Raw genomic sequence first — 72,089 nt, 5'->3', positions numbered from 1 at the left:
CTATTGAAGAGAAGTTGCTGCTACTTAAAAGGAACATACACAATAAAAAACATCAACTTATCCTAGTAGAAAAAAATGGAATCAGTAGCGCAAACACACCATGGTCATATAAAACACATTACATTAATGTACACCTCATAAGATGAAGTTAGCAAAAGGAGATAAAGTCCATCATATATTGATGTCTAAAGAGGAAGTCTATAAGTATAGAGATGCTATAAACTCCAAGATGGAGGAAAGCCGAACTCCCAGTGTGCAGCTTGAAAGAGACCACCTCCTAGTCCTCCACCAATGTGCTGGTCACTCCAGAGAGATTGAGAACTCACCAGAAATCAATGCCCACCCACTCTCATGGATAAGGCAAACTCTTGTGATATACACCCTCCAAACTGTACACTGGATCAGCCGTCACCTACTCCCTCTCATTTGGATATGGTTAATAATAGGTTAACAATACCAAGGATTAGCCTGGATATGCTTCCTCTTCCTCTCGCATCTATCCGAGCAGGGCTGCTGAAAGAGATTGTGGGGCCCCATACAGACTACCTTATTGACCTTTTTTGTCCTCCAGCATGTATATATTTAATTGTGTCCACATTTCCTGCAGTATATTGCAGTGAGTTAGTGCGTTAGTGAGTTTGTGCGCGTTTAATGCAGTATATTTCAGTGTGTTATTGCATATTCACCGCAGTATATTGCAGTGCATTAACGCAGGTTTAATGCAGTTTATTGCAGTGCATTATTGCATGTTTACCACAGTTTATTGCAGTTAGTGCACATTGCATTGGTGTATTTGTACCACAGTATTTTGCAATGCGGTATATTTCAATGTGTTAGCACACATTTAACGCAGTATATTGCAGTGCTTCAGTGCAGTTTTACTGCAGTATATTGTAGTGTGTCAGTGGAGTGTGTCTGTGTAGTTAGTACTCAAGTTAAAGTGCACCAAACACCACTTTCTATTGATTAATGTGTAGTGTTGTACACATTCCCCCTAACTTTATTACATTTTATTAATAAGCCATCCCATCATGTCTGGGAGGCTAACAAGGAGAGACAGATGTGCCCATGGCACTGTGGGGGGGCCAGCAATGTCTGTGTCCACAGGCAAAGGTGGACGTCGTCTGTCCACAGGCAGAGCATATTTTTTCTCTGTTTAGTGATGTTGCTCATGCTATCCAGCCACAGCAAGCAGAGGAGGTGGTAGGCTGGCTTAGTAAACCATCTTCATCCTCCATCACCCAAGCAGAGACTAGTTTGCAGTCCAACACAGCTGCCAGAATGGTTTATTCTGCCTCCTTGTCCATAGCCTTGGCATCAGGCATGGAGGAGTCAGACACTGGCTCCTTGAGGATGCACAGCCATTGCTTGATTCAGATCTTGGTTCTGAGGTTGAGGAAGGTAGGAACATGAGCCTACAGAGAGGAAAGAACACTGGTAAACAACAATTTGGCAGTCATTTTCCCCCAGCCATTGCATATTGCCAAGTTGGCTCCAGTCATGATGGAGGGGATGATGATTATGATGAGGTCACTGATGCGACTTGGGTGCCGGATAGAGCAGAGGAGGAAAGGGAGGGTGAAGCACAAATCCAAAGAGGCAGCCATTATGGAAGAGTAGAGAGTGGCCACCCTATTCCACCAGATTGTGGAGCTGTTATCTCTCGGCCAAATGCACTGTTGCAATTTGCAAACTCTGCCTCAAGCAGATCAAGCATGGCAAAAACACCTGCCCCATCTGCTGCAGCGGAAACAAAAATACATTCACTGCCACCCACATGCCCATTGTCTAAATTCAAGATTGTCGAAGATGCGGAATTGGCAGAATGTGCTTTACCACACTGGCAGGTTGCCAGTCACTATTTCTTTTCATTTAAGGTAATTCCTGTACCATCACTTGGAAGGCAATGTTGTGGCATCCTTAGGCAAGACAGTCAGCCACAAGGTCCACGTTACTGCTGATGTGTGGTCCAGTAAGCATGGTCAGGGCCAATATATTTAGTTCACAGCACACTGGGTAACCCTGCTTGCAACTCGGAAGGATGCAGGACAGGGCTGACTGCTGCCACATCCCCATACAGCTAGTGATAATGACACAAGATTTGTCAGCTCCACCCCCTCCTCCTTCTCCTCTTTGCCATCCTCTGCTGAATTGTCCAATGAACCACCAGTATACCTTAAGCATTCAAGGGACTATTCAATAAGTCAGGCTAAAAGGTGACATGCAGTGCTTCACCTGGTGTGTCTAAGGGACAAGAGCCACACTGGAGCAGAGATTCTTGCAGCTCTGCAGTGACAGGCCCAAAGGTGGTTCACACCATGCCACCTGGAGCCAGGAATGGTGGTGTGCGAAGATGGCACAAACCTCCATTCCGCTCATAGCCAGCGAAAGTTGACACATGTGCCATGCCTGCCATACGTCCCCAATTTGGTGGTGCAGCATTTCATAAAAAGATAATCAGGGTTGGAAGATCTGCTAAAGCAGGCCAGAAGAGTCTGTAGCCATTTCAGGCAGTCATACACAGCCAGTGCTCAGTTTACTGAAATTAAGAGGAAATTCCACCTTGCCTATAAACCGCCTGATTTGTGACATGCCCACCAGATGGAATTCGACTTTGACAATGCTGCAGCGGCTGCACATGCAGCAGAGGGCGTTCAAAGAGTGACTGTGTCAGTATGTCACTATGACAGGCTCAGGCTGGCTTGTCTTTTTTCCCCATGCCAATGGCTGCTCATAAAGGATGCATGCACTGTACTGTCACCATTTGAGGAAGTGACAAGGATGGTGAGCTGTGGCAGTGCATTCATCAGTGACACAATCCTTGTTGTGTTCCTGCTGGAGCAGGCTCTGCATGGCATTATGGACAGGGCACTCGAGGCAGAGCAGCGGGAGGAAGAGTAGGACTTCCTTACCTCTCAAGGCCCACTTTATGCAGACACTATTCTTGTGACAACACAGAACACACAAGAAAAAGAGGAGGATTATGGCAGTTTTGGAGGGATTAAAGCAGAGCAAGACATACGTCAACCCTTAACATATGGTTTCCCATGCCCAGAACCTTTGGTAGTAGTACATGTCTGAGAGAAGGCAGTTCCAGATACGCGAGGTGAGGTAGTAGATAATCGATATATTTCACCTCACATACGTTCTGTAGTGAGGGACTGAACCGCAATCCGACCCGGGTTTTTCCAGCCTCTGTGACAGGCTAGTTTCTGGTCCAGAGATTGTGGGTTACCTGAGTCCATGCTCAGGTGGACTTTAAATGAACAGGAATAGAGCACAGAAATGCTCTGGCCTGAGACTCAGAAGGGAATCTGAGAGAGGAGCTCTGTTTTGACTTTCAAAAGAACAGGTTTGCTTTACCATGTGTTTTTGTGGGTGATGGGGACCAGCCCCACACTGTATAGTGAGAAAAACTGTTGTTTAGTTTGGCGCCGGACGACAAGGATTTATTTTACTGTTTTGTTGTTTTTGTATATTTGCAAACCTCTGCTAAATAAAGCTGGCAATCCACCAGACTTTAAAGAAATTACCTGCATGCTGGCCTTACTTTCCTGGAAAAGGTTATCCCTGTAAACTAATCTCCCACACGTGGTGGACTCAGCTGGCATATTCTAAAGATGGAGGAAATGTTAAAGGCCCTGCTACAGGCCAATGCAGCTCAGCGGGAAACCAACCGCCAAATCGCAGAGGTCGCTACAGCACAACAGAAGGCTGCTGCAGCACAACAGGCAGCACAACAGGAGGCTGCTGCAGCACAACAGGCAGCCCAGCAGGAGATGAACCGGCTATTTGCAGAGGCTCTGCTGGAGTTGAAAAAAGCATTTGCATCTCCTGTGCCAGCTGAACCAAAATTGGTACGTGCCTCGTACCACCTGCAAAAGATGACACCGGCCGATGATGTGGAAGCATACCTGGCGACTTTTGAGAGGGTCGCTGTCCGTTAAGTTTGGCCAAACGAACAGTGGGCGGGTCTGTTGGCCCCATTTCTGACAGGAGAACCGCAAAAAGCGTATTTTGACCTGGACCCAGATAAGGCCCAGGACTATGAGACTCTGAAAATGGAGATACTCGCATGCTTGGGTGTCACCATGGCAGTCCAGGCCCAGCGCATGCATCAATTGACCTACTCCAGCAGCAAGCCACCCCATTCTCACCAAAAAGTGGTTGCAACCAGAGACCTTGACTGGCCCCCAGATTGTGGAGCGTGTGGTAATGGACCAATACCTGCATGCGCTCCCTGCTGCTCTGAGAAAGTGGGTCGGACAGGGGGGCCCCAAAACTGCAGCTCAATTGGTGGACCTAGTGGAGAGGTACAGTGCTACTGAGGACTTGGTAAACCCATCTACGCCCCACTTCAGTGTGTCTAGGGGTGCAAGATCGCCCAGCGGTTCTGGTAAGACTGTTCCAGGGCTCAAGTGCACGGGGAAACTAGATAAGACTGTTGTTATAGCTAATGAGACTGTGGGTCCTAGGCCTGGAGACTGGCCAAAGAAGCCGGGAAGGTCTTTGGGACCGCTAAGAGGACTGGGGGTAGAGCACATACAGCGTTTTCGCTGCCATGCATTTATGCATATTGCTGCCAACTGTCCTATAAGTGATGAACCTATGCAATCCGTTTTTGCTTATAGGAAAAGACACATATCTCTGTTTGCACAGGTCGCATATACTGTATCATGTCAGAGTCACATTGAAAAACAAATGAGTGTTATTGCAGTGGATGGAAAGCCGCTCACAGCCCTGCTAGACTCTGGAAGTGTGGTGACCCTAGTCAGAAGTGATAGTGTAAATCCAACAAAACTACACCCCAGTACTATCGGGGTCATTTTTATCCATGGGGACACTCGGGATTACCAGACAGCAGTGGTTAGGGTTGATACCCCTTGGGGCAGTGTGACCCATTCAGTGGGGGTGGTGCCTTCGCTACTTCATGAAGCTTTAGTGGAGAGGGATTTCCCTCATTTTTGGAGATTGTGGGAGAGCAAGGGGAGGCTAGTGGAGAGAGCTCCCCCTGCTCAGAAAGCACAGGAACTCTCACCAGACCCTTTTTGCCAAAGGGAAGGAAACACTGTTGGGGGAATTGAGGGAGCTGGAGATCCTCTTCCTTACCCTGTCATGGCTGGGGAGCCGGAGGACCTGGAAGCTAGCTCCCAGCCGGAGGGTAATGAACAGGAGGACATTTCTGGCCCTGACATTGAGAGTAGCCAGAATGTGGTACCCGACTTAGAGGTCAGGAGAGAGGATTTCTGTACCGAGCAACTACGAGATGTCATCCTCCTTAGAGCCAGAGAAAAAGATAAGATGGTGGATGGGGAACCAGTAGATCCTCACTGGGGGGTGTCTTTTCCCTACATGGCCATTAAAAACAATTTACTGTATCAGGTGGTAAAACGTGGAGAGGATGAGGTTGAACAGCTACTGGTTCCCAAACCCTTCCGCAAGTTGGTCCTAGACCTGGCCCATGGTCATGTAATGGGGGGACATCTCGGTATCAAAGACCAGGGAAAGAATCGCCCAGAGATTTTTCTGGCCTGGGTTGCATGCAGATGTCATAGGGAACTGTGAATCATGCCCTGAGTGCCAAATGTCGGCACCGTCGCCCCATTTTCGCAGTCCCCTGGTCCCTTTACCAATCATCAAGGTTCCTTTTGAGAGGATTGGCATGGACCTGGTGGGGCCGGTAGTGAAGTCTGCCTGGGGTCACCAGCATATTCTGGTAATCCTAGACTATGCGACACACTATCCTGAGGCCATACCCTTGTGTAACACTTCCGCTAAGGCTATCCCCAAGGAGTTAATCCAGGTGTTTAGTCGAGTGGGAATCCCAAAAGAGATCTTAACCAATCAGGGCACCCCATTTATGTCCAGGGTTACCTAGGAACTGTGTAGATTATATAAAATCTCCCATCTCCGTACCTCTGTCTACCACCCCCAAACTAATGGTTTGGTCGAAAGATTTAATAAAACCTTGAAAAGTATGCTAAAAAAAAGGTGGTTGACAAAGATGGGATAAATTGGGATTTTTTGCTCCCATATCTTATGTTTGTGTTATGTTTATGTAAATGATATATCATTCTAAAACTGCACTGTTTGAAGAAAAAGCTTGCCTGAGTCTAGGTCCACTTTAAAGTGTATCTAAACCAAAAGCCAAAAAAGTTATAAATTATGCTTACCAGTCCTTGGATAAGTTGGCTGCATCAGTTTGTGTATGACGCTTAGGCACCCTAGTGGGACGAGTGCAACTGCACTCACTAATCCCTGAACTTTAGGCTGAGAGTGGCGGTCATGTGACAGTCAACATTAAGGCAGATCTCCTGGGCTTATAAGTGAGCTGCAACTGTACTGTTAGCTTGTTGTAATCTGTCTATCTCTCAATTAGAAGACGCCACTTCCCAGGTGTGCAGAATTTAGGGATCAGTACCACTGAGCCTATACTGGTCTACACCAATCCAGCATTAGTGTCACCTCACTCCCAGTGACTAATCCCATGGTTGCTATGGCATACAGGAAACACTCTCTCTCCTTCTCCAACCACTGCTCTTACTCTTATTTTCTCAAGGTACCTTATACAGTGGGTACGGAAAGTATTCAGACCCCCTTAAATTTTTCACTCTTTGTTATATTGCTACCATTTGCTAAAATCATTTAAGTTCATTCTTCTTCCTCATGAATGTACACATAGCACCCCATACTGACAGAAAAACACAGAATTGTTGACATTGTTGCAGATTTATTAAAAAAGAAAAACTGAAATATCACATGGTCCTAAGTATTCAGACTCTTTGATCAGTATTTAGTAGAAGCCCCCTTATGATCTAATACAGCCAGGAGTCTTTTTGGGAAAGATGCAACAAGTCTTTCACACCTGGATTTGGGGATCCTCTGCCATTCCTCCTTGCAGATCCTCTCCAGTTCTGTCAGGTTGGATGGTAAACGTTGGTGGACAGCCATTTTTAGGTCTCTCCAGAGATGCTCAATTGGGTTTAAGTCAGGGCTCTGGCTGGGCCATTCAAGAACAGTCACGGAGTTGTTGTGAAGCCACTCCTTCGTTATTTTAGCTGTGTGCTTAGGGTCATTGTCTTGTTGGAAGGTAAACCTTCGGCCCAGTCTGAGGTCCAGAGCACTCTGGAGAAGGTTTTTGTCCAGGATATCCCTGTACTTGGCCGCATTCATCTTTCCCTCGATTGCAACCAGTCGTCCTGTCCCTGCAGCTGAAAAACACCCCCACAGCATGATGCTGCCACCACCATGCTTCACTGTTGGGACTGTATTGGACAGGTGATGAGCAGTGCCTGGTTTTCTCCACACATACCGCTTAGAATTAGGGCCAAAAAAGTTCTATTTTGGTCTCATCAGACCAGAGAATCTTATTTCTCACCATCTTGGAGTCCTTCAGGTGTTTTTTAGCAAACTCCATGCGGGCTTTCATGTGTCTTACACTGAGGAGAGGCTTCTGTCGGGCCACTCTGCCATAAAGCCCCGACTGGTGGAGGGCTGCAGTGATGGTTGACTTTCTACAACTTTCTCCCATCTCCTGACTGCATCTCTGGAGCTCAGCCACAGTGATCTTTGGGTTCTTCTTTACCTCTCTCACCAAGGCTCTTCTCCCCCGATAGCTCAGTTTGGCCGGACGGCCAGCTCTAGGAAGGGTTCTGGTCGTCCCAAACGTCTTCCATTTGAGGATCATGGAGGCCACTGTGCTCTTAGGAACCTTAAGTGCAGCAGAAATCTTTTTGTAACCTTATCCAGATCTGTGCCTTGCCACAATTCTGTCTCTGAGCTCTTCAGGCAGTTCCTTTGACCTCATGATTCTCATTTGCTCTGACGTGCATTGTGATCTGGAAGGTCTTATATAGACAGGTGTGTGGCTTTCCTAATCAAGTCCAATCAGTATAATCAAACACTGCTGGACTCAAATGAAGGTGTAGAACCATCTCAAGGATGATCAGAAGAAATGAAAAGCACCTGAGTTAAATATATGAGTGTCACAGCAAAGGGTCTGAATACTTAGGACCATGTGATATTTCAGTTTTTCTTTTTTAATAAATCTGCAACAATGTCAACAATTCTGTGTTTTTCTGTCAGTATGGGGTGCTATGTGTACATTCATGAGGAAGAAGAATGAACCTAAATGATTTTAGCAAATGGCTGCAATACATAAATGTATTTGATTGGAATTTTATGTGACAGACCAACACAAAGTGTCACATAATTGTGAAGTAAAAGGAAAATAATAAATGGTTTTTAATTTTTAATTTTTTTTTTTTTAAATAAATATCTGAAAAGTGTGGCATGCATTTGTATTCAGCCCCCCTGAGTCAATACTTTGTAGAACCACCTTTCGCTGCAATTACATCTGCAAGTCTTTCTGGGTATGTCTCTACCAGCTTTGCACATCTAGAGAGTGGAACTTTTGCCCATTCTTCTTTTCAAAATAGTTCAAGCTCTGTCAGATTGGATGGAAAGTGTTTGTGAACAGCAATTTTCAAGTCTTACCACCGATTCTCAATTGGATTTAGGTCTGGAATTTGACTAGGCCATTCTAACACATGAATATGCATGGATGTAAACCATTCCATTGTAGCTCTGGCTGCATGTTTAGGGTAGTTGTCCTGCTGGAAGATGACTCTCTGTCCCAGTCTAAAGTCTTTTTGCAGACTCTAACAGGTTTTCTACTAAGTTTTCCCTGTATTTGGCTCCATCCATCTTCCCATCAACTCTGACCAGTTTCCCTGTCCCTGTTGAAGAAAAGCATCCCTACAACATGTTGTTTCCATGTTTCCATAGTGGGTATGGGGTGTTCAGGGTGATGTGCAGTGTTAGCGTTTTGTTTTTAGGCCAAAAAGTTCAATTTTGGTCTCATCTGACCAGAGCACCTTCTTCCACATGTTTGCTGTGTCCCCCACATGGTTTCTTTGATTCTGCAAACAGGACTTCTTATGACTTTCTTTCAACAATGGCTTTCTTCTTGCCACTCTTCCATAAAGGCCGGATTTGTGGAGCGCATGACTAATATTTGTCCTGTGGACAGATTCTCCCACCTGAGCTGTGGATCTCTGCAATTCCTCCAGAGTTACCATGGGCCTATTCGCTGCTTCTCTGAATAATGCCTCCTTGCCCAGCCTGTCAGTTTAGGTGGACAGCCATGTCTTGGTAGGTTTGCAGTTGTGCCATACGCTTTCGATTTTCAGATGATGAATTGAACAGTGCTCCATGAGATGTTTAAAGCTTGGGACATTTTTTATAACCTAACGCTGCTTTAAAACTTCTCCATATTTTTATCCATGACCTGTCTGGTGTGTGCCTTGGCTTTCATGATGCTGTTTGTTTACTAAGGTTCTCTAACAAACCTCTGAGGGCTTCACAGAAGAGCTGTATTTAAACCGAGATTAAATTACACACACATGGACTCTATTTACTAATTAGGTGGCTTCTGAAGGCAATTGGTTCCACTAGAATTTAGTTAGGGGTATCAGAGTAATGGGGGCTGAATACAGATGCACGCCACACTTTTTAGATATATATTATGTAAAATATTTTGGAAACCATTTATCATTTTCCAACCACTTCACAATTATGTGCCACTTTGTGTGTGTCTATCAAATAAAAATCCCAAAACAATAAATTTACGTTTTTGATTGTAACATGACAAAATGTGGAAATTGTCAAAGGGTATGAATACTTTTTCAATGCACTGTATCTTATACAGTAAACAAGTCCATAAAGCAATACCTTTTAAGGCAAAAGTCAATTTAAGTAATAATCCACAGGGGGTAGTGCAAGTCCATGATTGTCAGCAATTCATAAATGCAATGATTAGCAGCTACAAGGCCACTGCAGGTCTGCATGTTGGCATTGCTTAAAATTTAGCTATTCCAGAATAAACTAATTGAAAAGGATTAAAGGAGGTGCATGGAAGCCAGCCAGCCCTCAGTCTGATGTACTCACCCTCCAGTCTGCCACCAACCAAGTAAACCTGTCTCAATATACATAAAGAACAGGGGTTTAGTTGACACGCATTTGCAAACGCATATGTAAGCTGCAGAGCCATGACACGGCACCCTGTTATATCTGCAGTCCCTAACACTTTTAAATGTAAGTGTCTCCAGTGGAGACACTTACATTTAAAAGTGTTAGGGACTGCAGATATAACAGGGTGCCGTGTCGTGGCTCTGCAGCTTACATATGCGTTTGCAAATGCGTGTCAACTAAACCCCTGTTCTTTATGTATATTGAGACAGGTCTACTTGGTTGGTGGCAGACTGGAGGGTGAGTACATCAGACTGGGGGCTGGCTGGCTTCCATGCACCTCTTTTAATCCTTTTCAATTCATTTTTTCCGATACAGGGATGGAGACGCTGGGCATACCTGCCGGTGTCTCATTTAAAGTCCCACATAGCCCACATTGTCTAAGCTATTCCAGAATAGGGGAATGAGACTGAAAATAAAAAAGCACAGAAAACAAGTGAAAAAGCAAGTGCTGAAAACATTAAACTTAACAATGTAGGGTAGGAATGCAAAATCCAGACCCTCCTTTAGGAAATTTGAAAACAAAAAAATGGTTGACACTAAGCTTAGAGGAGGCAACGAGGGGAGATTAAACCCAATGACTAATCCAAGTAGGACACACAACAGTTTCCGCTAGCCTGTGCCAATACCAATATTTGGGTACCTGCAAATCTGTAACTATCGAATATATCCCATCTGAAAGATGTTACCTGATGGTAGACTTAAAAATTCACAGGAAGGACAGTTCTTTGAAGAGCCTGAGTAGATAATTTAACATTAAGCAGTAGAATAGAAGAGGAGAGGGACTCTCTTTGAAAAAACATGTACATATGCATAAAGAAGTTAAGAAGTTCACGAAACCTAATTTTTTATAATTATAAAAACTTAAAGGAATACAACAGGAACTTTCCAAAAAAAAAATCTTTGGATCTCTTCCATGGCCAATGCATTGTCAATTTGGAGAGATTAGTTAAGAGGTAGATTGAAATTTCTGTGTAGAATCCAAGGGAAGTAGGATCCCAGTCCTTGGATATAATGCTCATTTTAAATAAGATGTCTATCCCTTTGGGTAAAGTAGAAAAAAAAATTGGACATATTCTTGTAGGTAAAAAAAAAAGAAGAAAAAAAAGTGGAATAGAAAAGTCCATTTGTATTAGGATCCTTTACCGGTAAAAGCCTGAAAAATGAGTTTGAGAGCTCTGCTTTTCTGGTAGTTTGAATAGGAAATGTCTGAAAAGATCTGCAGGGAGTGGTCAAAGATTTGCAGAGTGGTGTATTCACAAACTTTTTGCAAGACTTTTACCTTTACCTCATAGTAAGGTGACTTAATAACTCTGAGTAAGCCCTAAAAGAAGCAAATATCAGAGACCTGTGTTCCAATTCCATGCAATGGTTAGGAATATCAAGGCTAATGTCCTGTAAAAAAGATTTCAATGCTGCGTCATTATTTGTAATTGGTTCAGATAGGCCAAGAATGTCATATTTTACTTTCTGGATCTTTTCTCAAAAATATACATTTTTGACAAGGCTGCTTCTAGCGGTTGCTATAGGTCTTGTATGTTCTGATTGGTTCTAGCAATAAAGCGATCCAATTTGTGTTCAATAGCTTTCATACAGGACTCCAGACCTCTAATGATCCAGTAGCTCAGAAATTTTAATATACATGATGTGTTTTCTCAACTGGTCTAAAACTTTAAAGGGAACATCAAAATCAAGAGGATTCAGGTCTGCTGGGTGAGACACTATATTCAGTTAGCAGCATGTCCTCTACTGTCCACTTTAAAAGGGAGGCAAGAGATTTATGGTCAATCACTTCTCTTTTTACACCCCCAAGGTGCAGAGCAACCACTTCCCTGCAAATACTGTTAATGCACCCTTTCCCAACGCCTCTTCCTGAAGGGCACATATCTGCTAAAATGTATACTCATAATGCTCATGACAACCATTTTTGTTTTGGAGTGTTAACGGTCTCTCACAGAAACCTTTTACTACATTTCCTGATGGTGGCTAGATCCCACACGCTGTAGACATAGCAGCAGGATATCGCACAGCAGGAGTGGCTGTCAAAACAAAAGATCTTTTACCCAGCTTACTTTGTTGTGGCCATCACATGCAAACCAAGCAGATCAAAACTCAATAATATTTTCTGTTTGTCAAAGCAGACATTACTCCTTTGCTGACAGTGTTCAAAAGGTTTATGAGAATGCACCAGCCAACTTTGATTAAACATTTCAATGCTTTGGGTAGCATCCTTTTTTTGTTGTGGAAAAGGAAAGAACAATAATATTTTATTTGTTTATACAGTTCATCGTGTAAGGCCTAAGCGGGTTTAAGCAGCTACTGAATAGCTTACTTTGTTGTGAATGTTTTGTGAATGGTTATATAATGGAGTGTATTATTGAATATTTTTATTTGCCTATTAGTAATGGTGTAAAACATGTCTAAATTAAAAATGAAGAGTATATAGCAGTATAAAATTATCCAGCATTAGAACAGTTTTAATCAGGAATAATAGGTCTAATTGATGCATGCCTAACTTTTATTTTTTGTATAAAGAGGTGTGATGAATGTGTGTGGTATGATATGAGGTAGATCGACTGTCAAATGCTTAATGCAAACTAATTACCCCAACCTTAAAATTACAATAAAAAGAAAGATAATAGGGATTGGACCCTGTTTAGTAGAATAAAGTAGCTCAGTTGTTGAGAATTGAATAGATAGCTATCAATAAATTGAGAACTGTGCCGACAGGCAGGGCACTTAAGAAAATGCACCCCAGTTTACAATTTGAAGTATAGGTTGTTACAGTAGATGTAAACCCAACCACAAAAATGTGAGGGATTGACACGAAACAAAGCAAAACCCAAATTATTGCCTACTTTAAGCCGCCTGACCCAAGTTCAGAGGCCAAGAAGTGGTAGTTGTTTGCTATGGCGACAAACAACCACATTAGTTTGCCTGTCTGCAAACTATGAATGTATTTGGCTCACTGTAACCCCAAGCTCATCCCTATCACATAGCAGCTGCTTGTCAAAATCTTATGAGTGGGTCAGTTCATACGCTGTACACTCTCCATTCATAACAATTGTTGTGGGACAATAAAAAAAAAAAAAGAGAAGAGATTGCATATACCTGAATAATCTGACATAATGCACAGTAGCTACGAAACTGAAAAAAATAAAAGGTGAACTTTTACTTGAATGGAAGATATTTCCTTGTTGCATGACAAGTTTTCTTTAAATCAATAAATAAGTACTTTTTTCAATAAATATTGCTACCTAAAAGCCAAAAGAATCTTCTTTTATCTAATTAGGGAGAAAACATTCCTTCTAAACATTATTTTATACCAAGTTTTTTTTTCTTTTTTTTTTGTAGGCTAGAATTTTCCATTTCTTATCCATTAGAAGTGATCATAATGTAGCATCTTTTTATTTATTATGAAACAAATAAGTCATTGCAATAGTAAAAATAAAACATTTCCTGGAGCTACAACATGTAAATACATTAAAAATGCTTATAATATATTTAATAACAAAAGCAGAAACATCCCCATGGATCAAATACTGGATGAAAAGATAACATGCTCATGCGGTACATTTGTTTTAGATTCAATTTAAAAAAGTTAGATTTAACAAGACGATTTTATAAGGCTGTCTAGAGACTGGTTGTTATCAGTACAGGTTTGTTATTCAGTCAACAACTTTTAATTAGAAATTGAAAAATATTTGAGATTATTTTGGTGATTCCTTTGTTGTTTTTTCTCCTGAATAGAACTAGATTTATTGATCAGTGTGTCTTTAATGACAAAAAAAGAGTTTATAGAAAAGTGCTATATAGAGGACATTTATAGAAAACACTGTGACCTCCTATGTCTACTTTTGTTTCATCTGCCTATTGTAATGTTTGTAAAACAACTATAAATCCAAAAAAAGAGGTGATGATTTACCTTAAAAACGTTTATGCGGGTTGCAAAAAAAATCTGTGTTTCATAATTAAGTCAAGAAAACTGTATTTTTTTAATAGCCCATAATAGCCCATTATGGGCTATTAAACTCAAAGCATAAAAATTGCATCTATAGTAAATAATCTCTAGAAAGTGCATGCCCTTTTTTCCTTCTAAGCCTAATAATGTAAAAGTAAAACATGTAGGGGGTCTCATTTTAATGAGCCCTGCAAGATCTCACAATGATATCTTGATTGCTGAAGCAAGAAGGAAGATTGTCCGAATACACAGTTACTACACATTGATAGGTTGTATTTCTGTAGACATCATATGAAAGTTAAAAGAAAGCAAGTGAAGCAAGAGGTTTGATTCTATTGCATTCTATGAATGCTATTATTTTCTTGTTGATCACACACTTCCTTCTCGGGTGACCAGCATACTACTGGCAAACACAAATGCAATCAAGATGCAACATTTTCCTTTGGGAAGATCATTTTAAATGATCATCTGCACCTGAAGATACACCTTTGACAAGCAGAACACTATATTATTATGTGGAAATCAAAGTTAAGATTTAATGATCTGTACCTTTGATTGGTAATTAACTCCCAATACAGAAAAAAGCTACCTAATCCCCATTCCACTGCTCAATCATTTGAGAAAAAAATATTTGTGAAAGAAAAGAATTAAACTCTGTACATTCACTAACCACAGGGAAATGCACTCTTAAAGCAGAGCTACACTGTATCTGAGCACCACAAACCAAAAATGCTATTTAATTCATTTTTTTTCATTGTTTTGTTTTTTGTTTGTTTTTTTGCTGAGAAATACCTTTGAAAAACACCCCCCCCCCCCCCCTAGCATTTCTGGCCAAGGCCATCTTGAGTAAGGGTAAACGATTCATGTAGTATTTATGTCCTGGAATCCATCTTCTTTAAGTTCAGGCATGTTGGCAGGAGAATGGGCTCAGCTGAGAAAATCCCTCCTCCCTTCTTTCCCTCCTGAAGACTCCTGGGGTATATGACATCATTTGTCTATGCCTGGAAACCATGATGTCGCTGAAAAAAATTAAAATAAGTTTAAAACAAGTAAATATGATATAAACTCTTATCTATTTACGAATGCCAGCAAAATAAGGAATCCAAATAGTCAATGTTGATTGAGAGAGTGAAGTTCCACTTTAAAACACTCTAACTCATTTACATATCCAGGTAATTGTTTTATATCCTAACAAAGCCATCTGCAGATACAGAAATTTGTGTGAAGAGGGAAACTCCAACATCCCTTCCAAGTAGATTTAAATCCTAACTGAATGACATATTTGCTGGACCACTGTGCATCATAAATTACTGTAATTTGTTTCATCCTTTGTTGAATCTCAGCAATGTTGATCTCCCATATTCCACTTTCCGACATCATACATGCACCCGACAGAGGATGCATTGGCCTTTCTCAGGGTGGGTTTCCTAACGGTGTCAACAGGGCACCGTGCTTGCATAAACACTATTGATTTATTTCAACTAAAGCTAAAGGAAAATGTGAATAAATGCACTTACATCTTAAAGTTTATATATGTTTTATTTAATTGGTTTTATATAAACATACAGTTGTGCATGGCTAGATCCTTATTGATGGGCACTGGACCTGCATTTATCCTGGAATATTGCAAGTTTCTTTTTAATACAATACTGAGAAAGCTATGTAAACTGTTGGCGCTATATAAATCCTGTATAAGAATAATAATAATAATATTGCAGCTTTCCTTTTTTACTTCTATTTGCCATTCTATTTTTGTATGTGTATCTAGACAGTTATACATGCACTTAAACAAATCCCTAAAACCTGTTATTTCTACCACTGAATCAACCAGGTATGAAGAGAACAGAACTTTTATATAGTCTTCAAAAGTATATATTGTTCTTTTTTTTAAATACAATAATATCAGTTGTGATGCTCACATCAGTTGAAAGTTGTCTATGCACCCAGGTATGCTCAGCACTTGTTTTCGTTGACTCTTTTTTTTTTTTTTTCCCTATGGCTTGAATTAGGTATTGTAAAACTGCTCAACTCAGCTTCATGTTGATTTTTTTCAGTTATAATTGTAATGTAATATTAAACTTTAGTCTGATATAGTCATTTCCACTGTTGCAGTAGCAACATTTATGTTTTCTGTGCACTATAAAATTGTCCCACAGGTTTATCTGAATTTGTAAAATTGCTGTGTTAAAGTAAAGTTAAAATGATTTGCAGATAAATGTATCTAAATTGTAATAGCATATGTCACAATTTGGCACAGGAAGCAGATTTTATTACTAATGATTTAACATAATTGCATAATATGAAGATAACAGGTTAAGCCAAAGGAAGTAATCTAGCTCACAACATAAACACAAATGTCATGTTTGCTGCAATACATTGTACAGTGCATAACCTTGTACAGTACAATACACCCATGCACACAGGCACACGCACACAATTATGAATATTTGGTTAGGAAAATAGTAAGCTGACATTTTATTTGCAACACCCATTGTTAACCCAAAAAGCTAAGCATCAAGTTTCTGTAACTTAATGCTTAAAAGATGCAGGCGTTAAAATAAAGGTTCATTTGTTTTTGTTTTTTTGTTTGTTTTTTTACCACATTAGAATGGGGAATACTGGCATTTGTATTTGTATTTACAGGTTGCTACACATCAGTGCCCACTGCACCGTAACTATAAAAAGGCAGATAACAAATTCACTGTGCACAGGTCATCGATTTGGAGAGGATAAGCTGAGTCTAAGAAGGGGAATATCATTGATCTTTTCATGCTTTTCTATAATAGGATGTAAAGAAATGGTCAAAGTTGCAAACAAATGGATCTTCTCTTTTTAAAATGTGTGCTTATATTTAATTCCAGAAACAAGTGAATAGTACTTATCAAACAACTGACTGCGTTCAATAAAATAATTATTTTGTTTGTTACATATAGATAGTGTTTTTTTTTTTATTAAAAATCCATCAATAGTTAGTTGCATGTCATACGATTCCACTCAGTTACCAATAGACATAAAGACTGCTAAGAATAAATAGAACTATAATTATACCTTGATATCACATTACATTAGTTCCTATTATATAGTTCAGACAGTAGACTGTGAACTATAGCGTTGTCCTTTTTCTTTTTTTTTTTTTTACTACTCTACCTGAGTAAGGTTGAACCATGACCCAGCTGTCTTGGTTCATGTTGGCTCTATTAGGCTTCAAAAAAGGGTGGGCTCAGGGCACAGAGCACTGCGCCCTGAGCCCACCCAGTTGTATGACAATAGCGAATGAATATTTGCTATTGCCACACTTATTCTCCTTCTGGCCAATCAGGAAGCGGATCCTGAGACCTGTTTCCCAATTGGCCAAACGAGAAGGCATCCTATTGGCGTAGGAGGAGGGAGGAGAATGCCGCTGAGAGGGGACATGGAGGAGACTGAGGGGGAAGCCGTCACCATTCCGAGAGAAACAAGGTAAGTGAACTGGCCCCCGGGGGAAGTGGATATGGTGTGGACCAGACTCTGGAGTGACTGGGGGGGGCTCTGTGGCCAGGTCCATCTACCGCCCCCCGGCCGATGGAGCACCAGCCGCCACTGGTTTTAACCGCTTCAGCAACTTGGGATGGGGGGTGGGACAGCATATGGGGGGGCGGCAAAAATCCTTGCATCGGCCCTGCCTGTGCCATTCCTAGAGAGCCCTGTACCTTGAACAGTAGCTCCTGTGCACATGCACGGGAGTGAAAGAATCGTGGCTCCGACCAATCAGGTGGCCAGAGGGGGCGAACCCAGAAGGAAGACGGGTTAACATGTCGGCTGCGTAAGTGTTGTGTGGGCGGCACTGCGGGGGCTTCATTTTAAGGTAAGTATTTCATAATGAGCTAGTATGCGATGCATACTAGCTCATTATGCCTTTGCCTTTCAGTTTTTTTGTTTTTACATTTTTTTTTGGGGAGGTTTACAACCTCTTTAATGAGATGGTAAAGACTCAACTCCTCATACAGATAGCAATGGCAGCACATGCTTACAAAGTGGTGATAATGGAAGATTTTACCTAACTGGAATTGACAAGAGTAATGGCCCTTTTGAAACAGAAACAGGGCACAAATTTAAATCCTACAGTTTTATGATACAATTTTAAAAGTCCCAACAATAAATGATTCTCTATTTGACCTGGTAATCCCAAACCATGTAGACCTTATTAATAAAGTTCAAATAAAAGAACATATGTGCAGCAGTGACCATAGCATGATTTCCTTTAATGTAAGTTGAAAACAGCAAACACATACTGGAAAGAGTAAAATACTTGATTTTAAGACAGCAAATTTTCTACTGCTGCTCTCTGAAGTGTCAACAAAAAACTGACTTAATGCTAATACTCTGAAAAATATATTCCCATGTGCTAAAAAAAATCAACAATTACTTACCAAAAAATAAAATATATGTATATATGCTCACAGGTGGTGCAGCTAAGCAGAAAGGTGTGTTTTAATCACCAAAAAGCAAAAACCTCAACAAAAAAAAAAGTGCAGCGCAACCACAACAATGCTACAATACCATAATTAAAGAAAACAATAATAATTATCTCCACATAAAAAATATATAGTAAAAAATGTGTATTTGTACAAACTGGAAAAAAAATGGTCCTACAATATGTGAATTATTTAGAAAAAATATTTACAAAATCACAATAAATGTCCTTTTATGCATAAGTCCTTAAGTGACACAAATAAACAATAATCTCAAATAACAGTAGGGCTCCAATAGGCTGTGGATATAGCTTACTTGGACTTAGAAGAAAAATCAAGTTGATAAGTGAATAGAAAACTGGCTAAAAGAGTGTATTCAGAGAGCAGTAATTAATGATTCCTACTCTGAATGGTCTAAGTTTTATAATGGTGTACCCCAAGGTCAGTGACAACTGGTGCTGGAGGATTTGGGGGGGGGGGGGGGTACAGGCAGGCCCCTCCAGGTCCACACTCACCCTGCGGCAGAGCCCTCCAGCTGTCAGGGCTCCCCTGGTGCCCAGAGCTACGGCTTCTGTCTTGACCCAGTCTTCTTTATGGGTTCTGGGTTTTCCTGTCCTGATTGGCCAGGAAGCCGGAAGCCGATTCGCTGGTATCGCAGGTTTGGAGGGGTCAGGGTGCAGTGCTCTGCGCCCAAGGACAATATGAAGCTGGCCATTTGGGGACTCGGGATGTGGTGTCACGTGCTTGTGAGGGCACGACAGACCTGGTAGAGACCTGTTGGTTCAGCATCCCGCACAGTGCAAGGTCAATAAGATGGTATGGGCTGGGGGGCAGTGCCATGGGCTGGGGGGGAGGGGTTGTCCCTTTGTGGACCAGCCAACACTGCCCAAGGTTCAGTGTTGGTACCTTCACTTTTTAACCTATTTATGCATTATATAAAGTTTGGAGTTAAAAGTACCATTTCTGTAATTGCAGATAAGATTTGCAATATAATAACATCTTTGCAGGATGTCTCCATCTTACAAATAGACATTATTGCACTGTCTAATTGGGCAAATTTGTATCAAGGTTACATGTAGATAATGTATAGACATGTATATACATTTTATGTATGTACATGTATATAATGTATAGACATGTATGCACTTGGGGCTAATATACGCATGCATCATAATTTTTAGGAGGAGGGAATCAATGGTTAAAAAATGTTGGATGTTTTGGTAGATCATAAACTTAAATAACAGCATGCAATGCTAAGTGGCAGTTTCTTAAGCAAGAAAAATATTTTCTTGTATTAACCACTTAAGCCCCGGAAGATTCTACCCCCTTCCTGACCAGGGCCTATTTTCCGATTCGGCACTGTGTAACTTTAACGGACAATTGCGCGGTCGTGCGACGCTGTACCTAAACAAATTTGACATCCTTTTTTTACCACAAACAGAGCTTTCTTTTGGTGGTATTTGATCACCTGTGCGATTTTTTGATCATGTGCTATAAACAAAAAAAAGCGTCAATTTTGCAAAAATAACAATATTTTTCACATTTTTTTATATGAAATTCCCCCCCAAAAAATTTAAAAATCAAATTTTTTTAACATTTTAGGCCAATTTGTTTTATGCTACATATGTTTGGTAAAAAAAATCACAAAAAGCGTATTTTGATTGGTTTGCGCAAAAGTTATTGCGTTTACTAACTACAGTGGGGATCGAAAGTTTGGGTACCCCAGGTAAAAATTTGTATTAATGTGCATAAAGAAGCCAAGGAAAGATGGAAAATTTTCCAAAAGGCATCAAATTACAGATTAGACATTCTTATAATATGTCAACAAAAGTTAGATTTTATTTCCATCATTTACACTTTCAAAATAACAGAAAACAAAAAAATGGTGTCTGCAAAAGTTTGGGCACTCTGCAGAGTTAATATCTTGTACTGCCTCCTTTGGCAAGTATCACAGCTTGTAAACGCTTTTTGTAGCCAGCCAAGAGTCTTTCAATTCTTGTTTGAGGTATCTTTGCCCATTCTTCCTTACAAAAGTCTTCCAGTTCTTTGAGATTTCTGGGCTGTTTGTCACACACTGCTCTTTTAAGTTCCATCCATAGATTTTCAATTATGTTGAGGTCAGGAGATTGTGAAGGCCATGGCAAAACCTTCAGTTTACGCCTCTTGATGTAATCCCCTGTGGATTTCGAGGTGTGTTTAGGATCATTATCCATTTGCAGAAGCCATCCTCTCTTTAACTTCAGCTTTTTCACAGATGGCATCAAGTTACCATCCAAAATTTGCTGAAATTTTATTGAATCCATTTTTCCTTCTACTCATGAGTAGGGATGATCGAACATTGGCTGTTCGAAATTCGGCTGAATTACAAACTTTTTGCTGAAAAAGTTCGGAATTCGGCAACCAGAACCGACCAAAATGCAATGGGACAGGAAATGGGCTTTAAAAGCCCATGATTGGACCAGAACCATCAGTAAAAGCCAATTGAGGGGGCAGGAGAATGCTAGGAATGTGATTGGAGTGACTAGGGGGTCCAGAGGCCAATCATTAGTGAATACGCCCCCCAGTATATAAGATAGCCACGCCAAATTCCTAGCATTGTAATACAGGGACATGGAAGAGAGTGGAAGCCGTTCTGTTACTTCTGCTTCAAAGTGTCATTTAGCAATTTTTATTTATTATTATTTTCCACTATAGTTAGCTTTAATAATCTAGTTTCTGTAGGGAAAGTGTTAAGTGCCAGGGTGACTGTAGTGTAGGGTTAACTGACTCTGACTGCTATGGCAGGGTGACCAAACCCTTCCATGTCAGGGTGACCGCTATAGAGAAAAGATCGTTTCTCTTAGGTCACTTATAGAACAGCTTTATGGCTTATCGCCGGTCAGCCTGCTTTTTGCTGTAGGCGTTCATAGGGCTTTTTTGAGGACATGTTTGGAGTCAGGCATGACATCTGAACTTCTGTATAGGGGTATATATACACACACATGTATGTATATATACACCTACACATACATAGGTGTGAAAGTAGCAGAACACTATGCTTGCGCTAATTAAATAATTAACAGGCATATGTCTCCGCTCCTATCACACCTATATATGTGTATGTGTAAATATACATATAAGTGTGTGTGTATATATACCCCTATACAGAAGTTCAGATGTTTTGCCTGCCTCCAAAGACCCCAAAAAAATGCCCAAAAAAAAGCCTGCGCCAAAAAAAAACGCCCAGGTGTGTTATTGCAGGCATTTTTTTGGGCATTTTTTTGGGGTCTTTGGAGGCAGGCATGACATCTGAACTTCTGTATAGGGGTATATATACACACACACATGTATGTATATATACACCTACACACATATAGGTGTGAAAATAGCAGAACACTATGCTTGCGCTTATGAAATATTTAACAGGCATATGTCTCCGCTCCTATCACACCTATATATGTGTATGTGTATATATACATATAAGTGTGTGTGTATATATACCCCTATACAGAAGTTCAGATGTTTTGCCTGCCTCCAAAGACCCCAAATGCCCAAAAATATATATATATATATACACATACACATATATAGGTGTGATAGGAGCGGAGACATATGCCTGTTAATTATTTCATTAGCGCAAACATAGTGTTCTGCTATTTTCACACCTATATGTGTGTAGGTGTATATATACATACATGTGTGTGTATATATACCCCTATACAGAAGTTCAAATGTCATGCCTGCCTCCAAAGACCCCAAAAAAATGCCCAAAAAAAACGCCTGCAATAACACACCTGGGCGTTTTTTGGGCATTTTTTGGGGGTCTTTGGAGGCAGGCAAAACATCTGAACTTCTGTATAGGGGTATATATACACACACACTTATATGTATATATACACATACACATATATAGGTATGATAGGAGCGGAGACATATGCCTGTTAATTATTTCATTAGCGCAAGCATAGTGTTCTGCTATTTTCACACCTATATGTGTGTAGGTGTATATATACATACATGGTGTGTATATATACCCCTATACAGAAGTTCAGATGTTTTGCCTGCCTCCAAAGACCCACAAAAAATGCCCAAAAAAACTCCTGCGCCAAAAAAAAAACGCCCAGGTGTGTTATTGCAGGCGTTTTTTTTGGGCATTTTTTGTGGGTCTTTGGAGGCAGGCAAAACATCTGAAATTCTGTATAGGGGTATATATACACACACACTTATATGTATTTTACACATAGACATATATAGGTGTGATAGGAGCGGAGACATATGGGTGTTAATTATTTCATTAGCGCAAGTATAGTGTTCTGCTACTTTCACACCTATATATGTGTATGTGTATATATACATATAAGTGTGTGTGTATATATACCCCTACACAGAAGTTCTGATGTTATGCCTGCCTCCAATAACCCCCCAAAAATGCCCAAAAAAAACGCTTGCTACAAAACCGGCAAGGTGTGAAAATAGTGGAGCCATATCCCTGTTCTATATTAATTCTAATACAAACAACCTTTTTTTTCTGGTTCTGGACATGCTACAGAGCTGAAACTTCACAGGTACACTTTTTAGACCCCCCCCCCCCCCCATACACTAAATCCAAAGAAATCTCTTTTTTTTTTTTTTTCAATAATTTTTTCAATAATTGTCTATCAAAAATTAAAATTTTTAAGAACTTTTTTTTGTGTGATTAATAGTCCCTGAGGCATGACCCAGAACCCTAGGCACTTTTTAGGGGCATTTATTGGGTTTTAGGGCTTCAAAATTGTGTTTTTTGATTACCGAAGCTCGGGTCCCATTGATTCCCATTTTGGGAAGTTCGGGTGTTCTGGTCGAACCGAACTTTTGAAAAGTTTGATCATCCCTACTCATGAGATGTTCCCTGTGCCACTGGCTGCAATACAACCCCAAAGCATGATTGATCCACCCCCATGCTTAACAGTTGGACAGAGGTTCTTTTCATTAAATTCTGTGCCCCTTCTTCTCCAAACGTACCTTTGCTCATTCCGACCAAAAAGTTCAATTTTAACCTCATCGGTCCACAGAACTTGTTTCCAAAATGCATCAGGCTTGTCTATATGTTCATTTGCAAAGTTCAAACGCTGATTTTTGTGGTGAGGACGTAGAAGAGGATTTCGTCTGATGATTCTTCCATGAAGACCATATTTGTACAAATATCTCTTTATAGTGGAATAGTGTACCACAACTCCAGTGTCTGCCAGATCTTTCTGGAGGAATCGTGCAGTCAAACGTGGGTTTTGAATTGTTTTTCTCACAATCCTGCGAGCTGTTCTGTCTGATATTTTTCTTGGTCTTCCAGATCTTGCTTTAACTTCCACTGTTCCTGATGACTGCCATTTTTTAAATTACATTCCGAACAGAGGCTATTGACATCTGAAAACGCTTTGCTATCTTCTTATAGCCTTCTCCAGCTTTGTGAGCGTCAACTATTTTCAGTTTCAGTTTTCTAGACAACTGCTTAGAAGATCCCATGGTGCTGATTGTTGGGGCAAGGTCAGATAAGTCTGGGCATTTAAAACCTTTGAGATTGACATCACCTGGTCTTCCCAGACAATGATTGAAAACAATCCATGACACTGGCAGGTCTCAGCCTTGCAAAGGGGGCAGTGCATGCTATAAATTCTGCAGGGTGCCCAAACTTTTGCAGACGCCATTTTTTGGTTTTCTGTAATTTTGAAAGTGTCAATGATGGAAATAAAATCTAAATTTTGTTGATTTTTCCATCTTTCCTTGGCTTCTTTATGCACATTAATACAAATTTTTACCTGGGTTGCCAAAACTTTCGATCCCCACTGTAAGGGAAAGATTTTTGTAATTTTTGTTGTTTTTTTTTTAACGAGTAATAGCGGCGATCTACAAATTTTTTTTGCGGGACTGCGACATTGTGGTGGACAGATCGGACCCTTGACTGACATTTTTGACACTTTTGGGGTTACCAGTGACATTACTACAGTAATCAGTGCTATACATATGCACTGTTACTGCAAAAATGACACTGGCAGTGAAGGGGTTAACTTTTTTGAGAGGGAGGGGTTAAGTGCGTCCCTAGGGGCGTGATTCTAACTGTGATTGGATGTGGCTACTGGTGTAAGAACAGAGATCAACGGTCCTACATAGCAGAACCGTATGATCTCCATTCTTACACAGGGAAGAATGACAGGCGGCTTTGTTTACATTAGCCGCCTGCCTTTCTCCCGGTGTAACGGACAATCGCGAGTGCCCGGCGGACATCGTGTTCGCCGTGAACACACGCGGGGGGTCCGTGACCGAGCGGGAGCGCGCCTCCGGCGGCGCGTGCTCGCTCCCTAGAGCCTCACAGGCTAGCGACGTAGTCCTATGTCGCTTTGCCTGTGAGGGGCTGACCGCCGCAGTAAATAGTCGTGTGGCGGTCGGCAAGTGGTTAAAAGTTATAGACTCCAGAGAAAGAAACACAATTTTACCCACATTTAAAGTGTTGATACGCAGTTGAGTTATTGGTACCTGTTGATGGGGAAGATACTGTATATGGAGAGAGCAGAAAAGGACAACCAAACTGAAAAAGGCATGGAGGACCTCAAGAATGTAAAACATTTAGCTGAAATGAATTTATTCTCTCTTGTGAAGAAGAGAGGGGGATATGAGTACCAGGTATTAAAACATATGTGGTCCATATAGTGAACTATACAAAGTTATTAACTTTAAGGTCATTACAAAAGACAAGGGTCACTCTTTACATCTGGAAGAAAAGAGATGTATCCTCCCACATATGGAAAGCCTTCTTCACAGTCAGAGCTGTGAAAACGGGGAATAGAATCCCTCAAGAACTAGTTCTGGCCAGCTCAGTAGATCATTAAAAAAAAAAAAAGAGCTGGATACATTCCTAAATGCACAAAATATAAATGGATACTAACAGTTTTTCCCCCACTGGAGAAAATTGTACCAAGCTTTATAAAGGTTTTTACCTTTTTCTGGATCAACTGTGGGAGCAGGGTTCTGTAAATGGAGGTTTCCCAGATAGTTATATTTATTTATTTTCTCTATTGATTGAACTAGATGGACTTATGTCTTTTTTTCAAGCGAACTAACTGATAAACTGTCTCAAATGGCAATTTTTTCAAGCTTCCTGATTGACCTTATCTTTGACTTTTATGTATCATTCCTTATCTAATATAATTTTTATGATTTTACATTACCAATACAAAGCACAATTACAAACACATAGGTTAAAATCCCTAAAAAAGATGATTCATACAATTTTTACACATAACAGTCTTTAACATGACTAGCATTTTTTTTAAAGATTATGGACAAAGGGTGAGCTTCATACAGTGGGTTTGTCACAGGTTAAAACATTTGTGAAACAGAATGTCTACCTGGCGCTACAATATAAATAAATCCACAAAATCCCCAGAAGATGATTTTTTTTTAAATCATATACATAAAAAATAATGCTAGAAAAATTATTTATTTTTTTTCTTACCCAATAAGATGGGTGCTGGAGGATTATGAAAAGCAGTCAGTAAATGGTTTATTTAAAGTTTAGTAAGTGAAGGATGGTAATTAAACAAATATCTAATATGTTATATGACAAAATTAACCAGTTTTAAAAGTCTTGGCAATCTTGGACACGATACAGACCAAGAGATCTGCTGGCAGGCTGTGATTAATAAAAAAAATTTACACATGGCCAGTCTGAGAGTAGGAAAAATGTCTTCACATTTTTTCTTATTATTCTCATCTTTCTTGTTACTTTTGCCATTGTTTGTTTTCTTGATTGCTTTCTTTTTTACTCAGTAATCTTCTACTGGGATAGTTTTTAACCCTCAATGTTGCTCCTGTAAAATATAACCAACAAAGTTTAATGTAAACCTATATTTAGCAGCTTTATCTTCTGTGTACTGTATATATGTACAGGATTTGTTTAAAAATTTATAAAGTCAAAACATAACTATTATTTTTATTATTATTATTAAGGAGTTCTATAGCGCCAGCACTTTACGCAGCGCTTTACAATATAAGAGGGAGACAGTACATATACAATACAATAAAATACAAGAGGATTAAGAGGCCCTGCTCAGAAGAGCTTACAATCTAATGGGGTGGGGCAGGTGTTACAAGAGGTTGTAAGAGTAGGGAATGAATCAGCTGATGGCAGATTAGTTGGCGGTGTGATAGGCTTCCCTGAAGGGATGAGTTTTCAGGGATCGCCTAAAAGCAGCTAGAGTAGGAGATAGCCATACAGGTAGAGGTAGAGCATTCCAGAGGATGGGAGAGGCTCTGGCGAAATCCTGGAGACGAGCATGAGAGGAGGAGACAAGGGAGCCTGTAGGAGCTCTTGAGAGGAGCGGAGAGGACAGTTTGGGTGATATTTGGAGACAAGATTGGTGATGTAGCTCGGGGCAGAGTTGTGAATGGCTTTGTATGTTGTGGTTAGTATTTTGAATTTAATTCGCTGGGCAATCGGGAGTCAGTGTAGGGATTGGCAGAGAAGGGAGGCAGACGCTGAGCGGTTGGTAAGGTGGATAAGCCTGGCAGCAGCGTTCATGATAGACTGAAGAGGGGATAGCCTATGAAGTGGTAGGCCTATGAGAAGGGAGTTGCAATAGTCGAGGTGAGAAATAACAAGGCAGTGAATGAGTAGCTTGGTGGTTTCAGTTGTTAAAAAGGGGTGAATTTTAAAGATGTTGCGGAGGTGAAGTCTACAAGCTTTTGACAATGATTAGATTTGGGGCTGAAAGGACAGGTCAGAGTCCAGGATTACACCTAGTACCCTGGCCTGAGGGGAGGGATTGATGGTTGCATAACTAATTTTGATAGAAAAGTCATGGAGGGGGGCACGGGCGGGAGGCAATATTACCAGCTCAGTTTTAGAGAGATTTAGTTTGAGGAAGTGGTGCAACATCCATAACTATTCTAGGAAACAAGCAATGAGGGCTTACATTATTTGCTTTTTGTTATTTTCTATTTTTTTTTACTGTCTGGGTAAAACATCTCTGCATTACATGCATATTTCCCCAAGTTTTATCTCTTTAAAATTCTAAAAATACAGAAAAATATCTGCTGACCTTGCCAAAAGCCCTGTGAATTCATAGCTTCTTGTTTGATCAGACAACTTTTCCTCTGCTCTACTGAAATATCAAGCAGTGTTGCCTGGGTATTTAAGGTTCTTCTCAGATGGACTATAGAACCCCATCCTTTTGTTAGAGATGAAGAGGGGTATTCTGTAGTCCAAATGTTCATTTCTTTGTGTAAATACCTTCATCCACGGGGGGCGTGGCCTGAAGACTCATGTGAGCGGACGTGTGTGTGCGAGGCTCTCCCGGCTGATATCCGTTTAATCCATCCTGCCGTTACATAATTGAGTGCTGCCTTCATTTGTCACCCATGGACACGTTCTTCATACTTGCCTGGCCATGTCTCCACCTAAACGGCAAAGCTGGACAAATTCCGGCGTCAGGAGGTGAGTGTGCAGGCCCAAGATGGCGGACAGTCACTTCCAGCTCCCGCCGCAGCCGCGCAGGCTGTGGATCAAGCGGCTTTCCTCGCTGCTATTACAGACTGCAAAGCTTCTCTCACCACTAAAATAGAGGAGATCCAGGTTGACATCTCACTGCTCTGACAGGATTTCCAGAAATTGTGGGGGAGGGTGACAGAGGCTGAGGGCCGTATATCCAGGGTGGAGGATGATTTACCCCAAATCCAGAACGCTGCAGAACAGGCATCTAGAGACATCCAATACCTATTGCAAAAGCAGGATGACCTTGAGAACAGAGCCATTCGCAACAACATTCAATTTATTGAATTACCAGAGGCTGCGGAGAGGTCTTCCCCTGCTACATTTTTGGAGGACCTCCTCGTTAAATCGTATGGCAGGGAGGCATTCTCGCAGGCTTTTGTTGTGGAGCGAGCCCATCGCATGCCCGCCAAGAAGCCCCCTCCGGGTGCCCCCCTCTTGGGTCTTCATTGCTTGCTTTATGAACTTCAGGGATAGGGATGCGGTCCTCCGGTTCTCCAGAGAATGTGGTAATATCCCCCTTGACAACCACCATGTCATGGCCTTTCCGGATTTCTCGGCAGAGGTCCAGAAACACCTTAGGACCCGCAACCTTAAGTACTTTATGTTATACCCAGCCATGCTGCGGGTGATTGGGGAAGATAGAGTCCATTTCTTTTGAGGACCTGGATGCTGCTGCAACATGGTTGGATCGTGCCTTGAGTACTGTTTGTGCTGCCTCTGCTTTGACCCCTCATATGGCCGGAGTCTGTGACCATACCGGCCTTGAAGGCCCCATTAGCCCTTATTCCTGGTACTCTGGACTCACACCTGTTGCTTGGCAGGAGGGCGCTGGTGACAAGTGCCATACCCCAGTGGATTGCTCTTTGCTCCCCCCTTGCTAAGAACTCCTGGTATCTCACCTGCTGTCCCTTGCTGTCCTTACACATATGGAACGGACTCCTCATCGGTGTACCCCCTGTACCCATCCAGCTCTCACATTTGACTGCCATCATTGTGTCTTTTCCGGATCCTCCTCTGAAGGTTAACCTTGGTCTTACACTGGTATATTACCTTGCCTTCTGGCAACTGTATTTTCCTATTTAGAACTGTGCTCACTGCTATGTCCCATTCTCAGGACTTCTCTTTGGAGATTGTTTGCCCTCATGAGGCTGCGGTACTCTATTCGGCCCTGGGGGGCTCCACCTTTTGGTGGGGCTACCCACGGCTGCTGGACTCTGCTGTCTCTGTTTTCTTTGGTTTTGGGATTGATGCCCGCACGAGTTGGGGTGTGTGCTGGGCTGGGAGGGGGGATGGGATTTATGTTTTTTGGGTTCTGCACTGTACATTATGTTAAGCCATGTGTTATCACTGTCCTGTTTTATATTGCTGTCTTGCAGGGCCGATCCTGGGCTGGTGCAAGGGGTGCACCGCACCCAGGCGCCTCCAAACTGCTGAAAAGGGGGGCGCCGGGCTAAGCTGCCTCCATAGTGATTGGCAGCAGGCAGTGTGGCTCCTTCGTTCAGCCTGTGGCTGTGTATGTGTGTGTGTGTGTTCCATTCTCCAGTGAGCAGTTCCCCCCCCCTACAGGAATGGGAGAGGCTGCATCTGCACTGCCTTCTCCTGCCCCCCTCTCTCTCTCCATTTGCCCGCCCACACACTCAGTACAGCCCATGCTGCTGTAAGTGAAAGAGATGTGTGGGCGGGAAAGTTTAACTCAGGCAGCCGGCAGCTACATGGTGACCTTAGTGAGTAACTGTGACCGGACATAATCCTCCCTACCCTGTCCCTGTCTCCCCCCCTCCTCTGTCCCCGTCTCCCCCTGCCTCCTCTGTCCCTGTCTCCCCCCTCCTCTGTCCCTGCCCCCCCTCCTCTGTCCCTGTCTCCCCCACCTCCTCTGTCCCTGTCTACCTCCCCCTCTGTCCCTGTCCCCTCCTGTCTCTCCCTGTCACCCCCCTCACTCTCCCTGTCGTCACCCCTCCCTGTCATCGCCCCTCTGTCATCACCCCTCCCCCTCTGTCCCTGTCATCGCCCCCCCCCTCTGTCCCTGTCGTCACCCCTCCCCCTCTGTCCCTGTCGTCACCCCACCACTCTGTCACCCCCTCTCTCACTCTTCCATGTCACCCCCTCTCTCACTCTTCTGTGTCACTCCCCTCTCTCACTCTTCTGTGTCACTCCCCTCTCTCACTCTTCTGTGTCACCCCCCTCTCTCACTCTTCTGTGTCACCCCCCTCTCTCACTCTTCTGTGTCCCCCCCTTTCTCACTCTTCTGTGTCCCTCCTCTCTCACTCTTCTGTGTCACCCCCTCTCTCTCTCTCCCTCTCTCTCCCCCTTTCTGTCACCCCCTTTCCCTCTTTCTGTCACCCCCTTTGCCTCTCTCTCTCTGTCACCCCCTTTCTCTGTCAACCTCCCCCTTTTCTCTCTCTGTCAAACCCCCTCTCCCTCTTTTGAATCTCTCTCTCTCTTTTTTTCCTCTCTTTCTTGACAATACCCCACAGGTTCTCTTTTCTGTTCAAAAGTTTAATATTGTGAAGTTCATATTTATATTCCAAGATTTTTGTGCTACAACTATTTGATTTACATGCACTTTACAGAATTGTCAGTAAATTAAACATTTATTTTGACTTGTCAAAGCTGTTGACTAAATTATTGTCCAAGCATTAAGATTACAAACAGTGGTGGGGTTTAAAGACGGAGAGGTGGAGTTGTTGCCATAAAACAGTTTAAAGGGGAGGAGTTAGTAAGATGACCATGCCCACGTGGGGGGCGCCAAAAATATTTCTGCACCCAGGCGCCTGTGACCCCAGGATCGGCCCTGCTGTCTTGTCAGGTTGCTGTGATCTGGGCTTTGAGCTGCGGGTGCGGACTATACCTGTTATGGGGCTCCTTCTCCATCCTGTGCCACTAACTGCACGTATTTTGATGTTATGGCAGGGTTGACCTTCCTTACATGGAATGTGCGTGGCCTCCGAGATTAGGTTAAGCGGACCATTATATTGTCGTACCTAAAGGAGCAGAGGGTGGATATTATTGCCCTGGTGGAAACACATGCCGAGGGTAACCTGTTAGGGGCCCTCCCCCGCCTTGGGTGGGCTGGTCTTTCCACGCGTCACACTCCTCCCATTCCAGGGGTGTCACTTTGCTTATATCTCAGTCTGTGGCCTTTGCTGTTCGGGAGGTGGTGACGGACCCCCAGAGCAGATATGTCTTTGTGGCCGGTGAGATAGGGGGGGCACGGTATCCTTTTACTAGCCTGGTATGTCCCCCTCCCTTTCATGCTGCTCTTCTAGCTGAAGGCATGGCTTTTCTGGCTCGGTTCCCTTCTGTCCCCGCTGTCTGGATGGGGGACTTTAACACGGTCAACAATCCATGCCTGGATAGAGTGGGCTCCCCGGGCTCCCCGTCCTACCCGGATAGGGCCACCCGTTTTCATAGGTTACTCAGTAGTTTTCAACTCCTGGACTCTTGGAGGTGCCTGTATCCCCACGCCAAGGCTTATTCTTGTTTTTCGGCCACCCACTCCACTTTGTCCAGGATAGACTCCATCTGGATCTCCCAGGCCCTTCTGCCCAGACTCCTCAATGCCCGTTTTGGACCTAGACTGCTCTCGGACCATGCCCCGTACATGATTGCCTTGTCTCCCTTTACTGTCCCACCACAGAGACATTGGCGTTTGAATCCCTTTTGGCTCAAGACTGTTTCAGATATTGACTCACTGACGACTGAATGGGAATTCTTTTTCAGCTCCAATACTGACACTGCATCCCCCCTGGTTGTGTGGGAAACCTTCAAAGGTCATGCTCGACTGCTTTTGTCCTCATGTATAGCTCGACATAAGAAGGCATCGAAGGCTAATCTGCGAAATGCTGAACAACAGCTAGCCGAATTAGAGACTGGGTATGCCTGGTCCCCGACACCTGACTTGCTGGCTCAGCTTAAACTAACAACTAGGGCCCTGGACCAACTGTTCCAGGAACAAGCCAATCGTAAACTGTTTTTTAGCAGACAGCGGGTGTTTGAGCACGGGGAGCGAGCAGGCAAGCTGTCAGCTTATTTGGCCCATATGGACACTAAACCACCTGTAGTGATCACGCTTCACCCTTCAGTGCTGGGTGACTCCTCGGACCCTTCGGCGGTGGCGGAGCTGTTTGCCTTGTACTTTAGCAAGGTTTACTCCTCTAAAGTTATCTATGATCCTTTGGATCTCACTAGCCTGTTGGATACCCTGGAGTTCCCCATGCTGACCCCTGACCAGGTCAAGGCACTCAAAGTCCCAATATCATTTGATGAGATAGCTTCTGCCATTTCCTGCTTCGCCAGGGCCAAGGCCCCTGGCTCTGACGGCTTACCAATTGAGTTTTACTCCCATTTTTCTGAGACCCTGGTTCCTCGTCTGCTCGCGGTGTTTGAGGCGGCATTTGAGACAGGCTCCTTACCTGCCTTGATGTGTGAGGCATTGATTATTTTGCTTCCTAAACCTGGCAAGGATTCCCAATATCTGGAGTCCTACAGGCCCATTTCTTTGTTACAGAGCGACATCAAAATTCTTGCTAAGGTGCTTGCCCTCAGACTCAATGTGGTACTTCTCTCCCTTGTACACCCCGACCAGACAGACTTTATGCCAGCAAAAAACACAGCCTTTAATACTAGATGTTCATTTATGAATCTTCAGGCCACACATGACTGTATTGACACGAGGGTCGTCGTGACTTTGTACGCTGCAAAGGCTTTCGACTCGGTCGAGTGGTCATACTTTTGGCAATGTTTACGCAAATTTGGGTTCGGCCCAAACTTTAATAAATGGCTTACCATCCTATACAGCCAACCTCGGGCTCGAGTGGTGGCCAATGGATGAACGTCTAGATCCTTTCCCCTCTCTCGTGGTACACGACAGGGTTGTCCCATATCCCCACTGTTGTATGCCTTGGCAGTTGAACCGCTTGCGATGGCTCTCCGTTCGGACCCTGGTATTCATGGCTTCCGCCGTGGAGACCTGGAGGAACGCATCGGCTTATATGGGGATGATATGCTACTTTACCTAGCGGACCCCGAGCCCTCCTTGCGGCGTGCCCTGCAGGTCATATAACAGTTTGGTAGATTTTCCGGCCTGTCGGTTAATTGGGACAAATCCCTCATTCTCCCTCTTGACAGTTTCCCCCCGGAGGCGGATCATGCCGCGCTTCCTTTGTCACGGGTGGCGGACTTTAAACATTTGGGGGTCCGGGTGACTAGATACCTCACTGACTACATTCCCTTGAACATTGAACCTCTCTTTGCCATAATCAAGGCCAAGACGCAGGTCTGGGCTCGTCTGCCGCTGGGCGTCATGGGCAGGGTGGGCCTGGTAAAGATGATCCTTCTCCCTAAAATCTTATATATGCTGTGGCATTCCCCTACCTACATTCCATACAAGTATTTTATGACCCTCGAGAGATTGTTAGACATTTATCTGGGGCTCCTTTAGACACAAGTTGTCCTGGAAGCACACCCAAAAACCCACTAAGTTGGGGGGTATGGCTGTCCCGGACCTGACAAGATACTATCTTGCGGCCCAACTATCCCATTTTTTCATTTGGACAAACAGGATTCGGGCAGGTATATGGCGTTGGTTTGCAGTGGTGCGGAATCATGGCTTCCACATCCATTCTGTGACCTGCTTCGGGGGGGTTGGTGGCTCCGCAACAGCGGCTCCCCGCGGTAGTCTTTTGTTTCATCACAGAAGGGTCTGGGACCTGGTGATCTCGAGAACCGGGGGTGGTGGCTTCCATTCCATGACTCCACTATGGTATAACCGCCATTTACCGGAACTTCTTCATATTCCTGACCCAGGCATGCGGATTCGTAGGGGTATATACTTACTTTCGCATTTCAGCTGGTACTATCAAGTCATTTCCCTTGCTCCAGGAGGAATTTCAACTCCCGACCTCCATGCACTTTTATTACTTACAGATGACGCATGCTTTGAGGGCGCAGTTCGCTCGCGAGCACCCCGGCTTTACCCTCAATGGAAATACTTGATGTGATTAGAGGTCAGGATCATCACAAACTTATTTCTCTGCTGTATGAAATGTTGGGCACCAGGCAGGTGACTGCATTGGCATATGGTGTTCGGGGGTCCTGGGTGGGAGATGTTGGGGAGCTTGAGGAAGAGGATTGGGGTGAGGCCTTGGAGGCCTGTACATTGGTCTCCCCGAAGTTGTCGGATAGACTTACGCAAATTTATATTACCCACAGATCGTATCTCACCCCTGTGAGGCTGGCTCGATTTGATTCCTCTCGCTCCTCGGCATGCCTTAGGTGCTCGCACTCCCCAGGTACCTTCGGCCACATGATCTGGCATTGCCCGGACATGCAGGGTTTCTGGATACTGATTGTCCAGTTCCTTCATGACCGCATGGGCTGCCCGGTTACCCTGGATCCTAAACTGTGTATCCTCGGGATATTTCCTAAAGATGACACGGATAAACACATGTTACAATTTCTCAGAGAAACTCTGTTTACTGCCCGGAAATTGATAGCCCTAAAATGGATGCAGCCCACCTCTCCTACTCTGTCCTCTTGGATAGCGACCGTTAATGTCACTCTTCCTTTCAAAAAAGTTCTGTACGCTAATAGAGGTTGTCCCAGGCGGTATAATAAAATATGGGATAGGTGGCTTGAGGCCCCTTACACTTGTGCCACCTAGTTGTGGGGGTAGGTCATATTGATGTGCCCCTGTATCGCATGTGGAGTGTTGTGCCCGCACCCGCAGCTCACATCTAGCCAGTTTCTACCTGGCTCTGGTTTGGTACTATTACTGTCTATGGCCATGCAGCCTTGACCTCAGCAGTTTCACCCTTTTCCTTAAGTATCATGGCGATCTTTCATAGTTACCTGTTCGCCCAGTTGGATGGGACTCTATTTCTTTTTATGCATCTTTCACTCTGTATTTTGATGTATTTGGCACCTTGGTGTTGTATTTGTGACAATGACTGCACCTGTTTATTTTCTATTTTTTGGTATTGTGCTGTGCTTAAGACCCCGTTCAGACAGGGGCGACACAACTTGATGGGGCGACCTGTGAAGTCGCGGTGCTCGGCTCAACTTGCACGGACTTCATATCATTGAAGTCAATGCAAGTCGCCTCCAGGTCGCCCCAAAGTAGTACAGGACCCTTTTTCTAAGTCGGAGCGACTTGTGTCACTCCTATTAGAATGGGTCCTGTGCTAATCAATGGCGAGCGACCCACCGCGACTTGTCAGGCGACCAAGTCGCCTGACAAGTCGCGCTAGTGTGAATGGGGTCTAACTCAATAAACGTTTGTTTGGTTTAAAAAAAAAAAATACCTTCATCCACATTCACCATGAATGGCTTATCAGCTGATAAATTATCTAACGCAGCTTTTAAATTGGTGTCTGGTGTTTTGAAGTAATGACAATTCTGATGCTCATAACATTGGTTCAGAATGGGGTTGACATTGTCAAGCATAGAGCGTTACCTTGTAGAACAATTGTAGAATCTACATCTATGAAATCCTGAAATTATTGTTATAAATGTAAATGTTTGCAATCTGTAAGGTGATTACTGTATATATGCTTTTGCAAAATTGTTCAAAAGCTTAAAGAGTAACTCCACTTTTGTTGAGAAAAAAACATTCCCCTCTGGATGAGTTAAGCCGTCAGTACATCAGAATTGATTGATTTTCAAACATATACTGTATATATATATACATACCATAGTTTGTGGACTCTATAACTTTCCTACAGATTAAATATTACACACTGATTTGGGTTATTTTTACCAAAGAAATGTAGCAGAATACATTTTGGCCTACATTTAGGATTATTTATTTGCAAAACTGTATAACAGAAAAAAAGAAAAAACTTTTTTTTTTTTTTTTTTTCGAAATGTTCAGTCTTTTTTCATTTATTTAGCAAAATAAAATGTAGTGATTAAATACCACCAAAAAAAGTTCTGCCTTTTTTTTTTTTACAAAAAAAAGATAAACATTTTATTTGGGTACATTTTTGCATGACTGAGCAATTGGACTGGGATGGAAGGGGGTGAATATGTTTGGTATTGAGGTGGTTAAAGGTGAAACCTACAACCAACACCAGCCATCTAAAGTGCTGAGCTCAACCTGCATTCGATATTAGTCTTTTTAAGTGTCTCACACTTACAGGTACAGCCTATAATCAACTCTAGCCATTTAAAATGTGGGGATTAACCTTTGACCAGTACTGGCCTTTGTAAGTTTCTGCCACCTAAAAGTGCAACTGAAATCAAGCACCAATCATTTAAAAACTGGCTGTATCTGGTGGAACCCCACTCCTTGACCTTTCCTGCACTCACATGCTGCTGTATAACTCTAGTGGAGCTACAGCAAAACGTCTAGTGCTTCTGAACATTTAGGAACGCAGTGCCTCCATCCAAGATGCAGTGCTTGGGGTTAGCAACTAGACTTGAGCGGACACCTGGATGTCCGTGTTCGGCGGGTTCGGCCGAACTTAAAAAAAAAGTCGGGGTCCGTGTCCCGGACTTTTCCCGGACACCGAACCCCATTGAAGTCAATGGGGACCCGAACTTTCAGGCACTAAAATGGCTCTAAAACACCAATGGAAAGGGCTAGAGTGCTGCGAATGGCAGCAAAACGTAGTTAAGAGCATGGCAAGTGCTCTGCAAACAAATGTGGATAGGGAAATAACTTAAAACAACAAAAAAAACAGAAAAATAAAACAATGTTCTTCATCTCTGAAGGACGAGGCCCATATGGAGTAGGAGGGAGGTTGAGGTGGTGGTGGATGTGGCGGTGTCATAGGCGTGCGCACAGGGTGTGCCGGGTGTACCTGGGCACACCCTAATCACCTAGGGCACATAGCGTTATCGCTCTGTTTGCCAGTGAGGAGATGGGAAAGATCTCCCTCGGACCTGCTCTGCTCTATTTCTCTTTGCCAGCAGGGAGAGTAATGAATCGGGGCCATGTACATGTAGGCAAACACATGCATGTGTATTTAAACTTTGGGGTGCACACCCTAATGCAATAGACTGCGCACACCTATGGGCGGTGTAGGTGGAAGCGGCGGTGGAGGAGGACCAGGGCCAGATTAAGAGCATCATGGGCTTGGTGCTGAGGATTTTGAAGGGCCTTAGGGGCTGTGCCTTGGCATGCACCCAGAGGAGGAAGGGTGCAGCCATGCATGCCTAATTCAACATGGGATGCTGTCTCTGAAGCCCATAAACACATCCATGCATCGGCAACTGTCCCTCCTTGTCCGGCCTTCGTGCTGTGTGGGGAGGTTCTGAGGGAGCTGCCTGGGGAAGCGAGCATAGAAGCCAGACTTCTGTGTTTACAAGTGACAGAAGAGCGGTAACAGTGAATATGGCCAACCCGGGGCCTATATTAAGGTAGGGGCCTGGAGCTGCAGCTCCAATAGCCCCTATGTTAATCTGGCCCTGAGGAGGACGAGGTAGCCAACACTGCTTTTTTTCAGAAATTTTAAATGAGGGTACACCCCAAAAGAGTGAGAAAGAGCAAAAATAGAACAATGGCTGGGTAAGGTCGGTATCCATCGCTATTCTGCACAAGGTATGGAAAAGTCCCGTGGGATCCATGCCTGGTTCATTTTAATGAACGTGGGCTTGTCCACATTGTCTCTGGACAGGCGGCTGCGCTTGTCTGTGATAACGCCCCCAGCCGTGCTAAATACCCGTTCAGATAATACACTGGCTGCAGGGCACGCCAGCACCTCCAAGGCGTAAAGGGCAAGCTCAGGCCATGTGCCCAACTTGGAGACCCAGAAGTGGAAGGGGGCAGACCCGTCATTCAGTACGTCTAGGCGTGTGCACACATACTGCTCCACCATGTTGGTGAAATGCTGCCTCCTGCTAAGACGTTCCATATAAGCTGCTGGTGCTGCTGTTTGTTGTGGAGTGCTGACAAAGCTTTTCCACATTTCGGCCATGCTAACCCTGCCTTCTGAGGTGCTGGCGGTGCCCTGGTTGCGTTGGCGACCTCTTCCTCCTCCTCCTCCTCCTCCTCTGCCTTGTGCTTCCACTGTGGCCCCGCTGTCAGGTGGGAATGCCAGCAGCATCGCGTCTACCAGCGTGCGCTTGTACTCGCGCATCTTGTGATCGCGCTCCAGTGAGTGAATTAAGGATGGTACGTTGTCCTTGTAACGGGGATACAGCAGCGTGGCCACCCAGTAATCAGCACAAGTAAGAATGTGGGCCACTCAGCGGTCGTTGTGGAGACACTGCAGCATGTAATCGCTCATGTGTGCCAGGCTGCCCAGAGGCAACGAAAGGCTGTCCTCTGTGGGAGGTGTATCGTCTGTGTCCTCTGTATCCCCCCAGCCACGCACCAGTGATGGCCATGAGCTGGCCTGGGTGCCACCCTGCTGTGAACATGGTTCCATCTCCTCCTCCATCTCCTCCTCCTCATCCTCCTCATCCTCCAGAACTGTGCCCCTGCTGGACAATTGTGTCCCTGGCGTTTGTGTGTGCAGGAACCCACCCTCGGAGCCCCTTGTGAATGACTGCCCTGAAAGCCTTGGAAATGTTACCTCTTCATCCTCCTCCTCCTCCTCCTCCTCATCCTGTGCCACATCCTCTTCCATCATCGCCCAAATTGTTTTTTCAAGGAGGCATATAAGTGGGATAGTTAAGCTGACAACGGCATCATCGGCACTGGCCATGTTGGTGGAGTACTCAAAACAGCGCAACAAGGCACACAGGTCTCGCATGGAGGCCCAGTTATTGGTGGTGAAGTGGTGCTGTTCCGCAGAGCGACTCACGCGTGCGTGCTGCAGCTGAAACTCCACTATGGCCTGCTGCTGCTCGCACAGCATGTGCAAGGTGGAGTTCCACCTTGTGGGCACGTCACATAAGAGGCGGTGAGCGGGAAGGCCGAAATTACGCTGCAGCGCTGACAGGCGAGCAGCAGCAGGGTGAGAACGCCCAAAGTGCGCACAGACGGCCCGCACTTTCTGCAGCAGCTCTGACATATCGGGGTAGTTTTTAAGGAACCTCTGCACCACCAAATTCAGCACATGCGCCAGGCAAGGGATGTGCGTCAAACCGGCTAGGCCCAGAGCTGCTATGAGATTTTGCCCGTTATCGCACACCACCAGGCCGGGCTTGAGGCTCGCTGGCAGCAACCACTCATTTGTCTGCTGTTCCATGCTCCTCCACAACTCCTGCGCGGTGTGTGGTTTTTCCCCCAAACAGGCAAGTTTTTAAACTGCCTTCTGTCGTTTACCCCTGGCCGTGCTGAAGTTGGTGGTGAAGGTGTTACGCTGTCCGGATGAGGAGGCGGTAGAGGATGAGGAAGCGGTAGGAGGAGTTAGGAACAGGAGGCAAACTGAAGCGCCCTGCAATCCTCGGTGGTGGAAGGACATGCGCCAAATTGCTATCCTCCTCAGGCCCATCCGCCACTGCATTTACCCAGTGTGCCGTTAGGGAGATATAACGCCCCTGACCGTGCTTACTGGTCCACGTATCGGTAGTTAGGTGGACCTTGCCAAAGATGGCGTTGCGCAGTGCACACCTGATTTTTTCCCCCACTTGGTTGTGCAGGGAAGGGATGGCTTGCCTGGAAAAGTAGTGGCGGCTGGGCATGACGTACTGTGGGACAGCCACCGACATAAGGTTTTTAAAACTGTGCATCTCCACCAGACGGAATGACAGCATTTCAAAGGCCAAGAATTTTGAAATGCTGGCATTCAGGGCCAGGGATCGCGGGTGGGTAGGGGGGTACTTCCTCTTCCTCTCAAGTGTTTGGGAGATGGAAAGCTGAACGCTTCCACGGGACATTTTGGAGATGGTTGGTGACCCAGGTGGTGGTGTTGCTGACAGATCGTCTGTTTGCGGGGTGGCAGGTGCCGGTATCACTACAGATGTGGCTGGAGCGGCCGAGACTGCAGCAGAAGAGGAAGCAGGATGAGCCAGAGACGTTTCTTGGTTTTGAAGGTGTCTACTCTGCTGCAGCTCGTGCTTTGCACTTAGATGCCTGATCATGCAGGTTGTGCTCAGGTTGAGAAGGTTTATGCCTCGCTTCAGGCTCTGATTGCACAGGGTGCAAACCACTCGTGTCCTGTCATCAGCACATTTTCTAAAGAACTTCCACGCTAGAGAACTCATTTGAGCTGGCTTTGGTGCGCTCGTTCCCTTGCTGCGTTGGGCAGTAGCAGGCGTAGTGTCTAGGGCACGGCCGCTCCGCTTCTGCACCCTGCTCCCTCTTCTGCTGTGCTGTTGGCTCTGTGCGACCACCGCCTCTTCCTCCAAACTACTCAGGTCACCTGCATGACCTTCATTCCATGTGGGGTCGAGGACCTCATCGTCCTCCACATCATCTTCCACCCAGTCTTCACCCCTGCCCTCCTTGTCGGTCTCCACAATTCTGAACGCCGCAGCAGTTGGCACCTGCGTTTCGTCATCATCGGAGACATGCTGCGATGGTCCTTGCATGTACTCATCTTGAGAAATAAGTGGTTGGGCATCGCTGCACTCAATCTCTTCCACTTCTGGGGCAGGGCTAGGTGGATGGCCCTGGGAAACCCTGCTGACAGAGTCATCAAAAAGAAGAAGGAACTGGAGGCACTGTCAGCAGCAAACCAATCTACTATCGCCTCTACGTGTTCTGGCATCATCACTTCTAGAGGCTTATGATGCCCTACCAAATACTGATGCAGGTTCTGTCGCCTACTAACACTTGAGGAAGGTGTTTCACTTGTGCGTGTAGCTGGCACAGATTGACCACGTCCTCTCCTTGCAACAGGAGCTCTACCAGCAGCACCACGGCCCCTATTTGACGGTCTCCTCATATTTCTGTAATTTAAGATCTTGCCCTAGAAAGGTGTTTATTGAATAGCGGAACAAAACAACAACAGTATCGCACGGGTGTATCTCACAGTCAAATATGCAAACTATGCCGCAATTTAATGTTTTTTTCCCCAAAAGGGTGTATATTGAATAGCGGAATAGGAAAAAGGATAAAAAACGGTGTATCTCACACGTACAAACACAGACTAGGCCCCGATTAAAATTTTATGTACCCTAAAGGGAGGATGAGGAAGAGGAGTAGGAGGAGTTGGGAACAGGAGGCAAACTGAAGCGCCCTGCAATCCTTGGCGGTGGAAGGAGATGCGCCAAACTAATTTAAAAGGTGTATCTCACACGTACCGATACAGACTATGCCATAATTAAATTTTTTGCACTCCAAAAGGGTGTATATTGAATAGCGGAATAGGAAAAATTTTATAATACTGTGTATCTCACACGTACAAACACAGACTAGGCCCCGATTACAATTTTTTGTACCCTAAAGGCAGGACGAGGAAGAGAAGTAGGAGGAGTTGGGAACAGGAGGCAAACTGAAGCACCCTGCAATCCTCGGCGGTAGAAGGAGATGCGCCAAACAAATTAAAAAAGGTGTATCTCCCATGTACCGATACAGACTATCCCGCAATTTAATTTTTTACACTCAAACAGGGTGTATATTGAATAGCGGAATAGGACAAATTTTACAAAACGGTGTATCTCACACGTCCAAACACAAACTAGGCCCCGATTACAATTTTTTGTACCCTAAAGGCAGGACGAGGAAGAGGAGTAGGAGGAGTTGGGAACAGGAGGCAAACTGAAGCACCCTGCAATCCTCGGCGGTAGAAGGAGATGCGCCAAACAAATTAAAAAAGGTGTATCTCCCATGTACCGATACAGACTATCCCGCAATTTAATTTTTTACACTCAAACAGGGTGTATATTGAATAGCGGAATAGGACAAATTTTACAAAACGGTGTATCTCACACGTCCAAACACAAACTAGGCCCCGATTACAATTTTTTGTACCCTAAAGGCAGGATGAGGAAGAGGAGTAGGAGGAGTTGGGAACAGGAGGCAAACTGAAGCGCCTTGCAATCCTCGGCGGTAGAAGGAGATGCGCCAAACAAATTTAAAAAGGTGTATCTCACATGTACCGATACAGACTATCCCGCAATTAAATTTTTTACACTCAAACAGGGTGTATATTGAATAGCGGAATAGGACAAATTTTACAAAACGGTGTATCTCACACGTACAAACACAAACTAGGCCCCGATTACAATTTTTTGTACCCTAAAGGCAGGATGAGGAGTAGGAGGAGTTCGGAACAGGCAGGAGGCAGTCTGAAGCACCCTCAAATCCTCGGCAGTATGAGATGCGCCCCAAAAATTGGAAAGGTGTATCTCACACGTACCGACACAGACTATACCGCAATTTAATTGTTTATACCCAAAGGTTTTGATTAAATAGCGGAATAGAAAATATTATCAAAAAAAGTGTATGTATCTCACACGTACAGAACCAGATTAGGCCCCAATTACTATTTTTTGTACCCCCAAAGGCAGGATGAGGAGTAGGAGGAGTACGGAACAGGCAGCACCCTCAAATCTTCAGAAGTATGAGATGAACCCCAAAAATTGGAAAGGTGTATCTCAGACGTACCAACACAGACTATCCCGCAATTTAATTGTTTATACTGTGACAGGAAGTCAGGTAAATCTGGGGATGTAGTCACAGAGAGGAGACACATTCCCACCTGGTTTGGAAAGTACACCAATTACAATAGGGTGTCGGCTGCCAAAGGCAGCAGGAGGGTGTAAAGAAGTTGAAAGGCCTTCAGCTGTTCGGAATGAGGAAATGAAGGCCTCTATAATTTGTCCAGAGGAAGTCTATGGATTGCTGCCTCCTGTCGCCGTGTGGGCTGGGAGAGGAGGACAGAAAGATGTGTGCCTCCCGACGCTGAGAAAGCCTGGGAGAAGGACTTCTGCCTCCTGTCGCCATGTGGGCTGGGAGAGGAGGACAGACAGATGAGTGCCTCCCGACAAGCTGGTGAGCATGGGAGAAGACCCCCTGAAGTGATGTGCGCTAAGGAGGGTAAACAAGTGTGAAGACTACTCGAAGTGAGGTCTTGGATCGTTTCTAGGTGAAAAGAAACAAATGGACATTTCCTGTGTGAAGGGGTAATTAAGTAAGACTGAAGACTTCTCAAAGGTGATGACATGGACTGTTTTTCTATGTGGAGAGAAAACAAAGGGACATGTTCCATATGAAGAGGAAAAGGGACATGTTAAATGAACTGTTTGCTGTGTGAAGAGATTATAAATGAACTATGGATGGTCTGCTGTAGGATCAGCAAAGTCTGCCCAACAGTAGGTTGGGGAAAGACTCTTAGGTAGGTTCCAGTGTGAGAAGGTAACCGCCCACAGAGGCAAGGATTTATTTTGGTGTTTTATTTTATTTTGCTGTTTTTGATGCATGCAGTCTGGTAAAGCAAATTGCATTAATAAACCAAACTGTTGTTTGCAACCACTTATCGGATATCTTCTTGTGAAAACGCACCCCCCAAGGGGTCATCCACGCCTACCACCGAGCTAATCCCTTACATATGGTGGAGGTATGCATTGGGCAGAAGCAGAGATCCCTGCAAAGAAGTGCATATGTTTGATGAACTTTGTCTGGTGCATGAGATTGCACAATCTATGTGTGCAGGAGAGAAGATCCTGAAAGAGAAAAAAACGTGTTTTAAAGAGACAGCGGTCTCAAAATTTTTGATGAACTGTGTCTGGTGCAAGGGACTACACAAACTGTGTGTACAGGAAAGGAAATCCTGCAAGAGAGAGAGAAAACTACTAAGTTTTAAAGAGACAGTGGTCTTAAATGTTTTTCTGGACTTTGAAACATTTTTTTGTGGAGTGACTAAAGATGGGGCGATCAAAACGCCTGAAAGATGCAAGGATCGCTGAAATGAGAGACCGGATTCTATGGATGGAGGGGATGCTACCGTCTGAACCAGCCCCATCCATGCCTGAACGGAATCGGCTAAAGAAAAAGGTTGTTGTCCCTAGCAACACTGGGGCAAATGCGGATTTTCAGCGGAGCTTTTCAGCTCAACAACAGGCTCACCAAGAGAGCATGGCAGCTCACCAAGAGGACATGGCAGGCTGGAATCAGAGACGCCAGCAGCAAATGGAGGCCATCAGTTTGGAGGAAACCGATTATGTGTGCAGGGCTGAGATGGATGCCTTGAAATGGAAAATGGAAGAAAAGGAACACGCCCTGGAGTTGCTTAGGATGGAGCATAGAAACGTGCAGGCTCAGGTGTTCCAGTGGGAAGAATCCACTGCTCTTCTTTTTTCCGAGTTGCAAAAACGCAGAGAGACTATAATGGAGAAAGATACCATCCTCAAGGAAAAGGAGGTTGAAGTTCAGACTTTGCAGGAGCAAAGTATGCGTGATATGTTGGAGTTGCGAAATCAGCTGGAAAAAAGTCTTCAGTCTTTGGTAGCTACAAAAATAGACCTGCAGGGGGTGCAGGAACAGAATGTCGCTCTGAAAGCGACATTGTCTCTCAGCGACAAGGAGAAACGTGAGAGAGAGGCTAAATTATTAAGTACTGTGTATGAGCTCACCACTTTGAGCAATGTGGTAGATGAATTACGTGCAGACTGTGAAAGTTGGAAAGATGAAGCTCAACTTTTCCAGCAGCAGCTAAAGGAGAAAGAAGCCTGTGTGGCAGAATTATAGTCTAATTCCCAGAAACTAGCCAATGAGGTGAAGGCTCTTATGCAGGGAAAAGGAGATTCTGAACACAAGAGAAAATAAGTAGAGGCACAGCTGCAGGAATCGCAAGTCAAGGTGGCAGAAGGTGACCGAGTGTGTGCTAAGCTGTCAGAGAAGGCAAACCGACTGCAGGATGAGCTGGACAATGTTACAAATCAGCTTTCTCAAGCAGACAGCAAATCTAGAGAAATTGCGGAAGATTTTTCTATCTTGGAATCGCAGCTGCAAGACACGCAGGAACTCTTACAGGAAGAGAGGTGTCAAAGGCTGAGTTTTAGCACAAAGCTCAAACAAATGGAAGATGTGAGAAATGGCTTCCTGGAACAATTAAAAGAGGAGGAGGAAGCAAAGAAAAACCTATCAGAGCAAGTCGCAACATTGCAAGCTCAGATAGCGGATATGAAAAAACGCATGGAAGAAAGCATTGGTTCATTAGAGTGTGTTGAAGATGTGAAAAAGAAGTTTGATCAGATGCTTGGTGAGGAGAAGACTGTGTCTGCAAAGTATGCAGAAGAACGCGACCGTGCAAAAACGGAGGCGCGTGATAACGAGAGCAAAGCCCTGTTCTTGGCTCGCTCCTTGGAGGAAGCTCTAGAGTGTAAGGTTGAACTAGAAAGAGTTAACCAACAGCTGTGTACAGAAATGGAAGATTTGGTCAGCTCCAAGGATGATGTTGTGAAAAGCGTTCAGGAGCTAGAAAAGTCTAAGCGAGCCTTAGAACAGCAAGTAGAAGAGATGAAGATTCCGTTGCAGGAACTGGAAGAGGAATTACAGGCAACAGGGGATAGTGTGTCTCATGCAGTTTTTAAAAGGATCAGTGTTTTGTTGTCTGTCCTGAGTGAGCCTCAGAAATGTGATGACATGTGGCTTGAATCACCCCTTTGGAATAAACCGTTCCTTCAAAAACTTCAAGCATTGGAAAATGTATCATTATAACTTCAGCAAACAAAAGAGCTGTGTAAGAAATGTGATTTCTCAGTTCAGGCTGAAAACCTAGTGGAGAAAACTAAAGCGGAGAAAACTAAAGCAAGTGATATAAATTTGGGAGAAAAAAGCAAACGCCACCTAGTGGAGAAAACTAAGGCTGTTGGTGAAAACGTGAAGCAAATGAATTTCAAGTGCCTTTCAGGGAATATTTCCAAAATGGAACTGGTGAAAGACAGGTGGCAGAAGTTTGATCGTGATCTTGAGATACATTCCATGTGGAATTCAGATAGAGAAAAGGAACTAGGTGACCTTGAGCATTCAAATAGTTCAGCAGATAGTGCATTGAAGAACCCTGTAAAAGAATGTGTTGCAGTTCCATGCTTCTTCACTGATGCAGAGAGGAGGTCTATAATGGATACCACCCAGATTGCTGGGTTCAACTGTGTTGTTGCCTTTGACCCATATGTTGGTGGAAGGAAAGTTAATGATGTCGCTGGAAAAATGAACAGGGGTCACTTTGAAGAAATGTGTGACAGCCTGTGGCAAATGGAAGGCCCTCTGCACAGCATCTTAGAGCAAGCTAAGCTCAAGAACCAAAGAGTCAATGATTGTGTACAGCTGTATGGAGAGGCAATTTAAGTCACTGAGGGACGTCAAGAGTCCCTACTTGGAACAAAGCTTAGTGAAGCAGAGGTTCTCAAAGTTTTGTGGAAATCATTTATGGATTGCAGAGAGAGGCGGCTCAAGAATGTTGAAGACATTAAGACTAGCCCAATTGAGTTGCCTATGGATCCCGGTCCTCCATGGCGGATAGGACAGACGGTTATGAGGGACAAGATGTCTGACATTTATGAGAAAGCTGTCAAGGAAGATGACAGAAACGAGAAGGAGCAAAATGATGCCAAAAATGCAGTTGAAGAATGTGTATATGAGATGAGAGACAAACTGTGTGGCATTTATGAGAAATCTGTCAATGAAGCTGACAGAAACAGTTTCATCCGTCAGCGTGAGGATACTAGGAGGCTTATCAGTGAGAGTCAAGAGAAGTGCCTGACACATGCGTGTCTGGAAATCTGTGTCCCAACCCTAGGGTTGAAACAAGAGGGGGGGTATGTGACAGGAAGTCAGGTAAATCTGGGGATGTAGTCACAGAGAGGAGACACATTCCCACCTGGTTTGGAAAGTACACCAATTACTATAGGGTGTCGGCTGCCAAAGGCAGCAGGAAGGTGTAAAGAAGTTGAAAGGCCTTCAGCTGTTCGGAATGAGGAAATGAAGGCCTATAATTTGTCCAGAGGAAGTCTATGGATTGCTGCCTCCTGTCGCCGTGTGGGCTGGGAGAGGAGGACAGACAGATGTGTGCCTCCCGACGCTGAGAAAGCCTGGGAGAAGGACTGCTGCCTCCTGTCGCCATGTGGGCTGGGAGAGGAGGACAGACAGATGTGTGCCTCCCGATGCTGAGGAAGCCTGGGAGAAGGACTGCTGCCTCCTTTCGCCGTGTGGGCTGGGAGAGGAGGACAGACAGATGAGTGCCTCCCGACAAGCTGGTGAGCATGGGAGAAGACCCCCTGAAGTGATGTGCGCTAAGGAGGGTAAACAAGTGTGAAGACTACTCGAAGTGAGGTCTTGGATCGTTTCTAGGTGAAAAGAAACCAATGGACATTTCCTGTGTGAAGGGGAAATTAAGACTGAAGACTTCTCAAAGGTGAGGACATGGACTGTTTTTCTATGTGGAGAGAAAACAAAGGGACATGTTCCATATGAAGAGCAAAAGGGACATATTAAATGAACTGTTTGCTGTGTGAAGAGATTATAAATGAACTATGGATGGTCTGATGTAGGATCAGCAAAGTCTGCCCAACAGTAGGTTATCGGATATCTTCTTATGAAAACGCACCCCCTAAGGGGTCATCCACGCCTACCACCGAGCTAATCCCTCACAATACCCAAAGGTTTTTATTGAATAGCGGAATAGAAAATATTATCAAAAAAAGTGTATGTATCTCACACGTACAGAACCAGACTAGGCCCCAATTACTATTTTTTGTATCCCCAAAGGCAGGATGAGGAGTAGGAGGAGTACGGAACAGGCAGCACCCTCAAATCTTCAGAAGTATGAGATGAACCCCAAAAACTTGGAAAGGTGGATCTCACACGTACCAACACAGACTATCCCGCAATTTAATTGATCCCCAAAGGTTTTTATTGAATAGCGGAATAGAAAATATTATCAAAAAAAGTGTATGTATCTCACACGTACAGAACCAGATTAGGCCCCAATTACTATTTTTTGTACCCCCAAAGGCAGGATGAGGAGTAGGAGGAGTACGGAACAGGCAGCACCCTCAAATCTTCAGAAGTATGAGATGAACCCCAAAAATTGGAAAGGTGTATCTCACACGTACCAACACAGACTATCCCGCAATTTAATTGTTTATACCCAAAGGTTTTTATTGAATAGCGGAATAGAAAATATTATCAAAAAAAGTGTATGTATCTCACACGTACAGAACCAGACTAGGCCCCAATTACTATTTTTTGTACCCCCAAAGGCAGGATGAGGAGTAGGAGGAGTACGGAACAGGCAGCACCCTCAAATCTTCAGAAGTATGAGATGAACCCCAAAAACTTGGAAAGGTGGATCTCACACGTACCAACACAGACTATCCCGCAATTTAATTGATCCCCAAAGGTTTTTATTGAATAGCGGAATAGAAAATATTATCAAAAAAAGTGTATGTATCTCACACGTACAGAACCAGATTAGGCCCCAATTACTATTTTTTTGTACCCCCAAAGGCAGGATGAGGAGTAGGAGGAGTACGGAACAGGCAGCACCCTCAAATCTTCAGAAGTATGAGATGAACCCCAAAAATTGGAAAGGTGTATCTCACACGTACCAACACAGACTATCCCGCAATTTAATTGTTTATACCCAAAGGTTTTTATTGAATAGCGGAATAGAAAATATGATATAAAATTGGTGTGATTTATCAATAGCACATGTGAACAGCAGTGTCTTATATCATTCAGCTCTGTTGCAGGCTATGGAGGGAAAAAAAAAATTCCCCTTTTAAGTGTAATTTTTAACTAGATTAGTACAGACTATGCCACAATTTAATTTTTTTAACCCAAGGCTGTATATTGAATAGTGGAATAGAAAAAAGTGTACGATTTTTGAAACCACTCAATAATAGCACATGTGAACACACACAGCAGTGTATTATCACAGTCAGCACAGCAGCACTGAAGGAAAAACGCTGCACACAGTGACTGATAGAAAAAGACTTTTCTCCCTCCTCCTCAGTGGGCAAAAAAGATTGTTTTCACTGCACCCCACACACAGCAAAATCGATGTGGACCAGCTCTGCTGCAGGCTATGGAGGGAAAAAAAATTCCCTTTTTAAGTTTGTAATTTTTAACTAGATTAGTACAGACTATGCCACAATTTAATTTTTTTAACCCAAGGGTGTATATTGAATAGTGGAATAGAAAAAAGTGTATAACTTTTGAAATCTCTCAATAATAGCACATGTGAACACTGGACACAGCAGTGTATGATCACAGTCAGCACAGCACTGAAGGAAAAACGCTGCACACAGTGACTGATAGAAAAAGACTTTTCTCCCTCCTCCTCAGTGGGCAAAAAAGATTGTGTTCACTGCACCCCACACACAGCAAAATCAATGTGGACCACTGACACCTGCCTATCTCCAGCCTCTCCCTAAAAGGATTGATAAGATCGGTCACTGCAAACCCCCCCCACACAGCAATATCGGTTGTAGAACACTGACCCTAAAAATCAGCAGCCTCGCCCTAAAATGCCCTACAACTCGCCCTGCCTAACACACTCCGACCTGTCCCTCAATTCTATCCGGACACAAATGGTTTTTGCCTGTCTGTCCCTAATCAGCAGCCAGCACGTATGATGTGTGCTCTGTCCCTGAACTAACACAGCAGAATGACGCAGCGGCGCTGGCTCGAACTTATAAAGACTTGGTCACATGCTTCAGATGGCCAATCACAGCTACTAATACATTTGTAGGCATGGCTGGAATGGCTTAAGGTACACCAGTTAAACGCTTGTTGATTGGCTGTTGAAAGCCCGCCATGAAAAGCGCGCCAATGCATACAAAACCCGGAAATAAAATGACCAAACACGGATTTTTACCCGAATATACAGTAAAGTTTTCGGGTCCGTGTTCGGGTAACAAAAATCCAATTATTCGGTACGAACACGAATAATACAGTCCGTGTTCGCTCAACCCTATTAGCAACCTTTTTTCAGGCCTGAACACTGTCATGTGAAGAATAAAGCATACCATCAACATCATCTCACATTGGTTAGGAAAGAGGAAGGAATATGGGCAAGGTTAGTAGGAGGTGGGCCTTAAAGAGACATTGTTACTTTGTCCAGAATGTGTGAAGTGTGGTTACATGAGTATAAAGGCAAAAAAACATGCCATAATCCTGGGGCAGATTTAGGTGTAATGTGAGCTGAAGTGAACATGTGCTTACTTAAGTATCTGATCATGTTCAGGGGGGGGGCTTAAAAAAAAACAAATGTTTTACATAATTTGATGTTTGAAGTGATTGCAGGTTCACCTGAAAACCTACCATGAAAATAACATGAAGGCTACCATTGCTAACTTCTGCTAATGGTAGTACCCTAGTTATAACAATGTCATAATGACTTTATGCTTTATTACTCTGTGCCACTGACCAGAGAAAACATGCAGACAGCACCTATGACTTTTCTCTTACCTTGTTTATCTGCATACTTGTTCCAGTTGAGGGGTTCAGACTGTTCAGAAAATAAGTTCAGAAATGAAAGCCCCCATTTTTCTCTTGACAAGTTTGCTTCATGTTTGAGTAAACTTTGGTCTGTTTTATTTAGGTTAAGTCTACTTCTACAAGCCCATATATGGAATGCACTCACAGAAATATAGAAAAATTAGGATGTAAAAATCACATTAAATTGCTTTTAATTAAGTATAGTGTGTTCAAAATGAAAATACATTGCTGTTTTTGTTTAAAAATGTAAAATCCTCACATAAATGATGTAATGGCTTGCTTTGTAACACTGCAGATCTAACAATTTTTTTAATAGAATGATCTGGAAATGTTGACTGCAAAAAGTGTGTCATACATGCAATATATTAAGTAAATAACAGTGCTATTATTTGCAGCTTTATACCTAAAAAAGCAAATAGGACCAAGAAATAATTAATTTCTCTGCTCTGGTCAGCCTGAATGTGCTTTGTTTTAGTCCATAACATCCTAGCGTTTATTAGTCATAATTTCTACCTATAAATAATCTTCTCTCCAGGGAAGCAAAAAAATCCCAGTTTGTAAACATAAAAATAAAAATACAGTATTATGAATAATTGATAACCCACTCATTTAAATGAGTTGAGAAACTCTTGCTCACCATTCTGTGAAATGAAATTAATCTGACTACTGTAAAATAATGTTTCTAATTAATATAGTGTACTGAGCGCAATAAACCAAAAATTATTTACAGTGGACCAATGAATCCACTACAAGCAGGTTTTGCCGAAATTGTAAAAATGAATTTTACAGAATAATATGTGTATATATAAAAATGCCCTAATGATATAATGCACCATTAATAATTTATCATAAATGTATAGGAAATTAAATACTGGCATAATCACACAAATGGCTTTTTCAAAACTGTAATTAGAAAGTTAGCAAAGTTTGCAAATGTTATAAAGGCTAGGTTCACGTTTGAATAAAAATTAATAAATGCACATGTTTTAGCAGGAAAAAAATGGGCATTTATGTATTTATTAATTTGTTTACAGGATTACAGGAGCCTTCAAAGCATTGCACGTGAAATCAATAGATTGTAGGTGCAATGTCAGGCTCCTGCAAAGTTTTCTTCCAGCTCTCTGCCCTTGTACCTCTGTACAGGCTGAAAGTTGGAGAGCTAGAGGAATATTCAATGGACTATGAGTGACAGAACTACAAGTCTGTGGCAGAGCCCCACACAACTGCAATGATTTTAAATTTGAAGAATTTGAAGGGGTGAAGAAACCCTGCCCACTCTTACAAGCGGAAGGGGGTACAGTTTGAGGATGTGTGGGGCGGCATTTGCACCACATTATATGTTGCATCCTAAGTATGAGTGTAATGTGAAGAATATTATATCAAGAAAGTTACAACACACATCTAGTTCCAACATTTTTTTTCTTTATTACTATCATATTAAATGTCATAGCAACAACCTAAACAGGTTTCATGTTTAATACTGTAACCTGCTGTGAAGATTTAAAGAAAGTAACACAGTTTCTAAGGACTCCCCTTTGTTCTCCAGTTTTTAAAGTCAGCTCCACTTATTTTATGGTTTAAAATATAACAAGATAGATTCCATAAAATGAAACAGGTGTATACTTTATAATATAGTATTCATACCAATATTGAAAAAAAGTTCAAAAGCTAGTGTCACTTTATGTATTTGTATTTTAACTATACATCCCAGTAATAAAAACTATTGTATCAACTGGACCACTTTAAAGGTGTCACACCATCAGCCATAAAATATACTGTATATTGTTTAAATAGATTTTTATTTACATACAATAGTATAACATTTTACAAAAGTTACCATTGTTACATAATGGGTTTATGTGAAATCTCCCTTAACAGAGGTAAATAATATTGTATTTAGAAATAAATTTTAGTTAGAAGGAAATCTATTTCAAGTATTGAGGGTTGTGTTGGTGTTTCTGTAATTAGTTCCACTTCAAAGGTTGGACTTTTGTTTTCCCTAAACACATTTTACATGAGTAGTAAACAGGAGCCTTCTTTGACTCATCCAATCAGGCTCTGCCCAATATACATTTGCTAGGTACAGTAACCAATTAGGGAGAACTGTATTAGCCACAGTACAGAAAGGAGAGGGAGGATATAAGGCTTTGTCACCAAGCTTTGAGCCTATTTTGTGTGGGGATACACAACAGTCACCATGGCCCAACCTGAAGTGGAAAGGCAAACTAACTCCATACTTGTACATTGTATTGTAAATATGGTTGTTGTGGGTAGTTTGCAAATATCATATAAGCCAGTGGACTTATACTGTTAATGTGTTGTACTGTTTAGTGTGTAATTATATATATATATATATATATATATATATATATATATATATATAATGTAACCCTTTCAATAAATGTGTATTGCGGGTGGAACTACCTCTTTTGTGTAAGATCTCTCAGGATCTAGATGCGTATATGCACATACTACTACAGAGATTGGGGTGTATGCACATTTTCACAGAACCTAGGCAACAACTAATAGAAAGATTGGTGACTAATTGGTACATCTATATAAATTGTGAATTATCATTTGCTGAGGAAGCCCACTAGAGGGCGTAATGCGTACAGGTGGGATGAGTCTTTACTTTGGACGTTTTTTAAATGTGCCAGCGATATGAGCTGATGATATGCATGGTTTTTACATATTTGCATATTTATTTCATGCACATTTACACATAACCTAGGCAACAATTGCACAATTGTATAGTGCTCACATACATTTACCATACATCTCAAAGAGTTTTGGCAATTGTTTATAATATTCAGTCAAACTTTTATCCTGTAAATTACATTGTTGTTGTGATTGCAAGATGGTAACGTGATTTGCAGATACTATGTGCTGTCTCAGACAATATATACTGTAACAGGAAGTCAGCTAAATCTGGGAATGTAGTCACAGGAAGGAGATACATTTCCACCTGACTTGGAAAGTCCATTAATTAATTTAGGGTGTTGGCTACAGAGCTAGCCAGCAGGAAGTTGAAAGGCCTTCACCTGTTCAGAATGAGGGAGTTAAGGCTCTATAATTTGTTCAGAGAAAGTCCTATTGTTCGCTGCCTCCAGAAGCTGTGTCCTGAAGCCATGTGGGCTGGGAGCAGGAGGACAGTCAGCGTGTGCCTCCCGACAGGATGTGTGGGCCTGGGAGAAGACCCCCCGGAGTGATGTGTGCCCGGGACGGTAACCAAGGGTGAATACGTCTCAAAGGTGAGAAGACGAACTGTTGATGTGAAAGAAACAAAAGGACTGTGTTGCCCTGTGAAGCTATTATAAAAGGACTATTGAGTGTCCGCTGTAAGGACAAGGAAGTCTGCCCGACGGTAGGTTGGAGACAGACACTTAGGCAGGTTCCAGTTGTGAGAAGGTAGCCGCCCACAGAGGCAAGGATTTATTTTGTTTTATTTTATTTTGGTGTTTTTGCTGCATGCACTTGTTTGAAGAGATTGGAAGAATAAACCTGTTGTTTGCAAGCACTTTTGGGCTATTTCTCTGTGAAAACGCACCCCCCAAGGAGTCATCTACGCCTACCACCGAGCTAATCCCTCACATATGGTGGAGGATGCGGGCATAAGCAGAGATCCCTGCAAGGAAGTGCAAATGTTTGATGAACTTTATCTGGTGCATGAGATTGCACAATCTATGTGTGCAGGAGAGAAGATCCTGACAGAAAAAAAAAAAAGTGTTTTAAAGAGACAGCGGTCTCAAAATTATTTGATGAACTTTGTTGTGTCTGGTGCAAGTGACTGCACAAACTGTGTGCGCAGGAAAAGAGATCTTGCAAGAGAGAGAACAACTACATGTGTTAAAGAGACAGTGGTCTGAAAATTTTTTTGCTGGACTGTGAAAAATTTGTTTGTGGAGTTATTGAAGATGGGGCGATCCAAACGCCTGAAAAATGCAATGATAGATGAAATGAGAGACCGAATTCTATGGATGGAGGGGATGCTACCATTTGAACCAGCCCCATCCATGCCTGAACGGAATCGGTTAAAGAGAAAAGTTGTTGTCCCTAGCAACACTGGGGCAAATGAAACTGCTTTGGAGACGCAGGGTTCTCAGATGAAAAGTAAACCCAAAATGGGGGAGATGCTGAAACAACGGAGCTTTGCAGCTCAACAAAAGGATCACCAAGAGAACATGGCAGGCTGGAAACAGAGACGCCAGCAGCCAATGGAGGCCATCGGTTTGGAGGAAACCGAGTATGTGTGCAGGGCTGAGTTGGATGCCTTGCAACGGAAAATGGAAGAAAAGGAACAAGCCTTGGAATTGCTTAAAATGGAGCATAGAAACTTGCAGGAAATGAATGAACTACTCAAGTCTCATGTGTTACAGTGGGAAGAATCCACTGCTCTTCTTTTGGTCGAGTTGCAAAAATGTCAAGACACTATAAAGGAGAAAGATACCATCCTCATGGAAAAGGAAATTGAAATTCAGACTTTGCAGAAGCAAAGTATGTGTGAAATGTTGGAGTTGCGTAATCAGTGGGAAAAAAGTCTTCAGTCTTTGGGAGCTACAAAAATAGACCTGCAGGAGTCGCAGGAACAGAATGTTGCTCTGAAAGCGACATTGTCTCTCAGCGACAAAGAGAAAAGTGAAAGAGAGGCTAAATTACTGAGTACTGTGTATGAGCTCACTACTTTGAGCAATGTGGTAGATGAATGGCGTGCGGACTGTGAAAGTTGGAAAGGGGAAGCCCAACGTGTCCAGCAGCAGTTAAAGGAGAAAGAAGCCTGTGTGGCAGAATTACATTCTTATTCCCAGATGCTAGCCAATGAGGTGAAGGCTCTTATGCAGGGAAAAGGAGATTGTGAACATAAGAGGGAAAAAGTAGAGGCACAGCTTCTGGAATCGCAAGTCAAGGTGTCAGAAGGTGACCGATTGTGTGCTAAGCTGTCAGAGAAGGCAAACCGACTGCAGGTTGAGTTGGACAATGTTACAAATCAGCTTTCTCAAGCAGACAGCAAATCTAGAGAAATTGCGGAAGATTTTTCTATCTTGGAATCGCAGCTGCAAGACACGCAGGAACTCTTACAGGAAGAGAGGTGTCAAAGGCTGAGTTTTAGCACAAAGCTCAAACAAATGGAAGATGAGAAAAATGGCTTCCTGGAACAATTAAAAGAGGAGGCGGAAGCAAAGAAAAACCTATCAGAGCAAGTCGCAACATTGCAAGCTCAGATAGCGGATATGAAAAAACGCATGGAAGAAAGCGTTGGTTCATTACAGTGTGTTGAAGATGTGAAAAAGAAGTTTGATCAGATGCTTGGTGAAGAGAAGACTGTGTCTGCAAAATATGCAGAAGAACGCGACCGTGCAAAAACGGAGGCGCGTGATAACGAGAGCAAAGCCCTGTTCTTGGCTCGCTCTTTGGAGGAAGTTCTAGAGTGTAAGGCTGAACTAGAAAGTGTTAACAAACAGCTGCGTACAGAAATGGAAGAATTGGTCAGCTCCAAGGATGATGTTGTGAAAAGCGTTCAGGAGCTAGAAAAGTCTAAACGAGCCTTAGAACAGCAAGTAGAAGAGATGAAGATTCCGTTGCAGGAACTGGAAGAGGAATTCCAGGCAACAGAGGATCTGTCCCAAAGAGGGGATAGTGTGCCTGATGCAGTTTTTAAAAGGATCAGTGTTTTGGGGTCTGTCCTGAGTGAGCCTCAGAAATGTGATGACACGTGGCTTGAATCACCCCTTTGGAATAAACCGTTCCTTCAAAAACTTCAAGCATTGGAAAATGTATCATTAGAACTTCAGCAAATAAAGGAGTTGTGTAAGAAATGTGATGATTTCTCAGTTCAGGCTGAAAACCTAGTGGAGAAAACTAAAGCGGAGAAAACTAAAGCAAGTGATATAAATCTGGGAGGAAAAAGCAAACGCCACCTAGTGGAGAAAACTAAGGCTGTTGGTGAAAACGTGAAGCAAATGAATTTCAAGTGCCTTTCAGAGAATATTTCTAAAATGAAACTGGTGAAAGACGGGTGGCAGAAGTTTGATCGTGATCTTGAGATGCATTCCATGTGGAATTCAGATAGAGAAAAAGAACTAGGTGACCTTGAGCGGTCAAATAGTTCAGCAGAAAGTGCATTGAAGAAACCTGTAAAAGAATGTGTTGCAGTTCCATGCTTCTTCACTGATGCAGAGAGGAGGTCTATAATGGATACCACCCAGATCGCTGGGTTCAACTGTGTTGTTGCCTTTGACCCCTATGTTGGTGGAAGGAAAGTTGATGATGTTCTGGTTGGCTTCTTCTGTGAAGAGTTTGGCAAGAAATATAAACTCAATATCAAATCAAATAGTAGGCCTTTACTGCGACTCGCTCAGGAGGGCGAAAAGTTTAAGAAGTTGATGAGTGCAAATGCTTCAGATCTGCCTATGAATATGAAATGTTTGAATGATATTGATATCTCTGGGAAAAGGAACAGGGGTCACTTTGAAGAAATGTGTGACAGCCTGTTGTCTCAATTGGAAAATCCTCTGCACAGCATCTTAGAGCAAGCAAAGCTCAAGAAGGAAGATCATTCCCTTTTACAACAAAAAGTCAATGATTGTGTACAGCTGTATGGAGAGGCAACTCAAGTCACAGAGGGATGTCAAGAGTCCCTACTTGGAACAAAGCTTAGTGAAGCAAAGGTTTTCAAAGTTTTGTGGAAAACATTTATGGATTGCAGAGAGAGGCGTCTTAAGAATGTTGAAGACATTAAGACTAGCCCAATTGAGTTGCCTATGGATCACGGTCCTCCATGGTGGATTGGACAGACGGTTATGAGGGACAAGCTGTCTGACATTTATGAGAAAGCTGTCAATGAAGATGACAGAAACGAGAAGGAGCGAAATGATGCCAAAAATGCAGTTGAAGAATGTGTATATGAGAGGAGAGACAAACTGTGTGGCATTTATGAGAAATCCGTCAATGAAGATGACAAAACAGTTTCATCCGGAAGCTTGAGGATAATAGGAGGCTTATCAGTGAGTCAGCAGTGCTTGACACATGCGTGCCTGGAAATCTGTGTCCCAACCCTAGGGTTGAAACAAGAGGGGGGGGTATGTAACAGGAAGTCAGCTAAATCTGGGAATGTAGTCACAGGAAGGAGATACATTTCCACCTGACTTGGAAAGTCCATTAATTAATTTAGGGTGTTGGCTACAGAGCTAGCCAGCAGGAAGTTGAAAGGCCTTCACCTGTTCAGAATGAGGGAGTTAAGGCTCTATAATTTGTTCAGAGAAAGTCCTATTGTTCGCTGCCTCCAGAAGCTGTGTCCTGAAGCCATGTGGGCTGGGAGCAGGAGGACAGTCAGCGTGTGCCTCCCGACAGGATGTGTGGGCCTGGGAGAAGACCCCCCGGAGTGATGTGTGCCCGGGACGGTAACCAAGGGTGAATACGTCTCAAAGGTGAGAAGACGAACTGTTGATGTGAAAGAAACAAAAGGACTGTGTTGCCCTGTGAAGCTATTATAAAAGGACTATTGAGTGTCCGCTGTAAGGACAAGGAAGTCTGCCCGACGGTAGGTTGGAGACAGACACTTAGGCAGGTTCCAGTTGTGAGAAGGTAGCCGCCCACAGAGGCAAGGATTTATTTTGTTTTATTTTATTTTGGTGTTTTTGCTGCATGCACTTGTTTGAAGAGATTGGAAGAATAAACCTGTTGTTTGCAAGCACTTTTGGGCTATTTCTCTGTGAAAACGCACCCCCCAAGGAGTCATCTACGCCTACCACCGAGCTAATCCCTCACAATACATATAAGGTACAACTTTCCTAATGTGCATGTATGGTATTGTTTATGAATATCACTTATGGGGGACTGCAGGGATCCAAAAAAAACTCAGAATGTGCCCTACCAAAGAAACTCCTTACTTCCAGCCATCAGTCCAACTGGTCTAATGAAACCCATGGCATACATGGTGGTGACATTCCACTCCATCCATTCCATCAATTAAAATTATGGATTATTAAAATTGGATATCTACCTATTCCATCCAATAAGTATTAAGGCAGCCACATTTGCTGGCAGTTCTGCATTCTCTACTTGAGGTTGCCTCTAGGTCCATGTGGATCTGCCAAATGGGGGGTTAGGTCTTTCCCCACAAGTGCAATATTTTTTTTCTTTTTTTTGTATGTTTGATTGTATGGCAAAGCCAAAAAATGTCTTGTAAGATAACAACATGTCTGCTTATAGGAGTCACTATTTTTTTCATTTTCAGTATTGTAAACAAATCCATAGATGCAGTGCTTAAACTGATGTTTAGTCTTACCAACATAAAAGGCGCTGCATCTTCAGTACTGTGCAAAAGTTTTTTGGCAGGTGTGAAGAAATGTAAAATGTAATAGGGTGTGCTAACCTAAAATTAAAGTGGCAGCATCTAGGATTTCAAACCGTATTGGAATAAATGGTAAGATAAAAAAATGAACTAGTGTGCTCAATAATTGGGACAATAAATTTACAAAAAGGATACAAAAATGCAATAAAATGCAATGAAAAAAAAACCTCAAAAAGTCATAAATTATGACTTTGGGGGACGCAAAAGTAATGCGTCCCCAAAGCAGATTTGGAACTTTGCATGTACCGCGGAGTATTATATATTGGTGGGTAATGCACTATTGGCTACCTTTTCTTTCATATGTGGGGAGTATTACATCTAGCATTGTGAACATCTGCTTTGGGGGACGCATTACTCACTTATGCGAAAGAGCCTATGGGAAGTTATCTGTGTGGTCAGCATTAGCCAAGCTCTAGAAGTTTCCAATCCAGCGGTCCCTCTGTGGAGTATACTGTTTCATGCTCATGGTTATAGCCATTTTGTAAGAAGCAAACCTTATCTATTCTCACGGGGTGAGGCACTGAGTGTGGGGACGACACTTTGGGCCGTGTGCCTCTTTCCAGTGTTTGGATGCAGTTTTTCTATATGCTACATGCCAGTGGGAAGTTGGTAAGGAGCCATTGCACTTGAGTGTTTGAGTCACGTGGTGGTATACGGGAGGCTGGAATCTGCTGACCTATATTAGGAAGTGTTCCTACTTTCAGGAATCCATCAATAAAGATTCACTTGTCACTTTCTTTGGACTTTCTTTGAATTTATTCATTCACACTGTATTTATTTATAACGCATGACACCTTTTTCAACACTATGTTGTTGCTCATTCAGTCCCCGTTCACACTGGGGCGACCTGTGAGGCGACCTGGTCGCCTCACAGGTCGCCGTAGGTCGCCTTCCATAGAGAAGCTGCAGACCCGTTCTAATAGGAGCGACACAAGTCGCTCAGACTTAGAAAAAGGGTCCGGAGCTTCTTTGGGGCGACCCGGAGCGACCGTCATAGACTTCAATGTTATGAAGTCCGTGCCGGCCACTCCGAGGTCGCGGCGCACTCGCACCGCGACCTCGGAGGTCGCCCCGGGAAGTCGGATCGCCCCAGTGTGAACGGGGCCTTAGTGTGAAGAAATGTTGTAAAGTAACAATGTTTTCAAAAATATATTGTAAACTTGCACAAAGTCAGGGATTTTGTAGAACTAGAGTCAGGTGTATGGTTACCCAGCTAGAGCAAGCAGGTGCTAATGATCATCAATTTCATATGTAGGTTAATGTACATTAACTGAACTGTGTAGGAGGCTTAAAATGGCTGTTAACCCACTTTAACTACTTCACATAATTCTCTCTGTTCCCTGATGACAAGTGCACCTATCTCTGTGTTTTATAAAAAAAAAAAAAAAATGCCTTCTTTACTGTATTTCAGAGCACGGCGATCACGTGACCAGCTAGCTCTCTCCTCTCTCCATCTGACAGATGCAGGGAGCAGGGCCGAAATTCCCCCGCTGACGTCACGCGTGGCGAGAGGAGGAGAGGAGAGAGAGAGAGCAGGACAGTAACGTGATCGCTTAGAGATGCTCTGAAATACTGTAAAGGTGGCATTTTTTTTATAAAACACAGAGACAGGAGCACTTGTCTTTAGGGAAAAGAGAGGATTATATAGGACAACAAAAGTTATAACAACGGCAGGACGGGAGGGGGCGAGCACTGACACAGGAGCAGACAGGCTGGGAGGGAGTGGGAGAGGGGCACAGAGGAGGACCAGGGAGCGGCAGATGACAGGCACGTAAACTGACAAAAGGTGTCAGGGCTCAACAGCCATGATATACCATGGTCAGTTTACAGAGGGGAGGGTAGAAACTGGCAGGATCAGCCAGGTTTTGTTAGGTGATACGGTGGGCCAAATTACACAGCACAAGCACTGTGCTGTATAACATGCTTTAAGAGAACAGGACCTTTTTTTGGGGTTAACAAATGCTTTAAAACTGGATGAGAAATAAGCAAACTCTGCTACCAAGGTGAGGCTGTGAAAGACAGTTTCATCTACAACCTGGAAAGGAGCTTGGACATTACCCATCAGGCGCTGGCAGGGGCCAGCATAGAGGAGGGAGGAATGGAGGAGACGCAAGCAGCAGAGGCACGCAGCTGGGTGACTGTTAGGAATGTTAGTGGGAGGAGTGTCAGGGAGGCCAGTCCTGAGTTGGTACACCCTAACATATTTCCCGAGTTGCAGGTTGAGGGGGATATCAACTCAGGGGTGGCAGTGCTGGAGCATGCACCCTCCCCCAGCTGCCAGGGGAGGGACGGCTCCAGGAAGAAGGGGGGCCGTAACTCAGGGAAGGTTAGAAAGGTTGTGGTAGTTGGGGACTCAATTATCAAGAGGACAGAGAGGGCAATCTGCAAAAAAGATCTTGTTAACCGAACAGTTTGTTGTTTACCGGGTGCCCGCGTTCGGCATATCGCAGATCTGGCAGACAGATTGTTGTGTGGGGCTGGGGATGACCCAGCAGTCATGGTGCATGTGGGCACTAATGACAAAGTTAAAGGTAGGTGGAGGATCCTAAAGAACGATTTCAGGGACTTAGGTAATAGATTGAGGAAAAGAACCTCCAAGGTGGTTTTCTCTGAAATACTGCCTGTACTTCGAGCCACACAGGAGAGGCAGAAGGAGATTAGGGAACTTAACAAGTGGCTGAGGAATTGGTGTAGGAAGGAGGGGTTTGGGTTCCTGGAGAACTGGGCCGACTTCTCAGTCTGGATGGGCTGCACCTTAATGGGGGCGGTACAGCTCTTTTGGGGAGAAAGATGGCCACCAAGTTGGAGGAGCTTTTAAACTAGGAGACAGGGGGGAGGGCTCAGAAGTAGAGTCAGTTAGGAGGGAACAAAGGACTGAAGACAGTTGTAGGGTCAGCAGCGACAGTAGGTCCACAGCGTCAATCGGTAGGTCTGTACGGGGGAACCACAGACCAAACAGGAATAAACATAACCACCAATCACGTTTAACTTCCGTAAAACTAAGAGGGCTATATGCTAATGCCAGGAGCCTAGCTAATAAAATGGATGAGTTGGAAATGTTAGTACACGAGGATGACATAGACCTTGTGGGAATAACGGAGACTTGGTTCGACCCCTCACATGACTGGCTGGCAAATATCCAAGGGTATTCAGTGTACCGGAAGGACAGGGTAGGAAAAAGAGGGGGAGGGGTATGTCTCTACGTCAAGAATAATGTAAAGGTGATTGAGAGGAGTTACATTACGGAAGGGATGAGTATGGAGTTAGAATCCGTATGGGTAGAACTCCATAGGGAAGGAGAAAAGGGAAAAGTAATTGTGGGGGTTTGCTATAGGCCACCTAAACAAGGGGAGGAGGTAGAGCAGGAATTTTTAGCACTTTTGGGCAAAGTGGCAAAGCTAGGATCAGTCATCATATTGGGGGACTTCAATTATCCCGACATTGACTGGGGAGAGGGGACTACACACTCACATAAGGGCCGTCTATTCACGGAAACCTTACAGGATAATTACATGTCACAGTTGGTGGATTCTCCTACTAGAGAAAACGCAATCCTGGATCTATTGATCACTAATGACCCAGACCTAATCTCGGAGGTAGGAGTCCAGGACAACTTGGGCTCTAGCGATCACAGGATGATCACATTTAGCGTAAATAACAATATAGCAAGGCAAGTAGGGAACATAAGAACCCTTAACTTCGGAAGGGCAGACTTTCCAAAATTGTACTCGTTGATGGAAAGGGTAAACTGGGACCGAACCCTGGGATCCCTGACCACAGAGGAAAAATGGGAATGCTTTAGGAACATATTAAGCAAAGGCATCTTGCAGTGCATTCCTATGGGAAATAAATTTAGAAGGGACAAAGCCAAACCTGGCTGGCTAAACCGGAGCGTTAAAAAACTTATTAGGGGAAAAAAATTGGCCTTCAGGAAATATAAATCAGAGGGCACAGTATTGGCTTTCAACCAATACAAGGAGGCAAATAGGAAGTGTAAACACGAAATCAAGATGGCTAAAATAGACTTTGAGAGACAAATAGCGGAGGATAGTAAAAAAAACCCAAAGAAATTCTTTAAGTATATCAACAGCAAAAAAACTAGGGCAGAGCATATTGCACACATAATTAACGATGATGGGAGGATGGTTACAGAGGACACTGAAAAAGCAACCGTGCTGAATGCTTTTTTCTCGTCAGTCTTTACACAGGAAACGGAGGGGTACACTGACCATGACTGTATGGTTAGTAGTAATACACAGGACTTGCCACTATGGCTAACAGAGGGTGAAATCAGGGAAAGGCTGGATAAACTTAACACAAACAAATCACCAGGCCCGGATGGAGTACACCCGAGAGTACTCAAGGAACTCAGTAAGGTTATATCCAGACCACTGTTCCTGATCTTTGCGGACAGTATTAGGACAGGAGATGTTCCAGGGGAGTGGAGGAAAGCACTCCAGGGGAGTGGAGGATTCCGATATTCAAAAATGGTCAAAGGCATATACCGGGAAATTATAGGCCTGTCAGTCTGACATCAGTAGTATGTAAACTTCTGGAGGGGATGATAAGGGACTATATCGTAGAGTTTGCTAAGGACAACAGCATCATCAGTAGTAACCAGCACGGGTTTACAAATGGGCGTTCTTGTCAAACCAATCTCTTAACATTCTACGAGGAGGTGAACTGTGAGCTAGATAGGGGCAGACCAGTGGATGTGGTGTACCTAGATTTTGCTAAGGCGTTTGATACAGTTCCCCATAAGCGCTTAATTTATAAAATAAGGTCTGCAGGTATCGACAGCAGGGTTTGCTCTTGGATACGGAACTGGCTAAAAGGGCGTGTCCAAAGGGTGGTAATAAACAGCGCATACTCAGACTGGTCGGAGGTAGTAAGCGGGGTCCCCCAAGGCTTAGTCCTAGGACCAACCTTGTTCAATTTATTCATAAACAGCATTGAGGACGGGATCAGTAGTTCAATATCAGTTTTTGCAGATGACACAAAATTAGACAGGGCAATAACAGCACAGCATGAAGCAGATATCCTACAGAATGACCTGGACAAAATAACGGAATGGGCAACGACATGGCAAATGAGGTTTAACGTGGAGAAATGTAAGGTTTTGCACTTGGGGACTAGAAACATAAAAGCACAATACACGTTAGGAGGGGAACCCTTGGGAGAATCAAAAATGGAGAAGGATCTGGGAGTCTTGGTTGATGATAGACTAGGCAACAGCATGCAATGTCAAGCGGCAGCTGCCAAGGCTAGCAGAATATTAGCATGCATAAAGAAAGGGATGTATTCCAGAGATAAGACTATAATCCTTCCACTTTATAAAACTCTGGTCCGACCTCATCTGGAGTATTCTGTCCAGTTCTGGTCACCAGTCCTCAGAAGGGATGTGTTGGAGCTGGAGAGGGTCCAGAGAAGGGCAACTAAACTAATTAGGGGATTGGAGGACCTTGGTTATGAGGAGCGTCTGCAATCGCTTGATTTATTCTCCCTGGAGAAGAGACGCCTGAGGGGGGACATGATAGCAATTTTTAAATATCTCAATGGGGATCTAGGCTTAGAAAAAAAGCTGTTCAGTCGAAGGGATTGCATGAGGACTCAGGGGCATACAATGCGATTAGAGGAGAAGCGTTTTAACCTCCGGCAACGTGGGGGGTTCTTTACTGTTAGGGCTACAAGATTGTGGAATTATCTACCACAAGAGGTGGTTTCTGCAGGTAGTATGGTGGCTTTCAAAAGACTACTAGACATACATCTCAAGGATCAGAACATTCATCGGTATGCGAGATGATTACAGCCACACACACCTACACAGGTTGAACTGGATGGACTATTGTCTTTATTCAACCTCACCTACTATGTAACTATATGTAACTATGTTACAGATCATACACCATGGCAAGATAGAGCAAAGCAACAAGACCTTGCATCAATAAAGGCTCTCCCAGGCAATGTTTTCAAAGCAGACTGGGTTTTCAAGTTGTGCTGTTCAAGCTCTTTTAATAAAGCACAACAAAAAGGGCAACATTGAGGACCGTAGACACACTGGTCGGCTAAAGAAACGTAATGCAGCAAATGAAAGACACATCATGCTTACTTCCCTCGGACATCAGAAGATGTCCAGCAGTGCCATCAACACAGACCTGGCAGAAACCAGTGGGACCCAGGAACACTCATTTACTATCTAAAGAAGTGTGGCCAGAATTGGTCTTCATTGAAGAATTGCAGCCGAAAAGCCATACCTTGGACGTGGAAACATGGCCAAGTGACTCAACCCGGCTATAGAAGCTGCTAGCAATAATTGCAAATGAATCCAGTAGGCTGACTGCACCCAAGTGGATCAATCTATCAACTTGGAACATTCAGCCTGCTCACCCATGGTTCGAATCAACAGGAACCGGCTGAGATTCGAGCTGTCTATAGCTGGCCTTACTTTTAGTATTTCTTCCTGTCATCCATATTCATGTCTATCTGAACAATTGCATTTCAGTGTGAGAGACTGAATGCAAGGTATGTCCAGCATATTTGAAGCTGGATCCAAGCTTGTGACAGGCAGTATAACGGTCTATCGTGTTATTTTCCTAAAAAGGTCATGTATATCGTTCCCTCCAAGTTAACAATAATCTAGATATCCAAAAATAGTCATCCATATTCATGGATATAGCTGCAGGCATCAACCCGCTATTGTTTTGTAGAGCTGGTGGTCGGATTTCAGGAGATTCCAACCAATGCGGCTCAGCACCCACTTGGCTGTTATCCCAGCAAGCAGGAGGGGATGTCCACTCCTCCCGCCATCTTCCGCGGCTCTGCCCGGATCTCCTGTCCCACTGGGAGACCCAAGCAACCAGCTTGCATGTCCGCTGGCTGGTTGGAGTCCCGAAAGAAGCCAGGTTTGGCTTAGATCAGGTCCCCGATCATGTAACCCGGAAGCGACATCACAACGTCACTCGGCTGCCAAGTGTCAGTATTGAAAAATGCAGATTACGGCGTTTTGAATACTTTGAAGTGCAGTCTGGGGTCTTTTAGACCCGAGATCCCTCCTTAAAGAGTACCTGTCACTGCCTATTACTGACCCAAGGGATATATACATTCCTTGTAACAGCAATAGAAGTGATCAGACTTAAAAAAAAAAAAACTGTGTTAAAAATAAAAAAATAAATAGGAAAAAAATTAGTAAAGCGCCCCCTTCCCCGTGAGCTCACGCGCCAAAGAAAACGCATACAGAAGTCGCACCTGCAAATTAAAACTGTGTTCAAATCACACATGTGAGGTATCATTGTGATCATAAGAGCAAGAGCAATAATTCTATAAAAAGACCTCCTCTGTAGCTCTAAACAGATATTCATTAAAAAATTTTAAAACGTTGCATATGAAGATTTTTAGGTACTGTCTTTTGTCGCCATTCCACGAGTGTGCACAATTTTAAACTGTAACATGTTAGGTATCTATTTACTCAGCGTGACATCATCTTTCACAATATATAAAATATTGGGCTTACTTTACTGTTTAATTTTTTTTAATTCAGTGAAATTTATTTTTTCCCAAAAAATTGCGTTTGAAAGACCGCCGTGCAAATGCCTCGTGACAAAAATGATTGCAATGACCGCCATTTTATTTTCAAGAGTCTTTGCTAAAAAAAAAATGTTATTTATTTATATATATATATATATATATATATATATATATATATATATATGTGAATTGAAAAATGGGAAAGGGGTGCGCTGATTAGTGAAAAAGCTGCTACTAGAAATGTGAAATGAATAAATAAATAAAACAGTGCGCTAATTCAAAATATTCAATCCATATAAATATATACAAATAAATAAGGATGGTGCATAAATAATCCAACAATGATTTAATTTATAAAAATGTGCAGCTGGAATTAAAAAATGGTGTTCAAATAAATAGTCCAACAGTCCAAAGTGAAAATGCCTTCAAATCTGTGGTCAAATTAATGCAAAATCAATGTGCAGGGAAAGGTTGAACGAAATCAATAGATGACTGTGATATCCCTCCACCTGGAGAATTTCCTCCTTACCCGGCGGAAAATAGGTAAGTGCAGTTAATAAAATCCAAAGAATACTCTTCACGTGATATTCCCCAACAACCGTGTACTCCACCACTGGTGCAAAGACAACAATGGCATCTTACCAAAAATAAATCATATACGGGCTTGGAAACCACTGTTGTGGAAATGCTGCTGCTCCCCTCTCCTTCAAATTAGGCTGAGCGGTTTCCCCAATGGATCATCACATATACATTATCCACGGTGGAGACCTGTTTGTCATAAGAGAGGAAAATCTTAACCCCTTTCACAACCGAGCAGGGCTTGTAGTCCTTGCCCTGGGAGACCAGGCTAGAGACGTCCTACACTGTCAGTGATCTTTTAGGACTGATCAGTGTATATTTCAACTATGTATTTAGCTGTTTGGCTGGAGTTCAGTTTTAAACACCTCTGCTTAAAGACATGGCCCAAAACGCAAATAGGAAGCTCACTGCGCTTGTCAAGGGGTGCAACTTTAAACCTTAGAAATCCTCCATGCAATCGCGTTCCCATGAGGTTCTGCTGACATGCTTTGCATATGAATTCTGAGTCACAAAAAAGCCTTCCCATTATTGTCTAAACTGCTGGCAACATAAGTGAGTACACCCCTACATCAAAAGGTCCAAATTGGGCCCAAAGTGTCAATATTTTGTGTGGCCACCATTATTTCCCAGCACTGCCTTAACCTTCTTGGGCATGGAGTTCACCAGAGCTTCACAGGTTGCCACTCGAGTCCTCTTCCACTCCTCCATGACAACATCACAGAGTTGGTGGATGTTAAAGACCTTCCGCTCCTTCACCTTCCATTTGAAGATGCTCAATAGGGTTTAGGTCTGGAGACATGCTTGGCCAGTCCATCACCTTTACCCTTTAGGCTTCCTTGTGGGACTACAGCCATGCAGACCGATTCAATGCAGTGTTCGTTCGGCATATGGTCTGAACACTGACAGGCTGACCCCCCACCCCTTCAACCTCTGCAGCAATGCTGGCAGCACTCATATGTCTATTTCCCAAAGACAACCTTTGGATATGAGCTGAGCAAATGCACTCAACCTCTTTGGTCGACCATAGCGAGGCCTGTTCTGAGTGGAATCTGTCCTGTTAAACCATTGTATGGTCTTGGCCACCGTGCTAAAGCTCAGTTTCAGGGACTTGACAATCTTTTTATAGCCTAGGCCATCTTTATGTAGAGCAACAATACATTTTTTCAGATCCTCAGAGAGTTCTTTGGCATGAGGTGTCATGTTGAACTTTCAGTGACCATTATGAGAGAGTAAGAGCGATACCACCAAATTTAACACACCTGCTCCCCATTTACACTTGAGACCTTGTAACACTAACGAGTGACATGACACCGGTAAGGGAAAATGGCTAATCGGGCCCAACCTGGACATTTTCACTTAGGGGTGTACTCACTTTTGTTGTCAGTGGTTTAGACATTAATGGCTGTGTGTTAAGTTATTTTTAGGGAACAGCACATTTACACTGTTATACAACCTGTACAATCACTACTTCACATTGTAGCAAAGTGTCATTTCTTCAGTGTTGTCACATGAGGTATAATAAAATATTTACAAAAATGTGAGGGTGTACTCACTTTTGTGAGATTATATATATATATATATATATATATATATATATAAATATATATATATATATATATAAATACTGTTTGGGGGTTCTAAGTAATTTTCTAGCAAAAAATACTGATTTTAACTTGTAAACAACATGTGTCAGACATAGGCATGGTCCTTAAGTGGTTAATATAGTTTTGTTTAACAGTAGTGCAATTATTATGTGACATAAGAAAGGAACAATTTTATATATCAGGGTCTCTGCATTCAAAAAATGTATATGGGTTTGGGGGTTTAAAGTGCATTTTAACATATTTGCAAAAAAAATAAAAAATACTCAGGCAGTCAAAGGGTTAAAGCTTTTAGTTAATTTACACATGTTTATGGAAATTAGCTTAGAATGCAATTGGTGGTCCATCACATTTTATTGAAAGGAAGCTAGCAACATTACTTTGATCTCCTGCAGTAGAGGTTAATGATGTTTCATTTTTGTTTTTGTGTGATAGAAAAATGGGGAGGGGGGTCGAGAGAAGGGAGAAGGGGGGCAAGGAGTGAAAGTGACTATGAGCACTGACTGGACATAAGATAGGGTGACTAAAGGCCCTTACACACGATAAGAAATTCGGCCGGGAAATTTCATCCGACGACCGATCTGCCGATTTTCGGCTTGTTAGTATGGTGCTTCCGACAGCCAACTCCGACTTTTCGGCCGAAAAAATCCTGGTGTGCAGGCTATATAATTTTTGTCGTCCGTCAACACAACCTCCGATTTTCATGCAGCCAGTACAGAATTCGTCAGACAAAAATCTAAAATCGGAAAAAGCATGATCGGAAGCAAATAAGGACCCGGAAGAATTTTGTAAGGAAAACTAGCCAATGTATCAAGAAAGAACTTTCGTCTCGCGGCAGGCAAATAAATATTTAAAAAGCGGTGAACATGCTCATCTTGGTTAATGTGAGAAGAAGGAAGCTGCTGCTCATAATTGTATACTTTAGAATTAAAGAGGCATGTGTTCTGTTATGATAATGATAATGATTTGGCTATTGTTGCATGTTTTTTTTTTTTTTTTAAGATTGTTAACTCTTCACCATTCTCAATGGTTTATGAATGGAAAATATCTATTTATATATGTGTCCCTTTATTCATTTTTTTCATTAATGTATAATACATATATTGCTGCCTACTCCCAACATGCTCAATTTTTACAAATAAAGATAGGCAAGTAGTTTTTTAAACACTTTCTTTACTTTAAAAAAAAAATATATCCAAACATAAATATAGAGATACTCTCATTAGTAAAAATAGAACAGAAAAAAAGGGCATTCCCTCCTCAAATAACTTAGAAATAAATAATAATGGGTAACAGAAAAATCACATTATAAATTATATTCATTTATAAATAGGTATAGTCATTTGACCATGGGGGTAGGTGGGGATCAGGGGCATATTGCCACTGATTTCCATGTGGCTGTTGTGGCTGTGGTGGCTGTGGTGGCTGTGGTGGTGGTGGAGGGGGTGGCTGGTAATCTGACAGGTGCTTGTGTCCATGGATTTCTCCTCGGACCCCTTTATTTAGCACCTGTAGTAAGAGGAGCTCTGCCATTTGGCGCTGTTCCTCACTCATCAGCCTTAATTTTTTGGCTGTGAGAAAGCCAAATGAGTCAGCCTCATCTGGCTTTATTTGCAGGGCTATAGAGGCCTGGCTTAGAAAGGAAGCAGTGACCTCCTCCAAATTTTTTTTTTTTTTTTGCATCTCTTTTCATGAGGTTGGGTGGTTACTGACTGCTCCGATGACGCTTGGCTTCCACTTGGCTCCTCCACATTGACACTTTCCTGTTTAAGAAATTAAAAAATTATTATAATGTTATAATGTATATAAAATGTCACGTTTGTTTGATTTAACCAAATAACAGACTTTACGTTAAGGGTGAATTATTGGCTTGATAATATTTTTATTGCATCATTATCTTATAGACAATATATTGTTAAATGCTATACCTGTGTAATGCTTGGCTCCAGTAAATCTTCCTCCTGGGTTGCAGCACATGAGCCCTCTGCCGAAGTGGAAGGGAAAGTAGACTAGGATGTCCTTGCTTCTGATTGTTCGGTGAGGAAGCGCAGGCTCTCGAAATACCAGAGCCTTGCTACATAGATATCCTCTGTAGCAGCTCCTGACCTTTCTGAATTCCTGATTTTGTTAAGCTCCCTTTTAAAGGTGCTGCGCAGGTTTTGGATTTTGTTCCTGACATAATGAATGTCAGCATTTGGGCAAAATGGCTTACATAAATCAGCCAATTTTTGAAGAGCCTCATTTTTTAGTTGCTTGTTTAAGTAATCCCTACTCTTCACCTTCCACAAACAAGGCAAGTGTCTGTATTCCTCAATAAATTGAGGTAAAAAATCAGGTGACGTGAATTTGTCAACCATTATTTATGCCTGCAAGACACAACACAAAACATAGTCAAAGATCATGTATTTTGCCACATAATAAAGATAGGCCCAATATAAGCTGTATAGGGCCCAAAACACCCGTGCTCGAATCAAAAGTCGTACATTTGTTTGTTCAGATGAATCGTGGTTCGCCGATCGATCGTGCTCCTGTGACAGATCTGTCTGATGGCGAATCACCGAGCGAACGATCTGGCATCCTTTAAATACAGCACATGCATCAACTCCACCTCCAGTGGCGCGCTGATGCAGGCGCGTGTACGTGCCCAATATTAATCTGCATGCGACACACACACGTGAGTCGGCAGAAGATTCGTGGAGGAGATGGCAGAATCGGGGAGTTGTAGTGAAGGCCGCAGTGGTTGGGCTCATAAAAAAACCAAAGCCACACCTATGAGCAAGGGTGAGATGGTGGAGATGATGGTCATACTGGAGAAAAACGATTATGATGGCAAGCTGGAGAATTATGAAAGGCCCAACTCCAGAAAAGACCGAATTCTTGAGAAGGTCATTTCATCTCTAAAGAAGATTTATGGTGTGGATCGATCCAAGGACCAAATCAGAAAAAGATTGTCCAATCTGAAACATCGGGAACAAGAGCAGCTAGGTCACATCCATCATATCCTGAAAAGAAGTAAGCAATAGTTGTGTTTAAGCAATATGTATTGGGTATATTTGGTGTATGTTGTATAGAAATGTATAGATACTAATGTCTATGAAAACTTTACTTTTTAATTTTTCTTTGTCATGTATGTATTTTCTTGATATTTTTAGGATTTATTTGTATATTAAATTAAAAGACAGGAATCCACAATAAGCTATATAAATGCATATTATTGCAAATATTTTTATTTACAAACTAATATTTGTTCCATATTGTATTTTTCACCTTTAAATAGGGAAAAACGAAAAATGAAATTAAAAGAAAGACAACATATGAGGAGAAGGGAATCTACCATGCCTGCTCCATCCACATTGGATGAAGAAAATGAAGAAATGGTCCCTGATGCAATGACACATTCCCAAAAAGGCAATTGTTTCCTATGCTGAGTAAATCATTAATGTCCCTACTTTTTAGGATGTAACCATGTACATGTCAGAATATTTTCTGTGGAAAAGGCTGTCAAGCAGTGCACCATGTCATAGCAAATTTCCCCCCTGTGAATTTTCTGACATGCCACATTTTTATTATGTATAAAATGATCAAAGAAATCACACTGTGACCACTATGGAGGAAAGCAATGTGGCAAGTAGTCCAGAGTGCAGCATGGTGGAGTCAAGTGTTCAGAAAATCAGCTTACCACCACAACATCAAGGTTGGTAGCCACATAATGTTTAGAAATGGGAGCTGAAAAATATGTGATTTTGGGATGATTCTTTAACCTTCTATTGTTGTATTTCAGACAAAAAGGACATTCCAGATGTCCCCGAAGTT

The 72,089-nt window shown here is 43.1% G+C and overlaps 1 pseudogene across 1 annotated transcript in view; it reads right to left on the bottom strand.

The window, feature by feature from the left end:
• Positions 1 to 70,636: 70,636 nt before the first annotated feature.
• The window catches only part of LOC309544767 (putative nuclease HARBI1), a 6,457-nt pseudogene continuing 5,004 nt past the window's right edge, over positions 70,637 to 72,089 (bottom strand). Inside the window, exon 3 of the transcript in view lies at positions 70,637 to 70,642. The product of the transcript in view is annotated as a putative nuclease HARBI1 (transcript). The remainder of the gene's footprint in view (positions 70,643 to 72,089) is intronic.

This window comes from Pelophylax lessonae (assembly GCF_965119305.1).
Source record: "Pelophylax lessonae genome assembly, chromosome: 1".
NCBI lineage: Eukaryota > Metazoa > Chordata > Amphibia > Anura > Ranidae > Pelophylax > Pelophylax lessonae.
The sequence above is the reverse complement of the archived record's forward strand: the minus strand, read 5'-3'. Positions and strand labels throughout refer to the sequence as shown.